Below are 58,775 nucleotides of genomic sequence, written 5' to 3'. Positions count from 1 at the left end.
TGGAGACCGCAATTGTCCGAAAGCGACATATGTCAATATCGAGGATCACTACACGAATCACAATATCAGCGGATCTATATAATAATTATTAAGTATTCATATCTAAGTAATGAAGTATTCATATCTAACTAATGAAGTATTTACATTTGACAGGCTGACACTAACAATATTCACATCTGATATTAATTATATTCACACCTGCTCAGATTGGGGACCAAGAAGTATTCCCAACAGCCTAGTATTACAGGAAGTATTCACACCTGAGATTAACAATATTCATACTGAAGATTATGAAGTATTCATACATGTACGAAATAATTTATACAATTCTAACTAATGAAATATTTACAACTAATTAATGTAAATATGAAGTATTCATATGTTGCACTCTGACAACCTTCGCTGGGCTAGCATGGACCCCCTCCGACAGTGCACCACGCTCTCCCCGCCAAATCTCGACGATGCACCACGCTCTCCTCGTCAGATCTCGACGATGCACCACGCTTTCCTCATCGGATCTTGATGGTGCACCACACCGAGAAAGATAAGAGGCAGAGGCCGAGAAGAGGCAAAGGCTGTGAAGAGCACGAATTTCATTTTTTTGCTGATCAGGAGAGAGAGGGGTCAAGACAGTTACAAATAATAACTAGAATGGGGGGACAGTTACCATAGATAGTTAAGGGCCAGGGGGACTAGAATGGGGGATGAAATCATTACTCTTTTTTTATAAACCATAATTAGAAAAAAGACTTATGAAATCAACATGATTACTTTTTTTTTTACAAAAATCATAAGAACGGGAATGTCATTTCGGTCTCTTTTTTTTTTGGACCGAAATGGCACCCAGCAGTTTTCACAGATTTTGAGAAAAAAAATACATTGAAAAATTGTAAAAATGCATGGGACTGAATTGTCATTTCGGTAAAAAAAAAATCAAGACCGAAATGGCATTTTGGTTCTTATGGTTTTTGTAAAAAAAAAATAATCATGTTGGTTTCATAACTTTTTTTTTTCTAATTATGGCTTATAAAAAAAAATTCAACGGGGGAGTTAGTATTAAAATAAGTAGATGAGGAGTGTTGAAATGCAACTATTTTTTAATATTTTATTTCTTAAATATTAATAATTTTAAATTTATAACTCAAATGTCAAAATAAAATCGTTAAATTTGATCATATCATTTTTCACTATGCACGTATAAAAAATAAAAAAGATTTCGACTTTGTTTTAATCAATATCAATAATTTGTAAAAATAGATTGATTTGGATAAAAACAGATTTTAGTTCTATTTAGTAATTATAACTATATACTATATAGTCTATTGTTGTCTTAATAATAATAGCAACAAATACAAATAAAAGCGGTAATCTGTGTTGAATCCGCATCACCCCAGGTACCTGAGGTGTAAGTGGTGAATCTGGACCATTCATTTCACTTGACACGAATCTCAAAGCAAACCCCCCAGCCTCAACAGCTAGCGGATTGAGTTTAGTCTGAATGAAATTAATCTGGGCCGTCTATTTTTATTAATTGCACCTCAGGTACCGGAGGGGTACGGACTCATCTGTGTTAGTGTATACAGAATGCCATTAAATACTAGATATCGGATTTCGGATCTGTTTTTAGAAGAAAAAAAAGTCCATGATTACGAAATTGATATCATGATTCTCACGGTATAAAATGCTAATTGCTTAATTGCTATAATTATGCTAGAAAGATACGGGCCTTATTATAGAAATTGAGATTTCCATAATATCTTATTATATAAGAAAAGTACTTTTTTCCTTTCAAATTTTTGTAATTAACAAAAAATAAATTCAAATTAATTTGCAGGAAATAACACCGGCAATGTTGAATTAATTTTTTTTTTATCTTTAGAATTTAAAAAAGAAACTTTAAAATGTGGCATTGTTCCGGAAAATCTCGGAACACGACAACAACGCTATGGAGCATAGATTCAACTTTTCTCTATTGCTGTACAAGATGGGCCTCACTTTACGGTTCGAGATTAAGTCTTATCGTTTTGAGATTCGAGCTAGTGCAGGGGTGGTATTATCGGGCTTTAAGATTTGTGCCAAGTTAAAAAGAACGGTCCAGATCTATTAACTGTAAAAGATTCTCTTAGGGCCTGTTCGGCATGTATATAGGAATAGGAATGCAAAATTTTTGAACTGATTTTTATTGTTCACGTGAGAAAAAAAAAATTCAGTCTGAGGACATGTTCGGCTGCACAGTGGGAATGGGAATAAGAAATTTTTGAACTGAAATTTACTGTTCACGTGAGAAAAAAAAATTCAGTCTGAGTGAATTTTATTTTTCCCACGTAAACAATATTTTGAGAGGAGCAGCCGAACAGGTCCTGAGTGAATTTTTTTTTTCCACATGAACAGTAATTTCCGAACCCTTATTCAGTATTGAAGAGGATGTGAATTCATGGAGCATTGTGTCCCGCTGTCTCGCTGTGAATCACAGCATCCCAGAAGAACTCACAACAATGCACTTTTTTCTGGTTGCTAATTTGCTATTGTCCATATATAGCGTATCATTTTTTTTTTTGTGTGGCCAATATTGCTGAAAGCATCCCAGATTTTTGTTTTTTAAAATGTAAACATGTATAATTCAGTCGGTAGAAAATAAAACAAAATAAAAAAAATTAGAAGTAGAATTATCTGTCAATAATATTATTTGCAAAGATTTTTTGTCATCAGTAAAATCTCAAACAATTTGAGATTTTGAGTGTAGTTGGTAACATAAAAATAACCATTAACTTTTAGGTTTAGGAAAAAATATTTAAATTACTCACTGAACTTTAGGTTGTCCATATAAACTTTAGTTGGTAATATAACATAACATAACAATAACCACTAACGATAACCTAAAGTTTATCTTTATTGTTTTGATTGTCAGAAGCCTCAATCTAATTTATTATCAAGTGATCCCTTCCGTTTAGATTAAATTAAGCTTAAAATTAGCAAAAAAAAAAAAGGGATCGACTAACAGTATCCCCATATCAGTTCCCTAAACGTCCCCCGCACTAAAAGACAAACAACTTTCGACAGGGGACCACTAACTGACTCCAACATCTGATATGGGGGTATTTATACTCTGAGTTAATAGTCAAAACGTATAGTATTCATACCTACGAATGTATAGTATTCATACTTATTATCAGAACAATTCGTCATATGTAAACACAAGTTGGAGGGGACCAGTAACGACCAGGGGGCCATTGACGTCTTGTGACGGCCTAGATTGGGGACCGCAACCGTCTGAAAGCGACATTTGCTAAGATTGGGGACCACTACAGCGAATCTATATATTATTCATATCTAACTAAAGAAGTATTCATATCTAAACAAATGAAGTATTCATACTGACGATTATGAAGTATTCATACATGTTTGAAATAATTTATACAATTCAAAATTTAAAGTTAGACCCTTCTTCTTGAACACCTCTTCTAAGAAATATTCATATCTAACTAATTAAGTATTCATACATGTTTGAAATAATTTATACAATTCAAAGTCAGACCCTTCTTTCTTGAACACCTCTTATAAGAAATATTCATATCTAATAACATGAATGCATATCTAACAAACGAAGTATTCATATCTAACAAATGAAGTATTCATACATGTTCGAAATAATTTATACAATTCAACATTCAAATGTCAGATTCATCTCTCTCACCCCACCTCTTCCAAAAAGTATTCACATCTAACATGAAGTATGCATATCTAACAAATGAAGTATTCATATCTAACTAATAAAATATTCATATGTTCCATTGTAACAACTTTCGCTGGGCTAGCATGGACCCCCTCCAATGGTGCACCATGCTCTCCTCGCCGAATCTTGACGGTGCACCACTCTCTCCTCACCGGATCTCAACGGTGCACCACGCCGAGAAAGAGAAGAGACTGTGAAGGCCGTGAAGAGCGCGATTTTTTTTTGTTGATCGGGAGAGAAAAAGGGGTCAAAACAGTTAGAAAGACTAACTAGAATGGAAGAAATAGTTACCATAAGTAGTTAATGGTCAGGGGGACTGTTAGGGGACTAGAATGAGGGGGATGAAATCATTACTCAAAAAAAAATATCATAAAATAATAATACGCAGTATAATAAAATATAATGTCTAGACTAATATCAATTCCGACTAAAATGTAAATTCATTCACTTCATATTTACTTCATATTTAATATCTACCGTATTTGAATTATGATAGCGAGGTATATAATTTTTTCAAACAATTTGCAAATAATATTTTGATTCTAAATATTTTTTTCTAAATTTTAAAAAATAATTATTAATAGAAATAATATTACTGACAACTAATTATACTTCTAGTTTGAAAAAAAAAATGTCCGGTAAGTACTGATTTCTGATTTCTTTTAATTTTCTACCGACTGAAAGTTCAGTTTACTATAGAATGAGATGCTATGAGCAGTAGTGGTCCAAAAAAAAAACATACTCTGACGCTGTGATTCTGTGAACAATAGTGGTAAGCAAAATTGCGTCACTGTGAATCTCTCTGGAACACTGCTTTATATTGTAGCCAGGGCCGGCTCAGATACTGGGCAGCCAGGGCAACTGCTCCGTGCCCCAAGATTCAAGGGGCCTCAAAAGAAATAAATTATTTTGCATATATAAAAAAAATAATCTATATATATTAAAAAAAAATATTATGGCTCAAACTTTGAATATATAAAGGATCAAAACTTTTTTATAAATAGGTATGATCCATTGTCATATCAATAAAAAAATTGTATATATCAGTATTGTAAATAACGGTATACGTTTGTCGAACAACGGAATACCATCGAGCGATATGCGGCTGATTAATCAGAATTATGCGGACAATTTTGTATTTTTATTAAAATTATGTGTATATATTCATAATTTATTAAAAATAATTTTTTTAACTCATCAAAATTATCAAATAAACTTAATTTAACTTAGTTTTATTATTATAACATGAAACTATACTTAACAATACACACGCACTTTACATGTGTAAGTAACACAATTATTTAATGAAAAAATAAATTCGAGAATTAAGGGTTTTCAAATACTAATAATATATATTATTTAAAAGACATGAAACATTTCAACATAAAATCACTAAATTTAGTTTGTAATAACAACTTAATTAAAAAAAATACTGTATTTATTGAAAAAATTACATTATTAAGTAAGAAAAATATATGGTATATAAATAATAGAAGAATTAATTAATTATTTCAAAATAAGTAAGAAGAAAAAAAACATATATGAAAAAATTGAATGTATAGCTAAACACAAATAAAACTGCAATATATGATTGATGAAACTTATTATAACACAGTCACAGAAAAAAAAACAATGTAAAAATAAATAATCACTGGAATAAACGTAAATAAACGGACGATCAAATGAGAATAAACGGAATAATTGGAAATAATCGAGAATAATTGGCCGATTAATCGGAAAAATTCACTAATAAACCTCTGATAAGTGAATTCATAACGGTTTGATCACTATTAACGATTAAACAGGCATATAATCGGTCGTTAAAACTGTTTTTTATAACTCTAGTATATATAAAGGGTCCAAAATTTTCTTCCGCTCCGGGCCCCAAAAATCTTTAGGACCAACCCTGATTGTAGCATCATCGTTGTTTCAGAATAATGTCATTTTCCCGAAGAAAAAAAAAATCATTTTCTGAATTATTTTTTCTAAAATGCTACAAATAATTGAACTGTTGTTTCTGATGCTAAAACAATGTCATTTTTTTAATTATTTGTTTTCTAAAATGCTACAAATTAAAAAAAATGCCACAATTTAAAAGAAGAAAAAAAAATAGTTGGGAACATGTCCAACGCACAAGCACAAGTGTTCAGAGTAGGTCTGATATCCATCGGACTTATTTTGATTTGATGTGCTCAATCATTATCCGATATGCATTAAGATGCATGTACTCTCCTTTAAAATATGTGCATGCCTGCTTCAATTTTCGTGCACACAGATCGGACCGTGTTGAAGCTTATTGGATCCAAAAGTATGTCTGATATCTGATGTCCATTGAACCTACTCTGTTTTCGGAACACAATTTTCATACAAATTTAATGCATTGAACCTATTCTGTTCTCGTATGCAGAAATTTGAGTTTGATGAATTCTGCATCCGTCCGATCCGCTTTAAAATATGTATGAACTGTTTCAACATTTTTTGCACATCCGTTTTAATTTTCATACAAATTCTGAAGAGAACTTGACAAACACAAAATCCATCAAATTCAAATTTGAATCGGATGTCTTCTTTCTCTCTCTCACCTACAAATTACAATCCAAGTTGTCTAGTCCCTCAGTCCCTCTCAAATTTCAGAAAAATCTAACTATGAAATAACAGATCTGGCAAATGCCGTGATTTTTGAGCGAATCAAACAATACTAGTGAACTTTGCGCGTTTTATTTTCTTAATAATACATCCGTGTAATTAATGTTTGAAATGTTGAAATTAGTCAATAATACCGGTAAGTATGACTTGTAGAAATTATGCATGCACAGGAATAATATATATATTATTTGCATAATATTTTTATTTTCAATGTTATTTCAGTTAAATGTAAGATAAAATATGAAATAACAAACTTATAGGATTGTTATACAATGATTGACCAACAGAGTCGGAGTCGGACTTTTGAACTATAAGGATTAATTATATGAAATTTTTCTGCAGAAAATGAGGATAAATTTTACAACATTATGAAATTTTGCTATAAATTAAATAAAAAGAAAGAAATTAATTGACTCCATCGCTTCTACTGAAATCCGCCTTGGTTACCAATGTAGGATTAGTATAATCCAATAAAATTGCAAATATTTAAAAAAAAAAATTGAATAATTTCATTGAATCCATTTTGAAAGTTGTTCCTCCTACGTGTTTGATCGGACACAAAATAAAATAAAACTCATAAATCCATTTCAGCACTGAAAAAGTATAACGTTTTTTTTTATTTTTTTACTTTTTATCTTTTAACAAGTCGAACAAATGAAATTCAATAGTTGAATTGTCGCATTTTTTTATTTTTTACTTTTTATCTTTTAACAAGTCGAACAAATGAAATTCAACAGTTGAATTGTCTCATTATGAAACGAATTCAACAAACTTTATTAGAAAAAACGTGCTCCACAACGTCATTGAACGAAAAAGCCCAAAGTCTACGGCAATTTACATCTCGTATTATAAAAAGGTGCCTTGTTAAACTCTGGCAATTTAATAACACAGATTAATACGATAGATTTATGAGGAGGGTTCAAATGCCTCCATTTTTTGTGCCTCCATTATGCCTCTATTTTTAAAAACTTTAATAATTTAAAATTTAAAACTTAAAAGTCAAAATAAAACCGTCATTTTATCTATGCACGTGTAAAAAATTATGACATTTCAATTTTATTTTTATTGTCATCAAGAGCTTGTAAAAAACACACTAATTTGGATGATTTCTAGACGTTGATTTTTGAACTTAATGATTCACATAAAAACAAAATTGAAATGTGATATTTTTTTTATGAGCACATAGAGAAAATAACATAGATCGCATCTAATGGTTTTATTTTGACTTTTAAGTTTTAAATTTTGAGTTATTAAAGTTTTAAAAGATGGAGACATAGTGGAGGTACAAAAAATGGAGGCATTTGAACCCTCCTCCAGATTTATTTACGCCTTGAAAACTTCTTATTTAGATCCGTGTTGAATATTCGTGTACGGCTGCTTAAAAATTATTACTTTCTATGCTGTATAGTTGGAGTGGCAAAAAAAGCTCGTACCTCGTGATTTGCACCTGAGCTGTTCACTAATAATTCGCTTGTTATTAGACCGAGTTGTTAACAAGCCAGCTCGTCACTAGCTCGGTTTAGAATTAATGAGTTCGAGTTGGAACCTAGCTTGCTCGCCAGCTAGCGGTATCAATTTGTGAATTTGTATGAATTTATGTGCATTTTATACTGTCCATCTCAGTTCAGTTTGGTCCAAAAAATTTGTAAAATTTATTTTCTTTTTAAAACAAGATCCAGTTAGACTCAGGAAGCCAGCTCATGACGATTTCAAGCTGAGATTTCAGCTCGGACCTCTAAAACCAGCTCGCTCGTGACTCGGACAAGTCAGCTCGTAACGAGTTCAAGTTAGACCCAACTCGGGACGAGCCAGCTCGTTGCCACCCCTAAATGGATCGACTGTTTGACCCGAGACGTCTTAAACGTTAAATGGAGCAGTCTTTTAATAGATGTCCTTTTATTTTCATTCTCGGACCGAGAAAACAACGATATTGACACCATTTAGATCTGTGTAAATTAATTTTGGGCTGAGAAATATTAGTGGATGGCCCAAAAAAAAAGACCTAAATCCACCCCCAAAACAACGCTCTGAATGCATTTTGAAAAAGTAATACGCGTAAATAATGTTCTAAATGCATTTAGAAGAAGGCCAGGTCTATTGTCGTATGATCAAAATCTAATGATTCATCTCATATTTGGAATGATTGTTCAGATTTAAAATCTTCCCTTGTTATATATATCTAGTAAACATAATAACAATATTTTTTAATAATGTCTTATATTATTAATTTTATTTCCGTATCTCTGGGAAAATTTGTTGAATTTGTCAAACTACACGGACAACATTATATGTATTCAATATTATAATAGAATTTATGAATACTTTGACATATTTTACAAAAAATATCAATTTTTTTTATATATGATATGTACTATAAAATAACTGACCAATTTGACTTGTATTTATATCAGAGTGAGTCTATGGTACCATGCATATCATGGGTTGGTCCGTGTTATGGCTCAATATTCGAGTTTTCAAAATCCTACTGGTCGATCCGAACCGTTCATCTTGTTCTCCATATTAATATGTGTTTGGAGACCAAATTTTACATTTTTTGAAATTTTTTTACTATTTTTTTAGATATTTAGAAAATCACTTGATCTGAAAATTCTGGACCATCCAAAAACAGTGATATTCAATAAATCTAAAAAAATAGTAAAATTTTTTCAAAAAATATAAAATTTGGTCTCCAAACACATATTAATATGGAGAACAAGATGAACGGTTCAGATCGACCATTAGGATTTTGAAAACTCGAATATTAAGCCATAGCACGGACCAAATCGTAATATGCATAGTACCATAGACTCACTCTTTATATCATATTAATCTTTTCATTAAATTTTTTTTGGCTGGAATTAGTGAAATATCAGTCTAAAATAAATATAAAAAAATACCAGGTGTTACATGTAAAATATCTTCCATTAAATGAAAACTATAATTATTGACTAATGTGTTTTTGGTAGTACTTTGGCCAGAATGCCATATGATCAAATTTCATATTTTTGTATTTGAAACATCGACCTGAGTAACTTAGCAAATTGATTATATATTATACTTCTAGAATACTATTTTTTTTTCATGAATATTGATATTTTTCATCGACCTAAAATATTGATATTTTTCTTTTATTTTTAGGCCTAAAAATATCACTCTTTGAAAATCATAAAAAACAGTAAACAAATTTAAAAAATAATAAATATTGATATTCAATATGTATAATATATATATAACCAATTTATTGATGGAATGTAATAGACGATAAGAAATACTAGGCCTTAGTGTTGAACAAAGTTCAATAAGGCTTGGAACATTTTATTTTCCTATTATTTTTAGTTAAGTGTCAAATTTTTTTAAGCGGGTAAAAAAATTGTAAAATAGAACAAAAAATGACGAAACACTTTACATTTATCAGTAGTTTTAAAAAATGTCTATTCAGCAGTTCCTGCAACCCTTCCTTTCCACAAACAAGATATTATAATCTACTGTGCGTTTGAACTTGGTAATGCAACATATAATTGCCTTTTTTTGTTGAGATTATTTTCCCAGCACAAATTGAACTCGATAGTTCTCGTTGCTTAATATAAGGGAAAACAAAAAGAGAAAAAGAAGAGCATCATGGGCATTTTGAAGTATATTATAAGTAATATTAATAATCCCTGTATTTCAACAACGGTCCCATGGTCTAGTGGTTAGGACATTGGACTCTGAATCCAGTAACCCGAGTTCAAGTCTCGGTGGGACCTAAATTTTTTTTCATCCCTTTTTTACCGCTTGAAGGATCTCCAAGACTGTGAGCCCCACAAATCAGGGAGAATCGAGACATTCTGTACGCTGCTCCTGGTCCTGGATTGACTCTGGTCAATCAGTTCTTTAATTTTTCTCTGTGCGCGTTGTCTTAACCACTACAAATATGACACGTAGATTGTCTCTTTTCTGATTGGTCCAGGCTACGTCCCACACGGCTTCTCGAAAGATCGTCGGTTCTTCTAGGAAAGAGTTTCTTCTCTTAAAAGTTAAAAACAGAGGGAAAACAGAAAAAAGAGCCAACAAAAGAGGACAATAAATCTTACTACGGGAAAGGGAAGGAAAAAGGTCAAAATTCGTGCAAATCGGAAATTATCAGAAATTTCAATTGGGTTTATTAAGGAGAAAAATGGAGATTAGATTCCAATTTCTGGCGATTCTACTTGCATTCATAGCATTTCAAGCGTATTCGTCCAGCGCTCTCATCTCGTCAGAAACCTTAACTCCTCCCTCTCCCAAGGCAATCACAGTAAGTCTATTGCAATCTTTAGCCCGATTTGATAGATTTACGAGCACCATTTGTAAATTGTTGGATGATTACTTAATTTAAATATCTTAAGCTCGTTGGAAGAATTCCCTATTACAGCGGACCACATTTTCCTATCTCCCTATTACAGCATTAAATTTGAAAATTCCATATTATTTTGTAGAAGGTTTGCTGAATTTTCAAATTAGTTAATTTTAATATTTCAAGCTCTTTAGAAGAATTCCCCCTTTTAGTTGAAGGTAAATGCCGCTAAGGGGAGTACCACATTTTTTAATCTCCCTATTACAGTGTTAAATTTGAATTTTTGTATTATTATTATCCAAAAATACATAAACTATTAAACTAAATGAGGAATATATTTTAGAGTTCACTTTGGTATCTTATTCTAAAATATTAAGCTTCAATTGTTGTCTTTATTGAATCACTGAAAGAACTATTTTGTTTGTTCTCTTAAAGGATTTAAAGGATGCAATTGTAAAAGGATTAGGCTTACAATCTGACCTCAAGGTCTCTGGATTCGATGTGAGAGATGCCCTTGTCGGGAAGGCCGTGGCTTACGAATTTGTTATAGAAATAGGTAAAAAGATGATCCCAGTCAAGCTACTAGAGGATGTGAGCCGGTGGGATTTTGTTGATTTGCCATTCTTCCATCGAATGAATGGTGGAAATGAAGCCAAGGAGGGGAATTCATTGGCTAAGATGGGGAAGAAGAAGGATTCTATTGATTTGCCAGAGTTGCCACCGTTTCAGCTTGCAGGTCCCATGGAGCTTTGGATCCAAGATGGAGACGATATGAGGCTTGCTATACCAGTAAGTTAATTTTATATGTCAAGTTTTTAATTTAGTTTCTAGCTGATTTACATGTATTACGAACTCTTTACACCAACTTTAAAAAAGAAGAAGAGAGAGAAAGAAAACACAGATATATCGAGCAACTTTTTATTTACCAAATGAAAGGCTTTATCCTTGACATAGAGATCAAAACTGATTGTCGCACTAGTAATAGTACAATTCCTACTCACTTGTACTCAAATAGAAATTATATTTACTAGTATCGTGTAAATTGTTTATGTGTAGCTAATTTGGTGTAGCAAGCTTAACTTTTATAGCAAGGATGGAGGCTTGTAATACTAGACATGCATACTGTACTTGTATACTATCGGGGTTTGATATGTTATGAGCCAACCATATGTACTAAGTGTAAACCATATGATGTTGCCGCCCCATTAATTTTTTTCTTTATACACAGCATGATGTGGAAGCAGGAAAATTGAAAAAAGTGGTGCTCTCCGATGGTGCAGTGGTGACTGTAAAGGGGGCCCGTTCCGTCAGCCTCAGGCATCCTATCGAGTTACCACTACCCTTTAACCGTTCAGTTATGGGCCAACCTCACCTTGCCACTGGCCTGCTATCCCTGGCTCAAGCACTGCGTGACGCCTACAAGTCAAATTCTGAAAAACCCCTTCTCTCTCTGCACATCGTGGGCCCCTCCTCCCTAACCTCCTCTCCATCAACTTCCCCTAATGACCGTCTCCAGCTCAAACGTCTAGCCCCAGGCCTCGTGAAGTTGTCATCAAGGACCCCACTCCCTTCCCCCGACTCTGACAACGAATCACAACCTGCCACCATGTGGCCCATGACTTCAATCAATGGCTCAAACTCTAATTTAAGAGGGTTTGAGGAGTTGCTCGCCTCTGTTTTGGGTGAAAAGGGTCAAGAAGAGGGGTCTTTCAGGTTAGTTGAGGCACAAGTATCGGCACAGACTTATGTGAAAATGGGGTTTGAGATAGAGAAGAAGCTACTTGAGGGAGAAGCCAATTGGGATAAATACCCAGAATGGAGAACTCGTCCCCAGAAGAGTCGGGCCCACTTTGAGGTGCTTGCGCGCGTTGAGGAGGGAGGGAAGATTGTGCCAGAGAGGATAGTCCCGGTACAGCCTTTTGAGGTGAAAGAATCTGTGACCGCGAGTGTGGCCACTGGCAATGTTTCCATGTCAAAGGTGGAAACTGTTCATACAGCCCCGGATTTTTTCACTCTTTGAGAAAGTTGAGTTCGCTTGAAGGGTGTAATTTGAAGAGCCGAAGGGTTCCATTTTGTTCTGTTCTTTTTTTTTTTTTTTTTTTGGGGGGTGCGTATGTTCATGGCTGACCATATACTAAATATCACTATTGTACATTATTTTAAGATTGAGAAACATAACAAAAGATGCCCGCCTTCTTTGAAATAATAAAAGAAGCAAGAAGGGAGTTGGCTAATCTTATTTTCTGCGTGCATTTTGAAAACTTGTTTGTGTGATAAGTTGGTGTTTGTTTATTTGATCGTGATCTGATCTCATCAGGCAACTTACTGTGGAGGAAAATGAAAGCACCGTAAATCCGTAATAGTTCCTGTTGATCTTTTATTGTAATAATGGTTTAAAAAATGTTTCAAGTACATGGTGAATCAATCCATTCAAAACAATTAAAGTAGTCAGAAAACGCAATGTTCTTCAGCAAAATGCATCTTTGAAAAATGCAGGAAAGTTATTCAGCAGAAGTAACCAATTATAACGTAAGTCATGGGTTTGAATTAGTAAAACAAACTTTATCAAGTCCATTACCGTCAATTAGAAATCTTATCTATTATTTTTCTTAAAGGGGAGGTAGCACAATTGGCTAGAAAAATGTCCTAGAGTTGTTATATCCAAAGATTGAGAGTTCGATTCTCCCTCACGAACATTGGTAGCTACTACCAAGTTTTCAAATAAAAGATAGTTCAGTTAATCTTGATTTGAATCCCACCAGTTGGGCTACAGAATCATACTGCAAAAAAAAGGACAGCTCAAGTTTTCCCCATTTATAGCATTCCTGTGAAAAAGCTTGCAAGGTGATGATGCTCCTATAAATTATAAATTAGTAATTTAGTATAATCCAAGTTCCAATTTCGGCCGAGGGTTTCAGCTACCTTAAATGTCCTCATGTTAGAAGGGTAAAACTATCTTAGACTAATTTCATAACTGTTTTTACCAACGCGCTTGAAACTCGATGATAGCTCTCTTGACACCTTAATAAGTTCAAATTTCAGTGTTTCACAAATGATTACAAAGCCAAAAGATAATGCTCCTCATCAGACTTTGCACAAAGACAGTAATCACATCTTATTGCTTTCTTTTAATTTTAAGATCAAGATCAATAGCACTAAACACGCCCGAACTTTTCAACGAGGTTTCTCTCAATATCCAACCGTTTCTTCATTAAGAGAGTGTACTTTTGAAGTAACACTTTATCTGCTTCTGTTTCTCCAGCTGGCACTGCAAGCTTTGAGCTTAAAGCTGTTTTATCTAGGTTTCCTTCATAAATCTGAGAAATTGGTATGAACTTGCCTTCTGTTTTGCACAACCAACCATGAGCTGCTCTCACCGCGGCACCAAGAGATGCCGAATCTGTAAAGGGCAATATAAGTGGGCAGTTTGAAAAAGGTCTATAGAATTTGAGAAACAAAAAAGGAAGGTTCAAGACTATATTTATTACAGTATAAAAATAAATGTACTTAAACCAGATTGACGCTCTACCCCCATTCTCATTCTAATAACTAAAGTAAGCTTAGGTATGTTATTATTTTGAACTGGTTAATATATAAGTATGCAGTTTGAGTATATATTAATTCCCATCGAAGGTCATTAAGCACAGGCTGTTGCACATTTATAATATGCCTGATGAACAGTGAAATATTCATCAAACCTCATCATTATTTTGCAATTGGCATGATACATATATTATGAGATTGCATACATATTGCTGGATTTCAATTTGAGAATTTAATTATAATTTTATTTCAGGATTGTCAAAATTAATCCATCATCAATGATCCCAACCCTCAGTTCAGAACTAAATATTAAAAAACACAATGCTTATATATGATAACAATAATTCATTCATTTCACTTTCATCTTTCTGAATGAATTATGCAAGTATCAGTTGTCAACCTATGTAAATCTAGGTCAACATCATTTTGTAATATACTAAAGACGTTAGATGTGGAAAAATAACTAACATGTAACTTCTAATTTGCAAAACATTATTTCCTTGCAATGACAAAGGGGAGGGTTACTTTGCAATTTTCGAAAGTAGTTCTATCAGTAAATACCTGGCCTTTGAACTGTATAGACAGAAGAACCAAAAATTTGTGCAATCGACTTGAGAATGCTAGCATTAGCAGACGCACCACCAGTGGCTATAATCCTGTTAGGAGGGCTGGGCATACCAAATCTCTCAGCATGACCTCTCATGGATAGCAATTGGCCTTCTATAATAGCGCGTATCTATTGGTATTATGTAAAGAAATAATGGTTATTAAAGTTTCTTGAGATTTTGAAGATATTTCAAAAGCATTTCAAGTGATGCATTCACACAAGTTTTCATAATTTGTAGTTAGTTTTGTACAAGATCAGAAGAGTGAATGCAGTAAATTGTAAATTGTATCAATGACAATTAACCTCATCCTTTCATTCCATAAGTTTGCACAAGTTTTCAAAAGACCAGAAGAGTGAATGCAGTAAATTGTATCAATGACAAATTGACAATTAACCTGATCCGTTCATTCCATAAATCTTGATTCTAGTGCAAAGCATACTCAAAAAATGATGCACTTATGGGTGGATGCATCAGCATTGCTCATGAATAAAAATGATATCAGTGGTTTGGATTTGTTTGGATTTGTCTGGATGTTGAATCTTGAATATGAATGGAAGAAATTACAACTAGAAATTAGATCACTGATATTTCTTTTCCTGGTTAATCTTTAGTGTTAATATACTATAGTTTATATTCAGAATTTGCCAGTTTGGTGACGCACTAAGGTGGCATTTGGACTAAACACCCGCAAATAACACTTGCATGTATGAATGAAAAAAATCTCACCTCAGAGGGAGGATCAAATTCCTCGACCTCATGCTCTTTCATCTCATTCAATGAACCTTCATCCCATTTGTCTAATACATACCTGCGATAACCAACTTTGATGTACAGTTTTTTTTTTTTTCAAAATTTTGTTAGGCCCATAAAACAAGGAAAATAAAATACATCAATGAAAACGATCAGGTAGAGGGCGTTGGTTAATTTCCGATTACCTGGCAGAGGTGGTAAAATTTCATGCTCTTTGTAGTAGAAACCAAGTCTTCCACCTAGTATTAATAGGACACAATGTTAATTTATATTCACATATTTTCTATTACGTACGAGCTGTCAAATTTTGGGATTTTTATCTTAAAAATTGAGTGTTCCTTTTTCTGGAACTGATGAAATGACAGAAAAAATAGATGGCCACTATTTTGAGTGCTCTTTTTTCACTTTTGTTATTTTTATGCCTTTGATACTACCATTCAATGGTGCTACTTCCTCCAAATGCTTGTTGAACACATCCCAAGATTTATCAGCGTACTTGTTTCGCAAATCTGAAAACATTGGTGAGAAACATTAATTAGCGAAATTGAAAACAAATTTGCAAAGAAATAGACAGAATGAGAATAGTATATATCAGTGCCTTCTCGAGTCAGAGAGCCATTTTTGTAAACAAGCATAACCATGTAACAGTTCGGGTCGACCGGGTTAGGGAAAACATGTCCTTCTAGTCTGGGTTTAGCCTCCTCAGTAATACCAAATACCTGAACAAATAAAATGGCATTGTGAGATGGAAATACATATTCAGAATGTATTGATACTAAATAAGCAAAAAATACCTCTTATCATAAATACAGCACCAAAACACAGAATGTTTTGACTCATGTATCCTCTTGAACAACTTTTAAGAATCGTAGCACATGATATTTCTTATCTAGGTTTGATGTGAGCAGTATTAATTGTATGCACAACTAATAAAATAATTGGAGGGTGTATTATAAATGTGAACTTCCAAGAGTAACAAAAGGAAGATGAATCTAACTTACAGTATCACTGGTACCAAGACTAATTGCTAGATCACCAGGAGTGTTAAGAGTTAAACCTGTACCGGTTTCAATTGTCAATGCAAGTATCGTAATGCAAGGATTAAAACAAATGAAGAGACCAAGATAAATAAAATAATAGAGGATACCATGATAGGTAAACAAAAAAATAAAAAAAATGAAAGCAATATATCTGTACCAGCAAGGCTGTTAGGGTTATCTCCAGACCATTGAATGACCAAACAACTCTTATTGAAGTTAAACCTGCAAAGTACTGATGAAATCAAAAGTAGTCCAATTTCAAACATGTAAATTACCTTAATTATTACAATCTCAGTGGCATTACTTCCAGAATTTTTAATTTAATTACTTTTTATGTGAATGAAAGTGCACCTGTTGACAAAATAAGGAGCGATTGTACCGGCAACTGCATGAGCTGGTGCCAACTTTCCAAGTTTTTCTTCTAGACCTGGGGCTGTTGCCTGTTAAACAAAAATAGGAGAAGATAAAATTCATGTTTCAGATTAAAGCAATGAACATTTACTCATTTTTTTTAGCGACAAAAGTCTTTTACTAAACAGCTACTCAGTTTAACTTTTGTTTAGCTCTAACACATTAACTTTTTTATTCTAGTGGCCTTTGGCTTTCTCTTATTAATACCTCTGACTAACTTTTAACATACCTTAAAAAGATAAAGATGTCCTCTTATTCTGGCATGAACATTACCAGGACTTCATAATTTTCTTCAAGTAAGAAGTAGCTTAAACATTGAAAAAAAGAGATATTTGTTTCTTCCAATTTCTTGGAATGTGGGCAGTTCTTTGGAAATTTCTCTGAAGTGCAATTCTCTGATGAGAAGAAAATAAATTAACAGATAAATCAGAAAACAAACCTCCAAAGCAATATTAGACCATACACGTGATTTAATATCCATCAAGTTCATCCCAGCACCATCAGTCTCATCTATACTCGCATATTTTCCAATTAAGATTGAGGCCATAAAAGAACTCACAAGAGAGATCCTGTCAGTATTTTCATAAACATTCCTCTGATTTTCAAAAATTTTCTTTATCTGAGGCCCAGTATACCTCTCGTATGCACGGGACCCCGTAACCCGTGCCAGCTCTATTGCTCCTTCAAAAGCATTCTCTAGCTCTCTACATTGCTTAGTTGTACTACTATCCATCCATACAGGAGACTCTGGTATTGAAAATGCATCTTTCAGCTGAGGGGTTAATTTTTCACTATGGTCCAGAGAAGATAGTGTAGCTTCACTTCCCTTTTTCCAATAGACACTCCCGTGTTGTTGGCCACTGCCTGAGATGGCAGTTATTTTTGTGAAATCAACCTTGGACTTTAGTTTTTCAAGCATGAGATCCAAGGCCTCTACCCACATAAGGGTTGGAGACACAATCCGGCCATCCTCTTCAGGGTCTCTATACACGCCATCTTTCGTCTTGTAATGAGATAATTCAGAGTCAAAGTGCACAGTTTGCGACGTGACAAGGTTTAGATTACCATCTAGTACAGTGGCCTTCAGAGACCTGTTAAAAGAAGAAATCGTGAAACTTACTATTCTGAATAAATTATACTGGTTTAAAATAAAGAATTATTATTCTAGCACTGACTTGGTGTGATATTTGGAAAAGCAAGTCCGATTGAACTGATATCATCGATAAGAAATAAGCTAAGCACCCATATCTATAATCTCATTTTCACATCTGTTTCCATACAAGTGAAAAGAATTTTCATATTTGAAAACTAAAACGGGGAAATTTTTTTTATAAGATTTCTACCTATCATCATAGAAATCCATCCTGATTCTTTTACATTGTTAAAGAACAATAAACAAGCAGAAAATTAATAGATAATTGTACTTCTAATCCTGTCTACCGTTCCAATTCCCACTCCGGCTCTAAGCCCAGAACAGTGGTACTGTAAAGATCTCGGTTCACAGTGATAATAACAGATCCTTCATAAGAGTACCCAAAAGTACAAAGTCTTAATTGGAAAAAACTTCAAAGATGAATTCCACTTACTGTGTGGAGCTATCGAATCCGAGAAAGAGAGAATCCTCCGGAAATGCAAATCCCATTTTGTAATTGATCCTCGCAGAATAGAGAAAATGAAGCTTATACAATTTTTTTTTTTTTTTTTTGGAAATAGCTTATATAATTTTGAGGGAGGCAGTTTTGAGAGCGAAGAAGCTGATCCTAAAGCCAGAACAGAACGCCGTCGTAGGATCTTTTGTGAATCTTATTGTGTAGCTTATAAATTGCGGGTTGCAGATGCAAATGCATAGTGACAAATGAATTATTTGGTATCGGTTCGGCGAGGTCAAAAATTCATGATTCAGAAATAATTCGGGTATAATTAGGAAATTATCCAGACCAGAAATCTCAATCCTGCAAGATAGAAAATAAAAAAAAATTATGGGAAAAATTTGTAAATAATTCGTAAAATTCGGGAGAAGTGCGGTCAACCGAATAATTTGGTGTTCAGTTCAACATCACCGAAAAAATGAATTATTTGAATATAATTCGTGTATAATAGGCGAATCTTGTTACTCTAAATGCAATTATGCAAAAGGTGTAGCGGCTCTAGGCTTCTAGCTTCTAACTTGTTGGGTCCACATGAAAATGCACAAAGAAGAGTTGCCTAGTATCTGTTTGTTGAAATTTTCTGTATTAGCAATTGCTCCAATTTCATACATGTTATTTTTAACAACTAGTAATAATTAGGATTCATTTCATTATATTTTGAGAATCTATATTTTTGGAGAAAGAAATGAGACCATTATTATTATAGTTCCTATATTTTTGTTGAACTCGCATCCTCTGAGATATCTCATATTTTGCGTGACTTTTTGGAAAAATCAAACGTTCAAATACGTTCTGCACGAAACTCAAAGCTCAAATAATACTGACCCCTGCCCCATCCCCGAATAGGCACTGGACACGTCGGTCACGCAAAATGTGAGATATCTCAGAGGATACGAATTCGTTGGGGGCGAGGATAAACAATGCATGATATTGATTATCTGTTGCGTGATGTATATAGTCATGCGTGTGGTAGATTTTTTTTTTTTCACTCACTTCTGAGTCGTCACCTTAAACTCGGCCATTTTTATTAATAACCAAAAAAAAAAAGTTTTTTACAAAAATAACCTCAAAATCTAATTTTTTTCAAATATAACCAAACCGCCAGGGTTGTTGGCGGTCCACTTCTATAGCGGACCGCCACTATTCCTGGCGGTCCACTTTTTTTTTTTTTTTTTTTTTTTTTTAGAGAGATCTGATTTTTTTTCTTAATATTTTCATTTGTGAAGTTTTAGTTTTTTTTGTTTAGGGTATTTGTCAAAAAATTAAAGACTTGGCCTTTATTAAAATTTTAAATTTCAAGTTCTGACAGCTTGTTGGTCTTTTTTTTTCGGTTTTTATAATATATGTATAATATATACATATATACAAACATACATACATACATACATACATACATACATATATACATACATACATATACACATACACATACACATACATATATACATATACAGTTTTTTTATGATGTATTTATTATGATTGCAGTTTTTTTATGATGTATTTTGGACTGTAGCTCTTTATTATGATTGCAGTTTTATTTTATATTTCATGTTGGTTTTTATGTTTTTTCTGCTTTACATCGAAATGGTCTTCTGAAATTACAACGTATCTTTCACGACGTCGGAATAATAAGTTCACAAATACAATTAAAGTTCAACGATACAACTGAAGTTCACAAATATTCATAACTTAGTTCACCTAAGCAAAATAATAAGTTCATCTTTCACGACGTCGGAATAGACCCAATAGACGAGAAGATTTTCTGGTGTCAGCTGCAGGAGCAGCAGTACTTGTAGACCCTTGGCTACTAGATGATTGGGTCGCAAGAGGTGGTTGTGTTCTACCAGTTGCTTCAGCAACAACTCTCGCATTTTCTCTTTCATTGTGTTCGTTTATGGCATCTGAACATAACAACAGAATTCAGTTATTAATATAATAAAATCATAAATTAATTCCGAAAAATGCTACATACCTGCCCTGCGCCTGTCAGAAACGGAACGGCGAGCCTGATTTCCCGATGGCCTCCTACCACCCATCTCGTCCATGGTCATTATAGCACGTTTGTGTCTCCTCCTCCCCTTCCTTATCCATCCTTCTGAAGGGAGTATTCTATCACCGACATACGCAGGCCACTCATGCTGGTTAGGATAAGAATGGAAAGATCCACCCCAAGTAGAAGCAAGATAATCGGTACGATACATGTCAGCGACATAGTGATCCTCGCAGAAGTTTCTCACTCGGCATACCGCCATCACGTGACTACAAGGAATTCCAGATAGTTGGGGTCCTTGGCATGTACAGGTCACCTCTCTTGCCTCTCGGAATTGCACTACGTACTTGAAAGCCCTCTTCACAAACTCCATAGTGCCATCTGCTCTACGGCTGGAAGGAACGTACTCATTTGGATTGTGCACTTCGAATTCTGTACCATCATTACCCATCGGGATCACGGTCATAGTTGCACCTTTGTTCCTGTGTTTTCTTAGTTTCTCCTCCACCCTTATTGAAAATGACTGGTTCATCCTTATTAATTCTGCGGCCTTAGCACGCCGTTCCTGAAACCAGGTATTTAACTTGTAGAAAGTGTCTTCTACAACTGCAGCCACAGGCAACGTCCGGCTCTCCTTGAAGACTGCATTCAGCGATTCAGAACCGTTGGTGGTCATAATTCCCCAACGGTAACCTCCATCACGTGCTTGAAATATTTTCTCGTATGCTGGTGGCTCTTCGACATCTCTGGGGTTATTTTTGCCCACCTTCATTAAGTAGAGATTTGCTTTCGGCATATACTACATATAAATAAGGAAATAAAATAATATAAGTAAACAATTAAAATAAAAATATGTTAACAAAGTACAATAAGACATGTAAACAATCAACAAACACATACCTTTGCAAATTCTCTACTCATCTCTTCCACCCTTCTCGGCTTCTTCTTTTTGCAATTACGTCTGAATGTTTCTAGGACCCAGCTATCGTTTCCGGTTGCCTTGCTAAGGTTCTCCGCAACGTGTTGCATACACAACCTGTGCACACACTCGCCAGTATGTGTTGACCAACCGTATTCTTCACGATCAAAAACATATTTTATTCCTTTGTGCTGGTCTGATATTACAGAGAAAAACTTTGTTGGCCCAACCACCCGTCTTCTTAAAAATTGCATAAAGAATCCCCAGTTCTCACCATCCTCTTTCCGAACAATTGCAAACGCCAAAGGCAACAACTGGTTCTCAGCATCATATGCACATGCTATCAGTAGCCTCCCCTCGTAACGGCCAGACATGAAGCATGCATCAATGCTGATAACGGGTCTGATGAATGGCACAGCTTGGATACAAGGACCAAAAGCCCATGCTATGCCCTTGAATTGTTGAACTCCCTCTATTAGTACTCCATTCTTGTCATAAATGGGGCCATGCCACCGCTGAAATACGGTGCCAGGATTTGTACTTGCCATAGCCTGGAGCAATGGTGTCAGATAGTTGTATGAATCCTTCCAACTACCGAATACTCTGCAAATCGCAAGTTCACGACCTCTCCACAACCTGTTATATTTTGGGATTACATGTATGTATTTGTGTCTAACGGCCATAGCCACCGCCTTGATGCTCATCGATGGATCCAACTTAATGTCTGCCTCAATTGCATCGGCAATTAGTGATGCTGTCAGGTTTGAATGGTCTGTCCTTGTGGACGCAGACTTGCATGTATGAGGTGGTTCACACTTTTTAATTATCCATGCTTCCCCCGAACCCGCAGGGGTTGCATAAAGGCGAAACTCGCAACAAGGGGCATTTTTGCATATCACAACCAATCTTTTTGATTCCCTTTTTTCTAATATACATTCCCAGTTGTAACAAATTTTCAAAAATTATAAACTTTCATCCTCAAACATATTTTAGTATGGATATCATGTTAAACGGTTCGGATCGATAGTTCAGATTTTGAAAATAAAGATATAAAATATGAGCTATGATTAAATATGAAAGATATGAGATATTGGAATCCTCCTCATATTTAAATAGACACCAAATTTTAATTTCTCGACTGACAATTTATGAGAACTAATTTTAGTCAGTCAATACCTCAAAGAAAACGAATCAGGAGGTGGTGGTGGTAAATTCAATTATATAATATTTCATCTATTTTCAAATAAATATAAAATTATTTTTTTTCTTTATGTTTTGAATCAATTTATATAGTAAATTCATAATGTTTTGAATCAGATAAGTTAGATTAATTATATTGCAATTAAACCCCACAAAAACCTTTACGAACAAGAATTTTGTCCTCGGACGAAGCGCGAACAAAAATGATAAAAACTGCTCTCGTTGAGAGTCGAACTCAAGACCTCCCGCTTACTAAACGGGTGCTCTAACCAACTGAGCTACGAGAGCATCTGCCAACTTCAAGAGAAAATATTTTAAATAGTGTGTTTTATATTAATTAAGCACAACAAAAATACTGCTTTTGTATATACTGTAGGACTGAACCGGTAATGTTTACTTTGGCATTTAAGCATGACACGCGAAAGAAGAGGTAAAGATTTTAACAGAGTAGTTTTGACTTGATGCAGTGTTATATATTTTGATTCTATATATGACTGGTACACTACATGAAGTTAAAACTGTTTTGTTAAAATACTTGCATTTTTTGCCATCTAAAAATAAATTTTCAATTGGTCCCGGTGAAATGAATTTAATTCAATCAGTAAAATATGCTCAGTTGTAATAAATTAATATTTAAATGGTCCAATTTGCACTTCGTTCCTCTTTGGGTTATTTTGCTGTAAAAAAATCAATCTATTATTGGTACCTTAAAAGCCATTATCTTTTCGCATTATGTTCGAAATCTAATCAGAAATGATTTAAACATATTTAACTTCTATCTCGTTCAGAAATTGAAATTAGAATCATCACCCACAATGATTTAGAACCATCATCCCCAGTGAGTACATCTATGTTTAACCGGAATTTTTATTAATATTAAAAAAAAAATCAAAATTTACAAAACTACATCTATGTTTAACTTATTTTCAAATATGTCCGATCCGGAGAATTATTATCCAAATCCAACGTCTCTTTTCGAAAAATAATTCTCCAAATACATAGGTGCCTCGGTAATGCGGATCTGAAGAATTATTTTCTGGATTTGGCATTCCGGAGAATATCTCCGGTTTTTTTTTTTTTTCTTAATTAAATAGAAAATGTTATTATTTTTTTTGTATTGAAATATTAGAAATATTTTTATATTTCTTTGAAAATAGATGGAATACTATATAATTGAATTTATTGGAAAGATTGTGACAAATAATCTGGATCAACATTTTTCAGGCCGGATTTTTTGCAATTGTAAGAAAAATTAAAATATTTATTTGTGTGTTACCAGGAAAAAAATAAAAATAATTTTGGATCTGAGTTATTAATTCCGGTTCAAAAGTCACTTATGAGTAAATTAAGAAAATATCGTGTTCCTAATTTAAAAAAAAAACAATATGATTTGACATATTGACAGAGGCGAATGATTTAAGATCAACTTTTTTTATTAAAATAGATATAATATCTTAGAATTTGAATGTACTAGAAGGACATTGATATTTTCTTTATTTATTTATAAATGACTTTTGAACCGGGATCAATAACTCAAATCCAAAAAAAAATTATTTTTTATTTTTTGCCAATAACACACAAATAATTATTTTACTTTTTCTTTTTAAACCGCAAAAAATCTGGCTTGAAAAATGTTGATCCGAATTATTTGTTGCAATTTTTTTAATAAATTCAATTATATAGTATTCCATCTATTTTCAAATAAATATAAAAATAGTTCTAATATTTCAATACAAAAAATAAGTAGATCATAACATTTTCTATTTAACTAAAAAAGAAAGAAAAAAAGAAATCCGGATAATAATTCTCCGGAATCCCAAATCCGAAAAATAATTTTTCAGAAAGAGATTTTTGAATCTGAAGAATTGTTTTTCGAAAAGAGACGCTGAAATTAGAAACTAATTCTCTGAGTTGGACAAATATGGAAATAAGTTGAAAATGAATGTAGATTTGTAAATTTTGAAATTACTTTATAAAAATTTCGGCATTCCGCATTTGAGATGTCGTCGCGGTCCCCTGATTTCTAATGATGTGACTATACATCCTTCAATCAAATCCATTGAATAGATTTTTTCAACAAGCATGTTGCTAAGATGAGTTTATGTATGATGTAGTGTAATGGAATGATCTTATTAAGAAATGAGTTTATTTTTTATATATTTGTTATTTAACTGAGCTTGTTTTTATATTTATATGTTGTTCATATGAGCATCGTGGCATATCTATTTGATGTCATCAAATTAAAATTGACCAATTTACAGGATTTGTAGCTTGTATGTATCCTTGTAATATGGAAGTAGTTTTATTTTTTGTGAGTAAAGATTGGAGTTCAAGTTATTCAACTATTTAATATTTATAAAATATATTTTTTTTCGAATTTTAAATCTGCAACTTCTCACACGAAGAACATTGTTTTTACCACTAGTTTAAAGATTGATTCTCAAAATAATTTTTTAACCGATATATAACAGATGACAGTTGGTACCATATCTAAATATGCGTGAATAGACAATTTTTCAACTTGTATTTTAAAATATGAATGTGATTTGTATGCGTATCTTGAAATACTTAATTATATATGATGTATCATCAATGTAGTTTAGCATTACAATTACTTTTACGCTACTAACATATTTGGGGGATGCACATTTATTTAATGGAGGTTAATTGACTTTATTAATTACAAAAAAAATGTATTCACGTGCATTATTTTAATGTATAGATGAGAATAAAATGTTATGGTTGTTATACTTTATTTTATAATCAATATGAAAATTTCATATGATTGATTTTTATTTACATTTCATATAATTTTTTGGTGGCACAGAAAGTTACGGAACTTCTAACTGATTTTTGACATTAAGAGGAGAAGTTTGTGGTGCTCGTAGGGGCTCTGGATCTAACAAATTACTTTGCAAAAAGTTTGAACCAAGATAGAATAATCTATCTTAATTTTACCAACAATAATTACGAGCTCAAGCCTCATAAAATAACTTTGTATTGAATTTTAATTTCAAAATTTTATTTGGAAAATAAAAAATTAAATGATATTGATTTAAATCACATATACAAGATAATTATTTACCTTTTTTTATTTGTGTCTATTTTAAAGGAACAAAATTAGCCATCCACATTTGAAATTAAAAGTGTGGTTACTGGTTACCTAATACATTTCCTTGTTGGAAACACAGCAGTCCAAATGATAAGTTATTTCTCTGTAGCTTACAAAAGGAGGCTAGTTTTTGGACCCCACAAGGCACAACCATGAGTGCACTCAAGTGATCCAACTAAACCAGTAAACGGTGTTTTAAAATACGGTTTTGTTTATCCATGCTGAAGGTCACTGCATACTGCATATGCGGCATACGGTCGTATATGCGGATTTGTATGCGGAAGTATATATGCAGTTTTACTATGATTTGTTAAAGAAATATAGATAAAATAAAACTAATTTATATCTAAAGACTTGTTCAGTTTAGTGGTTTGTACTCTTTACCATATTATAAAGGTTATAGATTCTAATATCTTCTACTGCAAAATAATGTTTAGGCTTTTTTTAAGTCTGCATGAACCGTATATTCAAAACTGCATGAACTTGATTACATAAGATTATGTGTGCGGAATACCATTGCATAAGCATACGCAGCCGTATTTTAAAACACTATTAGTAAACCACCCTGCAAACGTTGTCCAAAAAAAACAATGTGTAGTGATTTCAATCAGGATACATTTTTAAAAATAACGTCTCGTGATTTAAATGAAGAAGATTACCTCTATTATATGGTGTAGTCAGGATTTAAGTATGGGTGAACAAAAATATTAACAATTCAAATTTTACCAAAATATTAAAATACAAATTCGAAAACTGCAAATTACATCATGCGTTGAGAAATTTGAACTTTACAAGATAGGGCAAAAGAATTCCAGAGTAGGACAACAATCCAATACAACATGGAGGTGTTCGGCAACCCTCCTTAGGGGTGTGATAGGCCTAAATTATATACATATTTGATCTGATTTTTATCACGAAATAATACCAAATATCTTGTATTTTGAATATAAAAAGAATAGAATACATCTAGGATCAAGTTACTACGTTTGTTTGGTTTTAATTTGCAGAAAATGAAGAAAACCGAAGAAAAATGCTCAGTGCGGACGCACGGTTTGCGATATGACCGCACTAAGTACTTAGATGGATTTCTGGACGCGCACCAATTTTAAAAGGTATAATAAGCTATGCATCAAAATTCGTGCAGACGCACGGATTTCGACGCGGACGAAGCCTGGCGGCGCTGTAGCAGAACGCATAACTGGAGCATAAACTTAAAATAGCCATAACTTTTGACTCGTAACTGGGTTTTGGACATATGACCACTTTTCGAAAAGCTAGCAAGAAGGTCTACAACATGAGAAATTAAAAAAAGAAAATTTGGGATCAATCCGGATACACTGGATCCGCAGACAACCAAAATTACACGTTTTCAACACGGTTTCTATTTTTAGCGCACCAAGGATGTGTTTTGACAGCAAAATGTGGACAAGGCAATCCTGGGAAACAATCTAAAAATAGCGCCCACTAACCCCACTCACCCCACAACTATGCCTCTTGATTGGGTATAGTCTTTGGCTATAAAAAGGGGAGGTTAATTCCCATTCAACAGACATCAACTCTCATCTCTCTCTCTCTCTCTCTCACCCTTTGTGCATGTCCATTTCTAAGGAAACACACACTTAGCGTAATATTTTGCAGCCAAGGAAAGCTTTTCAAGGAGGGAGAAGAAGGAGATTCGAGCAAAAAGTCGGCAAGATTGAGGGTTTTGATCCAAGAAAGGGTGTAATAATTTCTTTATTTCATTTCTTCTTATTTTTGCCAATCTTTGTAATGGATCTCTCCAAGAGGGAGTAGATCTCTCTCTAAGGGTTTAGGTCAATGCATGAACTTGTTTAATTGTATTATTTGTTTTTATTATGATTGTTTTATGGGATTTGATTGTTAATTTCTGTGATTTATCATTTGTGTTGATTACATAGTTTAGTACTTGAAATCGCAGTAGTCCCGCTTTAGAATTGCTTTGTTATGCAAATGACCCAAAGAAGTTAGGATAAGAGGAGAATACCAAATTATGAACACAAATATCTTAGGTTTTGGGTTAGAAGCGACCGTATTTTGATATCCATAACCGGAACTATAGAAATTAAGGGTTAGAGTTTGGTGAAGAACGACCGTGAAGTCAAACCTCTACTTAGGACACTTAGATTGATAAAGTATTGATACGTATTTTGTGTAAACATGATTGTTAAATATCTCTTTAGGATAGCGACAACACCTAAAATTCGAGGAACATTAACCCAACCTACCAAAATACTTGTGTTAATAATTAGTCAATATAGGCTAACAAGAGCTCAATGGGTCTAGATAACTAGGGTGAAGAATGACCGTGAAGTCCGAAATTATCTAGGCACGTTATTAATTCACGACCGTGACCCTTTTAACACTTTAGGTTAGAAACCTCATCAAATTATACATGAATTTGAACAAATACTGAATAGATAGAATTAGCAAGGGATTGTAGACCGAATACCCCTAGATCCCCTTTACTTGAAAGCAAACAAATCTTTATTTCCTTTATTTACTTTAATTGTTTAAAACTCCTCTCTTTCGGGTATTGAACCCAAACTTAGGATTGATTAGAACAAACTCCCCCCCTCCATTTACTTTATTGTACTTTACTTTCTTTTATTTTCTGAAATTAATTGACAAAGTACAAAACCTAGCTTTTAACCATACTCTCTGTGGATCAATACTCGATAATATACTACGCGATAAGATTGTATACTTGCAATCTGAACCGAAAGTGTATTTAGAGATAAAAGATACATCTCATTGTACTGAAACTTTGTACTATACCTTTTTGGTGTAACAGGGTGGAGGATTAAATTTTTTAATCCTTACAAATGAACACTTGTTCAATAAGATAGTATGATTAAAAATGAAAACTTAGTTGAATAAAATATGTATTTCATATGTAAAGACCTAAATGACCCTCCCTTAATTGAATAAAATATGTATTTCATATGTAAAGACCTAAATGACCCTCCCTCCTCAAATACTCATTTCTTTACTGTTGCAAGCAAGCTTGAGTATGATACATCCTGATACAAACAAATTTAGAGATACTAACTTAACTAGTATAGTATCAATAATAAAAACATAATCTCCAATCTAAATAGAGTTTTAAATAATACAATCATTTAACAAATAAGAGACATAAACAATTAAAAAAAGAAGAAAACATCACAGATTTCTTAGTGCGCTTCAATTCAACCAAATTTTTTAATAAAATGTATTACAAGCTTCAAAGTAAATCTCAGTTCAATTGTAATGTCATAGCTTTCAAGTTCAATACAAACACAAATAGCAAAATTGTTTATTTTTCCACTTCAGCTAAAGAAATGTGGTATTCGATTCAATAAATGCTTGGTTATTTTGAGTTAAAGCAAGAAATTACAAAAATCCATCAAGAAGCCATGGTGGAAAGAGAGGATGTGAGGAAAAGAAGCAAGAGGCGGCATCGGCAGCAGGGAACACGAGAGAACTGCTAGTTTCCATTCCATCTCCGGTCAGCAAGAAAAGAAGGAAGAGATGACACCATCAACTTCGCATAAAGGAGCGGTAGGGCAAAAAAGAAAAGAGGTGAAGAAGAAAGAAAAATTGTCTTATCAAAATGGATCTCAAAATAAAGAGCATTTCAATATGGAGATCCCTGTGACATTAAATTTACAAGCTTGTTCTTGAGAATCACCAATTTTGATTTGAGAATAATGGAGTTTCATTTGCTTTTGCACATGGATTTAAGTGGTAGACTTGGAAGAGAAAGTACAAATAATAATAAAAAAAAGGAACTGGCTCTTAAGGAGCAGGGTAAAATTGTCAATAAAATTCTTAAAACTGGCTCTAAGGAGGGATCAGATCTTAAAGCGAGGGGGTAGCCTCCTTAAGCCAATTCACTAAGGAGCTCTCTTAATCTTACCGAAGGAGTGCTTGATCGGCAGGATTAAGAGAGATCAAGGCTAAAGGAAGTCTAAGGAAGTCACACCGAACAGGTACCATGAGTTTATATAAAAAAAAAATTTAGGGTAAATCGGATATCCAACTCCGGACAGTAATAGCTCCGCCACTGATTATATACAATTCTTGTGAGAGAAAGAAGAGGGGTTGAATCTAAATGGAAGGTTTAGCGATAAAGAATTTTAAAAAGATATAAAATTGTCCATTTTTTTATTAATACTAATCTGTATTTTTAAGAGATTAAATAAAAAAACATGGATATTAATAAAATGAGTGAGTTTAGATGGAAAAAAATAATTAACTTTTAAATTTAGATGGAAAAATATCTAATTAAAGAACTTATAATGAGCATATCTAATTTTTTTTTTTTCAAATGCTAATAAAAATATTCGGGATTTCGAGTAGCCTTTATCATGTTCGACGACGGTGACGGTGAGGTGAGATGTTCGATTGCAGGAAAGCAGTTTCCGTCTCTCTGATACCAACTGTTGATCCCTGAGGAATCTGACCCCAATTTTGTAAAAATAAAGTAGACAATGACATCTCCATCGCATCAAATAAAATACTGCTACTGGTTGAAAAAAAAAAAATACTGCTTTTGTTCTTTACAATGAAGGGCAGAAAATAAAGCCCAATTATGAGCCCATAGCCCCACGAGTGCGTATCCTCTGAGATATCTCAACTTTTGCGTGACCGACGTGTCCGGTGCCTATTCGGGGTGATGTAGGGGTCAGTATTATGTGTGCTTTGAGATTCTTGCACAACGTATTTAAACGGTTGAGATTTTCCATAAAGTCACGCAAAGTTTGAGATATCTCAGAGGATACGAATTCTAGCCCCATACGGGTTGTATATATACCTACTTCATTTTTTTCTTTAATTTAGAAAACAAAACCGGGTGGGTCCCAAAACACAGATTCTTCTCTTTACCCTTCGGGGTCGCGAAGCGATAACTCGCCACATCCAATTCCCTCCACTATGCTCACCAGCTCGGTTTTATTTATAGGATCCTGAATTTGTTATTTTTCACCCAGAAAAAAAGTACTCAGTCGATCATACAGCATGTCATCACTCAATCTAGTTCATCTGCTACTGTTCCTCTTTCTATTCCCCGTTCTCATCAGTTCCTCCCCATACGGTCCGACCTACCCACAATTTCTTGGCCGATTCTCCCACCGCAAATTCAAGAACAGCAATTACAGTTCCAATTCCAATTCTTATTCCTACGAGACGAGGTATTACACGCAGCAGGTTGATCACTTCAGTTTCATCGGAGATACTCAAGGTGATTCGACCTTCCAGCAGAGGTACCTGTTGGGGTCCACTGACAAGTGGGCCCGACCTCGCGGTCCCATATTCTTCTACTGTGGGAATGAAGGGGATATCTTGTGGTTCGCTGAGAACACCGGCTTCATTTGGGAGATCGCTCCGCGGTTCAATGCTCTTGTCGTTTTCGCCGAGGCAAGTCTTACTTTTACCAGAAATAAATACGGTATTTTACGTCGTTGTTGTCAGTTCGGTTCTCTGTGTTAACATTGGCAAGCGCAAGCAAGTTTTAAAATTTGAAGAAACTAGTAACTAGGACACGCTCTGCTGCGTCTCTGGTTGTCGATTGTTTTTTATTACGCTGGACAGTTACTTTTAACCTGAATTAGAAGTTGATAAAAACAAAATATTAAGCAAATAGACTATAATAGAAGTAATTATGTTTACGAGTTGAAATCCACATGTTGAGAACAGCAGATTGCCACTTTGTCACTTTGCCAGATTGGTAATAACTACAATAATAGAAGTAATTATGTTTACGAGTCGAAATCCACATGAGTAGAGGGTGTTCTTAAGTTCACCAAGCCTTTTTGTGAACTCAATTCTAAAACCTATCGGATTGACTTCAAATGACGAACCTGAACCATTGAAATCCGTCTTCCTTACGAGTGATGCGTCTTCATGGAAAAAATTTAAACTTTCGAATTGATTTAGTATATGGTCAAACGGTCAAAATCAAAAGGTTTATAAATTAATTTTAATGCATTCATTTTTTGACCACTTGACTCTATACAAACTTAATTTGAAAATTTAAATTTTTTACATATAGATGCATCACTCGTAAGGTAGACAGGTTTCAACGGTTCGGATTTGTCATCTGAAGTCAATCAGATAGATTTTAGAGTTGAGTTCACAATGAAGTTTGGTGAACTTAGGAACACCCTGGTTCTACTCGTATATTTATATATATATTGCTAAAGCCAAGCCCGTCAAATATAATACTTAAGCCCTTTAAGCTGAGTCATGCACCTGTCAAGTAATAAAATAATAAAATAATGGCACAAAGTATTCCTTCAAGGGATTAAATGATCCTTCAAGTTTCATTTATACTCTTTTTTAAGTTTTGAAGGGGTTAAATTGCAAAACTTGCAACTATTGCCAACAATACCAACTATCATAAAGGCTACACCAATGGCTTCTCATCAGTGCTATATTTTTCAATTGGCATTGTATAGAACTGGCATATTCAGGGCTCAATAAGGATGGTACCAGCTTGTACCAATCCTCTACTTATAACAATCAAGTGATCTATATACTACCTTGTTAATTTCACATGCATGTTCCAGAGTATCAAAATGATGCTCAGGTCAAAATTTGTGTTCTTCTATGATACAGATGCCTCAATTTTTCTGAAATATAGTCCAATACAATGATGCGCAAAGTACCATCCAATTCTCATTTTGTCCTGAAAAAAAAAATTCAAACTCTTATTGTTAACCCTAAATATTTCAATTTGGCCGTAAGAGACATGTTACACACAAAATTTATGACTGAATGTAAGTTCACTTCCAGAATATATGAAAAACCAAGACATATCATGTATAAATTTTTATCTATAGACTGATCCCTATTTGAAAAAAGAACAGTTTGATAGTCTTGACTGGACAAATCAAAGTCTACCAAGTACTATTTGAAATATGGGGCATAATGAGTTTCTGGTGAAATGTACCTTCAAGTTGGTATAAATTGTGAACTGAAGCCGTCACTGGAATTTTTTGGGGTTATAAACGATCCCTCGTGAACTGGCGTCAGTATTTTATCCAATTTATAGTAACATCAAACAATTCTCAAAAACTGCGTATCAACCAGAACACTTTTTTGTCAATACCACCACCAACTAAAAAAGGATTGGATATCGTATATAACAGTTCGGTGCAAACTTCTTTATGCAATTTTTTTTGTTTTGTTTTACTGCTCGTAGCATCGATACTATGGTGAGTCAATGCCATATGGTAGCAAAGACGCTGCATATAGCGGTGCAAAGTCATTAGCCTACCTCACTGCTGAGCAAGCACTAGCAGATTATGCAACTCTGCTCATTGACCTAAAGCACAACATGTCATCGGAAGATAGTCCTGTTGTACTCTTCGGTGGCTCCTATGCTGGAAGTAAGAATAAAGATAACTACTTTCATTTTTGGAAGGCAATTTCCAGTATGGACCTGAAAATTGTGTTTAGATAATGTATATTGTCATAAATGGGTAGTATGATTTGTGTATACAACCTGATATTCCTCACATTTGCTACTGGTACCTAACATTTGGTTAACTGTGATGATTTTTCCAGATAAGCAAATATAATTATTGTTCCCCATTACTCTTCTGATGAAACTTAATCAATGCAAATTATGTGTTTGAAATTCTGGTTCCAAGTTTATAGTACTTCTTTGAATGGTTAATTTAGGTAATAGGGGATTTGGTCCTTTCTTGCTTAAGTTTACTTTGGTTCAATGATTAACAACAAATTACAGTTGATGGTAAATGTGAACGACAATAATGTTGGATGCGGCTAGCACATATGCTATAATTTTGGTCTGGTTTGCAAGAAAACTATTTTTTCCTTGTATGACATGTTGTTCATCTTTGTAGTGTTGGCTGCTTGGATGAGGCTGAAGTATCCCAATATTGCCATTGGAGCTCTTGCATCTTCAGCTCCAATTCTTCAATTCGATGATATTGTTCCCGCCGACACGTTCTACAACATCGTGTCAAATGATTTTAAAGTTAGTATTGCAAAACTTTATATGGAAAAAATGTGGATACAAACTATTCTCTAGAAAAACTCAATTGATGATTAAAGCAATAGTATAATCTGTACTTTTGCATCTTTAAGTAGAGTATGGCTAATATAACATCAGTGTCATTTTAGTCTATATAACACCAACTCCAAAACCTATCAAATTGAGTTCAAATGGTGAATCCAAACCGTTCAAACCGATCTACTTCATTAGTTGTGCGTTTACATGTAAAATTTATAAGTTTTTGAGTTTATTTGATATCAAGTCAAGTGGTCAAATGTTTGAGTTTTTAAGTTAATTTTAATACATTCATTTTTCAATTTTTTTTGCCGTTTGATTTGATACTAAAATAACTTGAAAATATAAAAAGTTTGCATGTAAACGCATCACTCATAAAGTAAATTGGTTTGAACGGTTTGGATTCACCATTTGAACTCGATTTGATAAGTTTCGGAGTTGGTGTTATATAGACTGAAATGACACTGATGTTATATTAGCCATACTCCTTCAAGTATACTTGAAGGAAAATTTCGCCTTTCATGTATTGGCATCAAGTCAAAAGGACATATGAATGCTATTTTTGTGACTATTGTCTTGGATAAGCTGACTCATTTGGTTTCTGTAAGAGAGAAAGCGAGAGCTGCTTCAACTCCATAAAGAAATCTTGGGATGTGTTGCAAGCTGAAGGAAATGACCAAAATGGTCTTCTCAAGTTAACCAAAACCTTCCGAATTTGCGAGTATGTTTTTTTATTTTTTATACTTTTCTTTGTTTGTCACTTCTATACTTTTGTACTTCACTTTGTTATGTACTAAGTGGTATGTTATGGTACATACAGTACTCTGAATAATACAGGAGACCTTCTTGATTGGATAGATTCTGCGTACAGTTACCTTGCCATGGTGGATTATCCATGCCCATCAGACTTTTTGATGCCTTTACCCGCCAACCCAATAAAGGAGGTTTGTTCCTTTCATTATTTTGTATTATTTTTGACACTATACAATCTTGTCTTTCTTAATATGCTTTTGTATGTGCGTGCTCCTTGATAAATTTATCTATATATTTTGGTCCTTTTGAACAATGTAATATTACAATGTAAAAGTCTATTTCACTGACAAGACGAGTTATGCCTTTTCTCCCTTCTCTCATATTTAAACCAATAGATATATCCTGTGTATTTTTTGTAGGTTTGTAGACACATTGACGATGATTCTGATGGCAAAACTCTGGCAGAGCGTATATATGCAGGAGTAAACGTGTACTACAATTATACAGGAAATTATACTTGTTTCGATTTGGATGATGATCCCCATGGCATGAATGGTTGGCAATGGCAGGTTTGGCTTTGCAGCCTTTTCTCTAATATGAAGTGAATTTGCAATATTGTCCTTGCAAATGGTAACTTGTTCAAATTAGTCCCTAAGCTCTTATGATTGTTTGATCTAGTTGGCCCCATATGAGCCAAAGCCCTAACATCAATCAGGAAAAAAAGATGGCTTAGATTAAACAATCTGTAAAACAGTAATGGTTTAGGTAAAAATGTCACATTTTAACCTTCCATTTACTACAATATTTTTTGCCCCCATTAAATCGGTTGTTACAAAATGACCTTTACCACTTGACAAGATCTTGCAGGTGGCTTAACAATTTTATTCTTTCTAACAATAAACAATCTTAAATGAAAAAACACTAAGACTCTCAATTAGATTTTACCATATATAATGTGAATGACTGCAAAGTCTGTGTTTCCTTAGTATTCCCTATTTTTTCTTTGATGAAGACATTATGTTATTTTTGTATCTATACCTGGTACAAGCAAATTGAGATGTTCATACTATCTATTCCTCGTACAACTATATGTGATATGTTCTTCCTTCAATCTATACTAAAAAAAATTGTACCTACTAAGTTCAGCATGCATCAACAGGCATGCACGGAGATGATCATGCCTTTTGCATCCAACCCAGAAACAAGCATGTTTCCTCCATATGATTTCAGTTTGGCTGATCGGGAAAATGAATGTCGTATGACTTATAATGTGTCAATAAGGCCTCGATGGATTACTACGGAGTTCGGTGGCCATGTATGTGATTCATTTATTTCTTCCTTATAATTATATGCTATTTTTCTAGCAAATAACATCAATATTTATTCATGACAATGAGATAAACTTTCCCTGCATTGTAATTTGTTCTCATCAGACAATATTTATGCACTTATTAGTAAGCCTTTATTTCTAAAGCAATAGCTGAACTGAATAAAGTCAATTGATTGGTGTTATTTTAAAAGTTAATATGAACTAGCCTTGAAGGTGCTTGGTTTAATTAAGATGAAAAAATGATGTTAGGGGCAACTGAGTCATTTTTCTTTACTTGACCTTTGTTTACATTATGGGTGTTATGTTCTAATATCCAAAATGATAGTACTTGTTAATTACACAACAGATGTTAGGTGCTATTTGCAAAAATTGGTAGCATATTGTGGTGTGTAAAAGGCCTACATTTTTCAATCTCATACCTCTTTTGTACTGATTTTTTGGGTAATTTCTCCCTCTGGATGTTTAATTCTTGAATTTCTTCTTTTTTTCTCAGAATATTAGTACAGTCTTGGAGAAATTCGGCAGTAATATCATTTTCTCAAATGGGCTCCTGGATCCTTGGAGCGGCGGGGGGTAGGTCACTTTAATCCGAACTTTTGCTTTGAGCTATATGTTGTTGATGCAATTTATTTATTTAGTTCTTTTTACTTTTATGCAGTGTCCTGAAGAACATATCTGAGAGCATTATTGCACTTGTTGCTCCACTGGGTAGTATTTAAATTCTAACTACAACAGTAATATTAGATTATTTTCAACTTCTAACTTCAAATTGGATTTCTGAGAACACCCATGTTTGAAGCGAAGTATAAAACCATTATAGGAGGTCAACCTCCTATTTTGAAAAAAAAAAAAAAAAATCTAATTATTTCTGTGCCTCCTTATGCAGTCCTCTCAAATTCCATGTATATACTCAGTATGCACCTTCCTCAATCTAGTATGTTTTTTTGACCTGATAAGCTGTTACGGTATTCTTGCCTCTCACAACTGTAGCAATGTAATGATTCTAGTAGGCGGCGCACTAGTTCTTACAATATGACAGTATAAATTTATTATAAATACTATGCTGCAGGTTAACTGTATAATCTGTTGTTATTGACAGGAGCCCATCACATTGATTTGCGACCATCAACTGATGAGGATCCCGATTGGTTGGTAAACTTCAGAGAAACTGAAATTAATATAATTAAAGGCTGGTTATCTGATTATTACAATGCAATTGGTGCATCTTTCTCGGTAATTTCTGATAGATCAGAGCAAGATAGCCTCATCAGCATATAAAGGAGCATCATGGTCAGTTGTTTTCATAATTAAATTAGACTTGTGAATAATCTAGAGGAACTTTCAATACGAGGAAAATATGGGAATTTAACTTTGTCACCCATTTTACTACCATGTACTCGTAACTTTTTTTTTTTTTTTTTTATATGAGACATAACCATCGTGCTTCTTTTTAATTTAACATCTATATTTAACTGTGGTTTCCTAAGGGCGTGTTCGTTTGTCATGGAATTATACGGGATGGGATTTGACAGTGATAGGAACCCATAAACACGGGTACACATATGATTGATTACGGGAATGTGTTAAAATGAGTGTTCGGTTGTACCGTAAGAATAATTGTAGGAAATCTTATTTTTATTTCTAAAATACTTAATACCAACACAATTATACTTATTAATAATTATTAATATAATTAAATAAAATGATTAAACAATAACATAATAATATTTATTAATTATTATTTCTTAAATTAAAATTTTGTAAAAAAAAAACTGTTCTTTTAATAATTATGATAAAATATATTAATCATGTTAATTAAGAAACAACAAAAAATATTGATCTTCATAGTAGCTGCTCCAATTGAGAAAAAAATAATGAACTCAGACTCAATTTGATTTATCCCATTGAAACAGTGTTTTTGGAAGAGAAAAAATAAGCTGCATGGGAATTTAATGGGAATTGATTTGGGAGAATCCTTGACTGTCGAACAGTGATGGAAATTATTTGAGAAATCTCATTCCATCCCATGCATTCCTTTACAGCAGAACACGGCTTAGTGTGATTCCAGTAGAATTATGTAATTTGTGGTACCCTGTCCAAAACTGTACGTTTGCACCGTAATAAAAACAGAGAGTTACAAGAGTTATGTGCAAAAGGTGTACATTTGCACCGTGTTGGACCTAATTTGTTTAATTTGCCCACGTATTTTTCTTTTTTTGAGCACGTAGTATGAGTATTTTTTAGCTTAACTATAAGTTGATTTGTGTGACTGTTTGATTTGTATTGTGGCACGAAGAGACCAAAAGTTACAGTTTGTACACATGACACATTGATTTAATTTTGTTTGAGTTTCGTGATTCAAATTTTGGAGCTAATAGAAGAATACTTTTAAATGTATTTTTGTGAATCTTTTTACTAATAAATAAATTTTTGACCCGTGAACTTATTAGAATTTCCTATTGCTAAGCATATCATGTTTTAAATGCATTTCCACGGTATATATTTGCAATAGAGGTGATATCTATCTTTTTTAATTCAAGTTTTTGTGTGATCGTGTAGAATACACGGTATGTTATAGATGCAAGATGTACTTCGGTTATATTTTTAAATCAAGTTTCATATACGAATCATTAGTTGGCAATGCTGTCATATGCTTAGACCAAATTTGGTCTATTTTTATGAACTCGTGCAAAAATATGGGACTTCTAAGTTGGATATTTTACGTGCGTGCGTGGTGGTGTATTTTTTTAAGAGAAAATTTCTAATGTACCCCTACAAACTTTTAAAATAGCTAATTTGATATAAATTTTCTCATTCTAAGTGGACAATTCATAACCTTTTTTATTTAACCTGCATTTCATACAACTGGAGAAGAGAAACATATTCTGCATAGTACGCTAATTAAATATCAAAGCCAACTTCTTTTTTATAGAGCCTAATTAAATTACTCTGTCCGAACTAATTGTTCTAAAATAAATCAAAAAGATAGAAAGGAGAAAGAGAAGAGAGGAGGGTATATTTGTCAATTTCATTTTTAAAAATAATTAAATAAAATGTTAAATAAATAAATGGGGATAGAAGAAAGAATGGTAAGTTTTGATAGGACATTAGATATTATGATATTTTGATTTAGCTATTTTGAAAGTTGTATGGATACACAAGAAATTTTCATTTTTTAATTGTTGTGCATGCTTTGACGCATTAACAAATTTAAAAGTCCTTTAACTCGCATGTAAAGTGCTGTACGCGCTGTCAAGGAACATGTCATACCGATTTGATCTGATTTGTCTGATTTGCATACATAATCATTTTTTTTTTTGTTTTGCATGTGCAGGTGTTGCGTTGAGCATATTGCGTATACGTATTTTTCTTTAGATTTTTGGCTTGCCGAGGAAAAAGATTTAAAAAGTTCGATTGCGATACGTAATAAATTGTAAATTTGATTGCACATTTGAGTAAAATTAATGTGTTGTTAATCTTAATTAAAAAATTAATGTATTTACATGTTATATGTATAAAATTTTACATTAATATAGTATAATGTCAGGCGATCAAAAATGATAAATTAACTTATAATCTTTTTTACCGCTAAATTTTATACTAGATCAATTATAAAAAGAATTATAAATTTCAATATTTAAACATGAAATTCGTGAAATAAATCAGTTTAACAATTTAAATTCATTATTTGAAGCCAACCAAGTTCAATAACATCCTAGTTCCAATTAATATCTTTTTCAAAAGCTCGACCCGCCATGCATGAATTTAACAATTGAATTTTTTTAAGTTGATAAAAAATATTAATTTAGCACATATATGTTCATTTTTTTACAGATGTGTGCGTTTTTTACCAACAATATCTTATTTCTGTTACTGCAAGTTGATATAAACATGTTTTAATAATACGACAAAAATATGTATATTATTTTAGCACAAATTGTACTATTGAGAATTAATAATGAGAATTTATTCTAGACAGTCTCAGAATTCTTGTGATAGCGACATATTTATAATTCATAGAAAAAAAAAACTCAAGACTGATTTAAAATTTTGATACTATTATGTATGTTATCTAAAAATATTTCATTATCTCATTAATACATAAGAATCAGGATCTAGTGTTTTTAGGAAGCAATAAAATTCTGAAGATAGTTTGAAAATAATTTATAGATATTTGCAATTTTTTAATTTTTGCGAGTAACTTTACAGATATTGCAAAATCTGTCTAAAACGAAGATTTTTTTTAGAAACCATAAATAAAAAAATAAATTTTACCAAACCAACTTGATTGCTTTTTTTTTTGACAAAAATCATAAAAACCGAGATGCCATTTCGGTCCTCCCCTTTTTTTTGGACCGAATTGTCATTTCGGTCTCAGCCGTTTTCACATATTTTGAGAAAAAAATACGTTGAAAAATTGTGAAAATATCTGGGACCAAATTATCATTTTAGTTCCAAATAAAAATTCGGAACCAAAATAACATTTCGGTTCTTATAATTTTTGTTAAAAAAAAAAATAATCAGGTTAGTTTCATAAAAAAAATTTTCTAATTATAATTTATAAAAAAAAATTCCTAAAACGAACGACCCTTTGTAAGCCACGTGCCAAAGTGGGCGTGCACAGCCTATCGCCAGCCATTCCCAGCAAGGTAACAAGGTTCGTGGGGACTAGAGACTAGAGACGAAACAGATGATAGTGGCTATTCAGATTTTCCGTGAACTAATTTGAGTAGTACACGTATTGTGAGTTGAAATATAATCATCTCACCACTGCTACATGAAAAGTTATATATCATCCTCTCAGCCCGTTTTAACAGCCGTAATTATGAAAATTTGTATACAAAGAATGATTATAATATTATTATTTACATTTAAATTCAGGGAAAATAAGTTGCATGTCAATCCAAAATGATGAATTTTGGAAATACCATTCAAAATTTCTCTTTTGCTAAATGTCATTCCACATCATATTTATTAAGAAAATTGTCACAAATGTCATATTGTTATACATTTGTAATTAAAAATAAACAGAATATGTTGAGTATTTTCGTATATTTCAAAAATACCCTCAGTCCCTAACCCTTTCCTTTCTTTAATGAGTCCGATCAGAAATTCGTCTCCTCTCTTCGTCTCTTCGTTTCTCAACAATGGCAGAAGCTTAGTTTAGTTATAATATAAATATTAAATAATCATATTAAGATAAACTAGAAACTAAAAATATCTGATCAGCTTTCTAATTGCTTTTAGATTCATCCCTATCATTTTCTTGCCATTTTAATTATTTTTTATCGGGCGGTTAAAAAAAATATTGGACAATTAAAAAATCGAAGTACCACTCTGCTACCAGCATAGGCCTATGCTGAAGGTGTTTTTTTTTTCCCCAATCTTGATTCTAAAATAGAAAACAGTAAAATTTTGTATTTCTTAATTTAATACTATCAAAGCATAACCTCTACCCGGCATTTCCTCAAACATATGGCACTTGCGCTCAAATTCGCACTCAAACCCTTTCTCACCCCAATCCCAGTTTGGTATCTCCCTCCTTAGTAAGGTTCAAATCTGCTACTGTAATGGCTTCTCTCGAAGTCGCTTAGACAAGGAGCATCTCTGAGACCTTCTCCAAGCTCAGAGAGCAAGGTAAGGAGAAAAAGAAATTTGGATCAAGGTTATTTCGGTAACTTCAGTTATTATGTAAATTGTTAATTTAAAATTATACAATAATATGATATTTGTGGCATTTTTCTTAATAAATGAGATTTGGGGGTGGCATTTAACAAAATCAAAATTTTGGGGTGGCATTTTGAGGTGGCATGGAACCAATTTCCCCTTAAATTTATATACCCTTCGTTGTAAATGTCGTATTGGAATAAGTTTACTTTAAAATTGTTGGTTTCGTCTATATCAACATAACGACTAACGAGTAATATTGAATATAGTTTTAATAATAAGGAGCATAGCACGGTTGATTAAAAGAAAAAAAAAGTACGAAGATAGTTGAGAATAGTTAAATATGTCTACAAATTGAGGGCCTGTTCGGCGTGATACTATTCACGTGGGAAAAAAAAATCACTTAGACTGAATTTTTTTTTTCCCACGTGAACAATAATTTTTCAGTTCCTATTCCTATTCCCACTGGGAACGCCGAATACGCCTTGAATATACAGTTGAAAGGTTACTTTTTGGGTTGCCTTCTACATTTTCTAAACTCTGTTACATGAGTTGGTAAATTTGTTTAGTCGGCTATAAATTGGTCATTTTGTATATTATCGAAACGTTCTTTTAATTCTTTTTTAGCTCGGCAATTTTTACTGAGGTTTTTTTTTATGTACGTCTGTGACATAAGTTTGCTCGTCGGATTGATAATATTTGTAGAAAGATCTAAAACCACACTATAACTATGCTAGACTTTAGTCGGCTCTTTAATTCGTAGATAGAGTTGCAAGTTAAGACCAAATATGAGATATCTTACTGGTGCGTTTGGATGAAATAAAGAATAGCTCGAAATAAAATATATTTCTGAGTTTGGAATAGCAGCTAACCAGACATTTCTAAGGAATAGTGGAATAGCAGCTAACCCGACATTTCTAAGGAATATCGGAATAGTAGCTAACCCGAGCTATTCCTTTGTTGAGAATATCATTTTTTTTCACCCAAACGTGTTGTGTTGAGAATAACTCGCCAAGAATAACAGCTATTTCTGGATTAGCGCTATTCCTGTGTCACCCAAACACAGGAATAACAAAAATGGTGAGAATAGTGTTGATGTGGTGCTATTCGGAATAGCAAAAGTGTTGTTTAGATTGAACATTTAGAATAGCGATGGAGGGATTGAATATTTGAGAGAGCACCAATTGTTATTTCGACTATTTATAGGAATAGTGGAACAACACTATTCTCGCTGTTCCGAATAACAATTGAGTATGTTTGAATGAATTAGAACAACGCTATTCTCGTTATTCTCAGTACATCCAAACACAACCTTATATATCGTTGATGAGCGATACGAGTCAAAATTTGGATTCCGAAATCTACACGTGAAAACTTTCCGGTATTTGTTAAAAAAATAGCTAACATGTAATTCAAATGAGAAAATTCAGTAAATTAGAAAACCAGAGGTACAAGACTTCTAATTTGTAGCCATGGTCAAAATTAATAGGTTTAAAATGCTAAAATTTAGCTTATAAAATTATAGCTAGTTATAAAGTCCGGTGTGATACTCAAAACTATCTAATTGTCAAATTTATAACCTTCAATTTGCTGTTGCTAATTTGAAGACTTTAACTCGTGTACTTGGTTGTTCAGGTTCAGTAAAAAAAAGGTCTGAAATTTTTATTTCTAGCATTTAAAAAAAAAAAAAAAAATCCAACAAACACTCTTTTTTGGAGAATACAACTTTTACTACGGCTGTAGAACACCGGTGTGAATTCAAAGATAAGGGTCCGCACTATGCCGATGCGGTCCCAAATATGGTTCTGCATCGATGCTCTGCGACTCCACCATTTCCTTTTTTTTTCTTATCCAGATTTCGAATTTGAAATTCAACTTTGAATTCCCTAAAAAATTTGATATTGATGAGATTTCCAAGGACTAACATAAATTTCTTTAGACAAAAATAAAAAAGTAGGATCGCAGAACACCAGTGCGGATCCGTATCTTGGGGCACATCGGCATAGTGCGGACTCCAGTCTTTGGGTCCGCACCGATATTCTAAAGTCGTAGTAGGAGTCGAATTCTTCATAAATGGGATTTGCTTAGTTTATTTTTTTCAGAAAATGGTAGAAATAAAAATTTCGGGAGAAAAAGGGATAAAAAAGAACCGTGTGAGAATTTGTGGGTACGCATGGCATAATACCCAAATTTAAATTCACGAATCACGATGGGATAGGATAGTAACACTAGCGATCCCGTTGATTTTGATTTGGAACGGGACGAGGTCATACAAAATCAAATCAAATCCCGCGCAAATCGAACTAAACCAATTAATGTGGATAGTGTACTATCGCCTATCGGAGTCCGTATCCCCTGAGGTAAGATGGCATCTCTGTTCAGATCCAAACCGTCTGATAAGAATCCGGCCGTCCGATTATTCGGGCGAATTCTAATCGGACAGTCTGGATCTAAACAGAAATATTCTGTTACCTTAGGTGATACGAGTCATCATTATTTTTAATTCTTCTTACAGTAACACTCGGTCAAAACCCAAAACCCTTCTTTCTCCAGTTCTTCTCCATTCAACAGATTCGAGTCTCGAGATGTCACGGTTTGCTTGTGTTTTTCGTAGTCTTAATTCTTAAACCCTGCCGGCCACGGCAAGGTCACGGACTGAGGACTATAATGTAATTTGACAAATTCATTGTGTACTAATGAAAATTGTATTTTTTAATATAGAAATAAATATTTTGACAACAAATAATGTCATGACGAATGACAAAACTATCATAAAGTAACAAAAAAAAGTAATGCTGTAAATATATTTTACATAGTTTAGATGATGTATATCAAATTTTATATAATTTGAATTAGTCATCTATCAAATTATTTATAAAAATAATGATTTAATTTCATGATTTCATCACACTTGATTTGAATTTAACATCTTCACACAATATTTCTACGACTAGTGCTTTGTGACTTAAAAAGAGCATTGATAGAAAAAATAGGTGTCACCAGTTCCTTTGAAACGGAGATGAATAAAAAGAATAAAGGAAAAAAAAACCAAAACTTCCTCTTCCAAGCTTTCGCTGCAAAAGGAGAAAAAGGGTGAAAGTGAAAATGAGAAAGGCAAAGTTTTATACTCTTTACCCATTCTGACTAGCGAAAGAAACCCAAATAAAAAAATCAAGAAATTAAAACCTTCTCTCCACTCTCCCCAAACAAAAAAGGATAGTTCCAATTAATACCAAGTCGACAGCCTCTGTAGTCTGTACCGATCTAGGGTTTCCGCCGGAGAGATTATGGCGAGCCCAAGACTTCTCTCCGCCGGAATACGTGGCGGTGTTCTCTCTCCTCCGGCGAACGGTGGCGGAGACGAGGCGATCTGGCGCCGGCTGGGAGATGCTGGGCTTGACGAAGAAACGGTCAAGAAGAAGGATAAAGCTGCTCTTATAGCTTATATATGCAAGCTTGAAGCCGAGGTAGGTTAAGTCTTTCCTTTTCTTTATCAATCTTTGATTAAATCATCAAGGCGAAAGATAAAATTTTCTCCATGTACAGATAGCTGTTTTTTGTTTGGTTGGGTTTCTCATTTCTGTCGATTAATGTTATGCTTACTGGGTGATAAATTTCCTTCTGCTATTTTCTTGTAGTAAAATTTCAGTCAACTGAGAACCTTGGTAATTTTCTGTTGTCTCAATTAGTGAGCTGTAAAATGGAAACTAGTTAAGAATCTAACTTTGAAAATTGCTTCTTTTTTGGTTTATTAACTTAACTGACCATGTATAATGAAATTCCAAATTTTGGCATACGTGTAAATTTGAAAGTTTTATAACATATATGGATTTGAAGATGCAGTTTCAGGCTACCATCATAAGTCTGTAACTGTCCTCTTTTTCCCTTTTAATGTTGGGACCTTTTAGAACAATAAGGTGAGTTCCAGTCTGCAAGTACTTAAGTACTTCATCAACATTACCTAACACTGATGTTGTTTGTGGAAATATATGCAAAGTATACTTAAAAGCTGCACTCTGGTCATCCACATTTTCTACTTTAATTGCACGTTATAAAATACGAACATGGTTACTTTACCCAATTTATTTGAATATTTAATTAGGATTATAAGACATTGACTATTTGTTTATATGATTGCAGTTATATGAGCATCAGCACCAGATGGGTCTTCTGTTATTAGATAGAAAGGAATGGAGTTTGAAGTACGAACAGCTCAAAGCATCAACTGATAAATCTGAATTTTCATACAAACGTGAAAGGGCTGCACTAGCATCTGCACTAGCTGAGGCTGCAAAGAGAGAAGAGTCATTGAAAAAAGCATTAGGAATTGAGAGAGAGTGTGTTGCAAATGTATGTTGTTTTTCTATTCTTTAGTTCTCATTTTATCAATGTTATGGCTTTATTGAAGGGTACTCCGTACTGGCTGGTCTAATAGTACCTGTCAACTACTATGCTGTTCTGGCACATGAAGCCAATTGCAATTTCAGTGAGGCAATTTTGGGAAGGTATAATGATAAAACCGTTCATGCATAATCCAATTAGGACACCAACATAAGCAGCGTTAGTACTATTTGCATGCTGCTGGTACAATTTTTTGTACATATTATATTAATTTATTTTATCCTTTTAGGATTGGAAAGGAGTACATAATGTTGTTTGCATGTTGCTTGCACATTTTTATTAGTTTATTTATCCTATTAGAATTACAAAGAAGTACAGCATTTTGTTTGCACGCTGCTGGTGCAGTTCCTTTACGACATGTTTGTTAGGTCAAGTATGTGGTGCTACCCTGTAGTAAAGCTGTAAACTGTATAATATTACAAAACTTGTTTATTAGGTTAACTGCATAATTCTGTATAAATTCTGATAATGCAGATTGAGAAAGCTTTGCATGACACAAGGGTTGAATGGGCAGAGACAAAGGTATCATATGAGAACAAGCTGGCGGAGGCACGTGAGCTGTCACAGACAGCTCAAAAAAAACTTGATGATGCTGAGGAGAAGCTTCTTTCAGTGAGGTCTCTTGAGGCTGATGCCAGTCGCACCCAAGATGCGGCTCGACGAAGCATTCAAGATGTGGAGGCACGTGAAGACGATCTTAGAAGGCGTCTTGTTGCTCTTCAGTCTGAGTAAGTTTGTTAGTTTACTAATATGTGTTAGATGATACCTTTGAACGAATGATTTAGTGTATAGTAGATTCTGATGCTTTAGTGTTAGATGAAACATTCAAGCTGGGTGCTGGTTTGCTTTGGAATTTGAAATTTGCTTTCTATTTTGTATTTTATTTTTTATTTTATTTAAAGGTTGCATCCTTTGTGATTAATTAGATATTATAAGTAGGGATTTGCTGAATTGGCTATTCAGATCATAAAGCACATAATACGTGTATAGTAGATTCTGATGCTGCACCATGATTAAGCTTTCCTTGAATGATGGTATATACAAGAGTACATGACTTCAATTTTTGCTATTGCATGCAATGTATTTGACTGTGTTTCTCAATTTATTTATTTATTTATCAGACATGATGCCAAGGAGCAAGATCTCAATTTCCAAAGAAAATCTCTAAGTGAAACACAAAAGTTAGTGCATCAACAGGAGGAGAGGCTATTGGAGAAAGAGTCTCTCCTCAACCAGAGAGAACTCTACATGCTTGACCGTGCAGAGAGCTTGAATAGAAAGGAAAAGCAACTGGAGGCTGAGATGTTACAGCTTGAAGCTGATAGAAGGGCTTTCTTGGAAGAGAAATGCAATCTTGAACTTAGAATAACAGCTATTTCAACTAGGGAGGAGGTACTTGATATAACAAAACCAGCTAGTAACATAGAGAGGAGCTTGGGAAGTTCTAATGCTTTTTAATTATTTCAGGCTACAATTGTAAGGGAATCGTTGCTCGATAGGAGAGAACGTGAGCTTTTAATTTTGCAGGAGACTATTGCATCTAAAGAACAGGTAAATGTTTTAATTTTGTCAACTGCATCAAATATGAACATGTGATTGTGGAAATAAGTAATTTCTTTTAGCATGTAATGGGGTATTTAGTTTCATGAGCTTACCTTCTTTCTTTTTTTGTATAGGATGAGATTGAGAGATTGACCAATGAACATCAATCACTGTTGGACAAGAGAAGAACTGAATTTGAGGCTGAGTTGGAAAAGAGGCGTGCCTTAATTGACGAGGAGTTAGAAGCACGAAAAAGCTCTTTTGATGACATTGAGGTGACACTTAATGAGAGAATTAATTCATTTACTGAGAAGGAACATTCCCTCAACCTTAAGCTTGCTGAGCTGGCAGAGAAAGAAGAAGAGCTGGCTAGCGAATCAAAGGGTTTGAAGGAACTTGAAGAGAGGTTGAACTTTACAAAAAGAGAACACAATGCCATTCTGCAAGGCTTAGAAAAAGAAAGACACGAGATTGAAAAGATGAAACTCGACCTTGAAAAGGAGAAAGCTTCTCTCAAGGAAGAGAGAGAATACATGTTGCGAGCACAAGGAGTTCTTGAGATTACTGAAGGAGAAAGGAGCGAGTTGGCCGTACTTGAAAGGAAATTGAAGGAGGAGATAGATAGCTTTAGGGCTCAAAAGAAAGATCTCCTGGCTGAGGCAGAAAGGCTGCAATCAGAAAAAGAACAGTTTGAGATTGAATGGGAGATGGTTGATGAGAAAAAGGAGGATTTGGCGAAAGAAGCTGAGAGGTTAGAAAATGAGAGGAGAGTTATGACTGAGCACCTTAAAGAGGAGCATGAAAGCTTGAAGAGAGAAAAAGAAGAGCTAAGGGTTCAACTGAAGAGAAATGCGGAGTCTCTTGCTCATGAAAGAGATGACTTCATGCGAGACATGCAAGCTGAGCATGCCAACTGGCTGAGCCACATGGAGAAAGAGCATGCTGATTTTAAGAGAGATATGGAGCTCCAAAAAGCTGAGTTGCAGGAGTCGGTCAATGCAAAGAGGGAGGAGGTCGAGTCCTACTTGAGGGAAAGGGAAGCAGTTTTTGAGAAAAAGAAAGATGAGGAGATGCGGTATTTGGAGTCACAGAAAGAAATAGTAGCCAAGCAATTTGAACTTCTTGATGTTGGGTTAAGGAAATTAGAGAAGGAGAGAGAAGAAATTGCGGTTGAGAGGTCCCAGAGGGAGAAAGAGATAAACGGAATCAAGGATACAATTGAAGGACTTAATGTTCAGAGAGAGAAGTTGAAGGAACAGAGGGATTTATTGCGGGTTGACCGAGAGTCGATAAATGAACAAATCAAACAGCTAAACGAGTTAGAGGCAGCCAATCAGGAGGCAGAGAGAAGAGCATTATATGCTACAGAGAAATTGAGAACTCCAGTGAAAAAAGTCAGGGAGTATAATATTTCTGGTGCAAATGGGTCAGAAGCAAAGGACAATGCAAATCCCAAGGATGATTCTGGATTGAATCTGCTAGTGGCATCAAGTACGGTTCTGGAAGGTTCCAGTTCAAAACCAACACCTGTTTCGTGGGTCAGGAGATGTGCAGGGGTGATATTCAAACGGTCTCCAGAAAGTGCTCTTCTGGAAGCATCTGTTGGTGGTGCTGGTAATGGCGCAAGTGTTTCTGGAAGGAAGAGGCCGAGTGATGATGGTGGTGATGGTACGCCTTTTGATCGTCAGTACAAGCTGAGAAAGAGAATTGCTGAGAATGATTTAAATGGTGGTCCTTCTGTGGCTTCCTCTGGGTATGTAATCTCTCTCTCTATATTTTGTTTTGAAATTGTTGGCAGAGGCTGCCAAGCTATTGTATTGATAGAAAATCAGCATTACATGGTTTGTCAAGTTTACAACACATCAGCTATGTAATACAACCTGCTTAAAACATAGCAAACACACTAAACTTAAAAATAAATAAAGTAAGAACAAACCTAGGCCACATTACATCTCTCTCTCTCTCAAACCATTGACTTATTTTGACAGTATTTAATTCTCTTTCTTTCTTGCTAATTAGTGAACAAGAGAATGAAGGCCTTCTGCATGTTGGTAATGGAGGACCCCATGATTCAGATAAAATAGAAATCTTGAGTTCGCATACTGAAGAAGAGGTGGTGGTACGCAAGTATGAAGAACCTCTAGACGAGATAGCTCCTGTAAGTTATTTGGTAAAGCATACTGGTCATTTTACATAGTTTTGCATCACTGGTTTGGTAGATTTTTCAACATGCTTCCTATTTGCTGTTTTGAATAATTTTGTTGTGTTTATTTATTAGGTTGAATGTGAACAGCAAACTCCAATTAGAGGTCAAGATCTTGACGGAGAAGAGGATGAAGATGCAGAACCAGAGGTTGAACCAGCATCAGTAAAAGAGAAACTGTGGAACTTCCTCATCACACTGATAGCTTAGGTTTGTTGTGTCATAGCTTGGTAGAGTAGAATTTATAGAGTTGTGAGCATAGCCTCTTGACTATTTCTTTTTTTGTAAATGGTCAAGTTAAGTTTGGTTTGCTTTTGTTGCAATTTGATATGTGGTTGCAAGAGCCTTTATTTGTAGGCCGCTGGGCTTTCTTTTTATCCCTTTTGTTTGGGTATATTGTAGTTTGAGATGTGAAGCTTGTAAAATGCTTCTTGTGTATTTGGTGCGTATCTATTGGGATGGGCCCAGTGCACATAGTCTGGTTTGATATAATGGCCACTCTTTATTTTGTTTTCTGAGAATGACATGCGAGGATTCCTGTGTTTCCTCCTACGTAGTTGGCAAAGCCTTAGGATGTCAAATTTGTGAGTACAAGCGTTGATAAAATCGTGTCACTTTGATATTCTAAAGATAAATTGTAATTTATTTTGTGCATTTTTTGTTTGTACTGATTTTTTTTGTTGCACGTGTGGGGACAACACACATCACACATGGCTGATCTCAACTATTTACAACTTTTTAAACAGACTTGGTACAGGGATTCCACCTTTTTTTTTTTCTAATTTTTAAAAGTCTTCATAGGGGGATTACACCATTTTTTTTAAAAAGAAAGTCTTGATACAGGGATTCCAGATTCTTTTTTTTTAAAAGAAAAATATAACTCTTTTTAATCCTTTTAAGATGCGGGATTTTTATAAAAACATCCTTTTAAGATGTGGTGAATGGTGATTGGTGTAGCAAGAAAATCATTTTCTATTGGTGGAGTCAATTTTACATCCGATCCTACGGATAAATGTAAAATTTATTATAAAAATGGCTCCACCGATTCTAGTGGAGAAAATAATTTTCTTGCTACACTGATTCTAGAAATCGGTGAAGACTATTTTTATAAAAATATTGCATAAGATGCTTGTTCTGTTAAAATTGTTAAAAATAGTTTTATTTTAAAAAAAAAATCGGGATTCCACTTAGATATAGTATTTACTTCAGGTTTAAAAGTATTCCGTCTAATAAAATTAGTACTAATTTTTGGATTTTGTAATTGTATGTGAAAAGAAATAGGTCTCATTGTCATTTTTTTTGAAGGAAAGACACTTTTTACGCCTACATCTTTTGGAGTGAATTGACTTCAACGTGGAGTCGTTGACCAGTGCCTGGAGCACTGTAGTTTTGGTACCTGTGGATGTAAGGTGGACCCAAGATTTTCGTCAGTGACGGCCACAAAAAATATCAAATCGAGTTAAATCCATTAACTAATTAAATTCTCGATAAAATATAATACTTTAACTTATATTTTTTAACTCTGATTTGTAAATTCTAATTCTAATTATCAATCATAATTCAAAAAAAATATTTTAATTTTAACTCGAATTATAAATTAAACATTCAAAGAGGGACAAAACAAATTCAAGAAAGAACAAAGTTGATCGGAACATTGAGATTTCCATTAAAACTCGAAATCCAGGGCCCATGGAACTACATGGGTCCGCCCCTGAAACCTTGTTTGGATGGAGAGTAGAGGAATGAATGGGATGTAAAGAATAGAAGGGAATGGAATGGAATAGAAGTAAAAATTAACATATTTAATCTCTTCGTGTTTGGATGATTAATGAGAGAAAATAAATTTAACTTTCATTTCCATCTTATTTTTTGTTTGGTTGATTAAAATTTATGAGGTTAATGAGAAATTCAGTGACTGCTATAGGTTCGAGGAAAAAAATATTGTATAAGAATTATATATATAAGATATAGGGTTGGATATTTGTAACCAAATTTTTTTCTATCCGTTACACTTCAATTTGAGAGGAAAACCGATTTCATTAATTATAATGATACAAGGTTAAACCTTTCACCTCCAACATAATTTTATCAACCAAACACAATTAAATGAATTTTTTTTTTCCTTTCCTTTCCATTCCCTCCCTCCCTCCCTCTCCATCCAAACAAGGTGTGACTGCGGTTTGTTTTCTTACTGTCAGTCTCAAAGATGTTTTATAGCCTTGGTTAGCTTTCAATAATTTATGATAAACGAGAATTACATCTAATTTAGTGACTCACAGGTGAATAATTTTTACTTGATAAAACAAGTAAACTAATATACATGACAAAAACGGTATTAGGGTTTAGGGTTTAGGGAAAAAAAGAATTAACTAAACAAACAAGTTAGTTATTTATCCAATTTGTTTTAAAACATTCACAAAAAAACACGATAGAAGGCGTATACGGAATGGAAATAATTTTTTTATCGAGGGATAAGAGTTATCCAACTTTATTCCCCGTCGAAAGCACGCCAGTAAAGCCAGGATAAACTTAAGATATTGTGAAATTATCGTTACCCGTCCTTTGATCATTCAAAGTTGGAATCTATACAAACTCGACTTTTCGTTCAAAGAAAATGACAGGCACATCAATTAAACGCCATCGTCAACCATTTTCTACTCTCCAGTGGTGCCCCGTGTGTATTCCACTACTAGCCAATAAGCCATCATTTTTCAATTTTCACATCTCTATCGGATAAAGAATTAAAGATACGAACTGAAATGAAAACATTTTTCAGCTCCCAATTTTTGCCAAAATTGAAGACGTCCATTTTATCCAGGACAACGTTTTAATAGTTAATATATACTTGTCAAATTGGTACCTGCTTCACTGCTTTGTGTGCTTCGTAATATATTTGCATTTTTGCCAAAACTGTTTAGTGAAAAGGGAAAACTGGAGATCTCCAGTAAAAACTACTGGAGGGCATTTGAATTGCAATTGAAAATAAAAACCTTGGCAAGCAAAGCAGACTCGAGCATTTGCACCTAGGCTCCCTGTTTAGAATCCAAAGAAACAACCACCTACCTCGACTGTAATTCAGACTGCCCCTCTTTCGCAAAATCTTACCTAACTTATTTAAAGCGTAGTACCTTCAACAGCGTCTCATCACACGACAAATTCAGGCAAACACTTTCCGACCCGACCGTGCCATCACATCACATCTCTTTATTTATATATCTACCATGTTTACAAACCCTCAAGCTTATAATCCTCTCTCACAAAACGCCTAATAAACAGATACAGATCACAAACTAAGCCTCCTTGTTATATATATACAGATAGATACAGGCAAGAAAGAAAGAAGATGAGCCCCAACATAGAGAACTCCACACAAGGAGTCCCCTTCTCATGGGAGAACCAACCAGGCACCCCTCTAAGAAATAAAACCCTAAATTCAAGTGCCACGCAAGATGCCGAAAATGCTTTCCAGCTTCCGCCGCCGCCATATTCAGCTGCAGCATTAAAACCGGCTGTCCACGGGATTTATGTCCCGTTGCCACCGTGCCCGTTTCAGCCGCCACAGAAGATCACACCGACGAAAGGTGGCTCGGCAGAGGATGATGACCCGTTTCTAAAGGCGTACTTGGAGTGCACAAAAAGTGTGCGGCGGTCGTCGACCGTGCCAGTGAATGGAAGGAAGAAAGATCTTTGGTGTAAGGTTAAACGGGCAGGGTTGAGAATCGGGCTCGGGCTAGCGTGTAATAGCAATCGGCATGTAATCGACAACGACATAGCTCCGGCGCCGGAACATTTGGACAGTGATTAAGTTTAAATGATCATGTTAATTATTAGTGAGTCTGAAGTGTTGCTTCTCTTTTATATTTTTTGATAAAAAAGGCTTAAGCTAGCTTAATTCAGTAGGCTATAGCAAAAGCTTATATTATCAGTGGATCTCTTAATTTGCTTTGATGAACTTGTATTCATTTTGGTTAATTAATTGTATAAATATATGGTTTATGTGATGAAGACCTACTTCGACGAAATTAACCATGCATCCTTGTAATTTTGAAGGTAATTATTTTTACATCAGGGACAGTATTTACTGTTACCAAATAAAAAAGGAGTAGAATTAAGTCAAAGTCGTCGGTTCTGGTCTGAGCACAGTTTAATAGTTTATGATGTTTCGCTATCTATTGACCTCACCAATAGAAAATAAAAATCGTTGGGGTTTGTTTTCTTTTCTTGGGTTCCTTGTTTGTTTTACGCTTATTTACGTGCTTGCCATCTAAGACAGGGCTGGGGAGTCAACTCGGACGCGTCAGCATGGATTCTGTGGCGTATGCGTACTGCTGGGGTTCCAATGTTCCACTTCCATGCTGCTATTTATTACCCTTTATCTTTTCCGTTTTTCAAGTTTCGTCCCTGGAATTTTATATTTTCATATTCTCTTCTAATCCTGATGCAAGATATCTTTGTAGAAATAGTAAAAAAAAAAGAAAAGTTTTTTTTTTGTTTATCATTGGGAACTTTGATATGCAAGATTTTCATTATTAATAGGAAGAAACTCTGTCAAATAGATATTTTGTCTTTGTTCTATATTAGTATTTCGATTATAGACACAAATAGCTCCTATAACAAATGAATTCAGATTCGCTGAAAAATTTCAGAGACCCTGCAATCCTCCTCTCTTTTCTTTCTTTCTCATCAGAGTTGTTGATGAGAGAGAAAGAAGAGAGAGGAGAGAGATAGGGAGAGAAGAGGATTGCAGGGTCTCTGAAATTTTCTTTGGAATTTCAACAGATCTGGATCCATAACAAATACGACATATGTTAACAAATTTTTGACGACACTATGGAGATCGTTTCTTCAATTTCTTATGCGATTTTTTTTTTTCATATGTTTGAGTGAAAAATAAGAAAAAAAAAGTTAATAATAAGATCATTCCTTTTCCTCTTGCCTTGATCTAATTAAGACCCTAATAGTAAATATATTAAATGTTGTCTACTAATCAATACTAAATTATTGGAATGCATTGAATGCTACATTAAAGCAGATACATTACGGTACGACAAGTTTAATTAGAAATATTTTTCTCTAAATGGAATTACTGAGAACCGTTAATGATATAATAATTATAGCATTTTCTCTAGGTTATTTTTTTTTGTCAAAATTAACTAAAATTAATTGATACGAAATATATTTATTTTTCATTCAAACATAATAATGCTTTTTAACTGAAATAGAACGAATTTAACAACTTTGATAATAATTGCATCTGTATGTTCTATTTTCTTATTTTATTCAAATCTAATTTTAATTGGAATATATTAAAGAGAAAAGGCAATGTCCTCCGGGCTACAGTCCTCCAAAAATCCCTGTGTATAAAAGTCTTTCCTTTTTAGCTTAGTTCTGACGCGCTTTTAACTGCCACAACTGCCATAATTTCAACTGCTATAATTTTATAATTTCAAGTACAATATGTATGTTTACAGAATTATATGTGTATGTTTATAGGATAATATGTGTATGTTTACAGGATAATATGTGTATGTTTACAGGATATTATGTGTATGTTCACAGAAGGTGGTCCCCAACAGCTGTCACGCGTTTTTAACAGCTTTCACGCGTTTTTAATAGCTTTCACGTATTTTTATGTTTACAGGATTTAGTATTGATGTTTACAGAATTAGTTGAAAATATCCGGGAATTTTTGAGGGACTGGAGTTGGGGGACTGTTAGCTGCTTTCTATATTAAACACGTAAATCACTTTCCCTCCCTCCATTGCCAAATGGAGCACATGATTGCGAATTGGTATCCTCTGCATTAACTCGAATCTTTTGAGTTAATGAATCTCAACGGAATGAAATCCGTTGCTATTCTCTATCCATGAATAGTAATTCTGCTATTTCTGTCTTTTCAAATTCAACCGTTCAATTTTTTTTGGGAACGAATCTCAAAGTATTTTTTTTCAAAACTTTTATATGCACGCATCTCGAAAGAATTCAATAACTGGATTTGAAAAAACAGGGATAATAGGAACAATGTTCATGCGCGAGAATAACAGCAGATTTTGATCCAATCTCAACTGTCCAATCTATTTTAAAATTTGTGCAAACTAGATTTGAAGTAAGTGTCAGATTGACTCTGTTTAAAATTAGACGGCTCAAATTTATTAATTCAAAAAATTTCCTTTTGAGTTAATGCAGAGCAGCAGAGGATAATCATTGCATGATTGCCCCCTCTTTATTACATGTAAGAATCAATGCCTCAGGTGACCTTACAGCTGTAGAGGATATTTTGGATTCTTTTTTTCTCGGTGTTGCGCGTTTTGCGAAGAGAATTCCAAAAGTGATTTGATTTACATTCAACACAAAAATGGATAGTATTGAAATTATCCGTGTAATTCTATCATTAATAAAAAAAATGAACGAAATTAGAAAGCTGAAGAAAATAAACATCTCGGACCCAATTCGGTCCCTTCACTAAATCAAAAGCCTTTTCTAATGTCCAAGTTTTAATCAGCGGTTTACTTTGAATGAGAAAAATAATACACGGCCCAGAAACACAAAAGAGATCGCCCGAAGTGGTTTTTTAGCTGATAGCTACTATCCGGTTTTCAAAAAAAAAGAGATCGCCCGAAGTGGTGAAGCATTATATTTATGAGTATGGCTAATATAATATCAGTGTCATTTCAGTCTATATAACACAAATTCCAAAATCTATTAAATCGAGTTCAAATGGTGAATCCAAACCGTTCAAACCGATCTACTTCATTAGTTGTGCATTTACATGTAAAATTTATAAGTTTTTGAGTTTATTTGATATCAAGTCAAGCGGTCAAATGTGCGAGTTTTTAAGTTAATTTTAATACATTCATTTTTCAATTTTTTTTGCCGCTTGATTTGATGCTAAAATAACTCGAAAATAAAAAAAATTTGCATGTAAATGCATCACTCATAAAGTAAATTAATTTGAACGGTTTGGATTCATCATTTAAACTTGATTTGATAAGTTTTAGAATTGGTGTTATATAGACTAAAATGACACTGATGTTATATTAGTCATACTCTATATTTATTTGCACGAGGCCTCTCCTGTTTTCATTATTTGTTGATGAAAGCAACCCCAGTCCAGTGAACTGGGACTCAAATTCGTTGATGTCTTCGTCATTTTGTGCTGCGACTAGTGGGACTAATTTTTGACATTATTGTCCAGATGCAATGGTGGTGAGTGGTGACGACTTGTAAGATACTTTTTTATATTCAAATAGTGATCGATACGGATGACTGACATCAATGATATTATTTTCTTATTGTTAGTTTCACTAAAAAATAGAGGTTTGGTGGGTGCTTGCAAGTAGGAGTGGAAAAAACAAAGCTCATCTCGTGGCTCGATCGTGATTCGTAACTGATTTGCTCACTAACAGTTTATTTATTACTGGATCGAGTTGTTAACGAGCCAGCACACTACTAGTTAGATTTAGAATTAACAAGTTCAAGCTGGGCTTAGCTTGCTTGCCAGCTCAGCTAGGCATTAATTTGTGAATTTGTATGAATTTGTGTGCATTTTATACTGTCTAGCTCGGTTCAGCTCGATCCAAAAAATTTGTATAATTTATTTCCTTCTTAAAACAAGATCCAGCTAGACCCAGTGAGTCAGCTCGTCAGCTCGCGAGCTAGCTCGAACTGGCTTGTCACGATTTTAAGCTGAGGTTTTACTTCGGATGCCTTAGGTCCAACTCGCTCGGCTGTAGCTCGGTCCAAAATTAACAAGCCGAGTTAGTTTATAAATCTTTTTTTCTTAATTAATTCCTTATAGATATTTTTATATACATCTGAATGAACCGTAGCTATGTAAATCTATTCCTAAAAGATTGATATCAAAGTAAGATATTCAAATAATAAGAAATTCAATAGAAGCTATAAACGCAGAATTTTTACCTTTTCAATTCTGATTCATTCTTGCAAGTGAGGAATTTGAACTGCAAGTTCTACGAAGAACAGTTGTAGTGCGTAAAGCGCAGTTGGCAAAATAATTTCGATGTACTGATGAAAAATCAACAGTGTTGTTTGCTTCTATGAACAAAACATAACAAAATCTTTAGCTATTTTGTTGGATTGAAAAACAAATGTACTATGCAGTTGAGTAATCAGTTGTGTAGTCATTTCTAAATCTGTATCCTCTCAGGTATTGCAGAGGATCACTTCACTTCACCTTACGGTTTGAGATTAAATCTCAATTGGTTTGGGATTCGAGTCAACATAGGGAGCTGTATTTTTGGGCTTTGAGATACGTGCCAAGTTAAAAAGAATGGTCCATATCTAGTAATTGTAAAAACTCAACTAGGTATGGGTAGTGTAATTGATCATCACGCTAGTCTCGCACACTGGAGGTCTCCAGTTCAAATTCGAATCCATATTCTTTGCATTAACGTAATGTTTTAGTTCATTTCTGAATCATACAACCAAAATTCGGGCCAATTTGGCAAACGCCCGTTAATATTAGTGCAGATTGAAATAGAACGGTCCACATCTTAACTCAAAATAAAGTAAGATAATATGAACATTTCTAATGTTACTAGGAAATACCTAATTAAAACGAAATTAAATATGCATTAAGTTTCGAAAATATTTTCCTTTAGTATACTTTAACCATTAATATTTAATAATGTTATAGACTGACTGAAATCAACATACATCAAATTTCAGAACATTGTTAGCTAGTATTCTTTTTAATTTTGAAAGATAAATATAATTTATAAAATTTTCTAATTTAATAACAAACATACTAACTAAAAGTGTTTCTGAAATTTTATATATGTTAAATTTCAGTTAGTCTGTAACAATTATAACGCCATTGTTATTATGAAAATGTCATTGGTTACTAAGCTAAAATGTCGAAAAGAAAATACTATGTATTTACTGAAAATGTCAGAAATTATTTTG

General features: G+C 33.8%; 4 protein-coding genes and 2 non-coding genes across 8 annotated transcripts; 4 read left to right on the top strand and 2 right to left on the bottom strand.

Annotated features, from left to right (window-relative positions):
- Positions 1 to 10,053: 10,053 nt before the first annotated feature.
- TRNAQ-CUG (transfer RNA glutamine (anticodon CUG)) lies at positions 10,054 to 10,125 on the top strand. Its single transcript has one exon. It is a non-coding gene; the product is annotated as a tRNA-Gln (tRNA).
- Positions 10,126 to 10,402: 277 nt separating this feature from the next.
- TIN1 (tunicamycin induced protein) lies at positions 10,403 to 13,032 on the top strand. Its single transcript, XM_078319611.1, has 3 exons — positions 10,403 to 10,655; positions 11,130 to 11,483; positions 11,923 to 13,032. Exons 1-3 carry the CDS (start codon positions 10,536 to 10,538, stop codon positions 12,712 to 12,714), a joined length of 1,266 nt encoding a protein of 421 aa, XP_078175737.1. The 5' UTR covers positions 10,403 to 10,535; the 3' UTR covers positions 12,715 to 13,032.
- Positions 13,033 to 13,686: 654 nt separating this feature from the next.
- Positions 13,687 to 18,810, bottom strand: XK-2 (xylulose kinase-2). Its single transcript, XM_078319538.1, has 11 exons — positions 18,633 to 18,810; positions 17,486 to 18,137; positions 16,987 to 17,075; positions 16,793 to 16,857; positions 16,597 to 16,652; positions 16,194 to 16,314; positions 16,030 to 16,104; positions 15,781 to 15,834; positions 15,572 to 15,666; positions 14,799 to 14,973; positions 13,687 to 14,094 (listed from the first exon to the last, which is right to left on the bottom strand). The coding sequence occupies exons 1-11, from the start codon at positions 18,686 to 18,688 to the stop codon at positions 13,850 to 13,852; spliced, it is 1,683 nt and encodes a 560-aa protein (XP_078175664.1). The 5' UTR covers positions 18,689 to 18,810; the 3' UTR covers positions 13,687 to 13,849.
- Positions 18,811 to 23,018: 4,208 nt separating this feature from the next.
- Positions 23,019 to 23,092, bottom strand: TRNAT-AGU (transfer RNA threonine (anticodon AGU)). Its single transcript has one exon. It is a non-coding gene; the product is annotated as a tRNA-Thr (tRNA).
- A 7,690-nt stretch (positions 23,093 to 30,782) lies between these two features.
- Positions 30,783 to 37,489, top strand: LOC144569562 (Serine carboxypeptidase S28 family protein). Its single transcript, XM_078319960.1, has 10 exons — positions 30,783 to 31,334; positions 33,121 to 33,307; positions 33,788 to 33,921; positions 34,563 to 34,675; positions 34,775 to 34,898; positions 35,127 to 35,276; positions 35,867 to 36,022; positions 36,531 to 36,610; positions 36,696 to 36,745; positions 37,137 to 37,489. Exons 1-10 carry the CDS (start codon positions 30,936 to 30,938, stop codon positions 37,313 to 37,315), a joined length of 1,572 nt encoding a protein of 523 aa, XP_078176086.1. The 5' UTR covers positions 30,783 to 30,935; the 3' UTR covers positions 37,316 to 37,489.
- A 7,300-nt stretch (positions 37,490 to 44,789) lies between these two features.
- Positions 44,790 to 50,415, top strand: LINC4 (crowded nuclei-like protein). Of its 3 annotated transcripts, none has more exons than XM_078319522.1 (8): positions 44,790 to 45,171; positions 45,845 to 46,054; positions 46,580 to 46,833; positions 47,227 to 47,497; positions 47,573 to 47,656; positions 47,782 to 49,400; positions 49,667 to 49,805; positions 49,926 to 50,415. In XM_078319522.1, the coding sequence occupies exons 1-8, from the start codon at positions 44,992 to 44,994 to the stop codon at positions 50,058 to 50,060; spliced, it is 2,892 nt and encodes a 963-aa protein (XP_078175648.1). In that variant the 5' UTR covers positions 44,790 to 44,991; the 3' UTR covers positions 50,061 to 50,415. The 3 variants fall into 3 exon arrangements, with proteins under 3 accessions (XP_078175648.1, XP_078175647.1, XP_078175649.1); XM_078319521.1 differs by having other exon boundaries at positions 49,667 to 49,817; XM_078319523.1 differs by having other exon boundaries at positions 49,941 to 50,203.
- Positions 50,416 to 58,775: the final 8,360 nt, after the last annotated feature.

The sequence above is a fragment of the Carex rostrata genome, chromosome 18, assembly GCF_964058835.1.
Source record: "Carex rostrata chromosome 18, lpCarRost1.2, whole genome shotgun sequence".
NCBI lineage: Eukaryota > Viridiplantae > Streptophyta > Magnoliopsida > Poales > Cyperaceae > Carex > Carex rostrata.
This window is presented reverse-complemented; position numbering and strand designations above follow the sequence as displayed.

What these genes read in the sequence shown, in the direction of transcription:
- TIN1 (XM_078319611.1), top strand. Translation starts at nt 10,536, where the DNA reads ATGGAGATTAGATTCCAATTTCTGGCGATTCTACTTGCATTCATAGCA. An exon ending in CCTCTCCCAAGGCAATCACA is followed by an intron (nt 10,656 to 11,129) that starts GTAAGTCTATTG and finishes GTTCTCTTAAAG; the next exon opens with GATTTAAAGGATGCAATTGT. An exon ending in ATATGAGGCTTGCTATACCA is followed by an intron (nt 11,484 to 11,922) that starts GTAAGTTAATTT and finishes CTTTATACACAG; the next exon opens with CATGATGTGGAAGCAGGAAA.
- XK-2 (XM_078319538.1), bottom strand. Translation starts at nt 18,688, where the DNA reads ATGGGATTTGCATTTCCGGAGGATTCTCTCTTTCTCGGATTCGATAGC. An exon ending in GTCTTGGTACCAGTGATACT is followed by an intron (nt 16,315 to 16,596) that starts GTAAGTTAGATT and finishes TTATTTGTTCAG; the next exon opens with GTATTTGGTATTACTGAGGA. An exon ending in TGGCTCTCTGACTCGAGAAG is followed by an intron (nt 16,105 to 16,193) that starts GCACTGATATAT and finishes CAATGTTTTCAG; the next exon opens with ATTTGCGAAACAAGTACGCT.
- LOC144569562 (XM_078319960.1), top strand. Translation starts at nt 30,936, where the DNA reads ATGTCATCACTCAATCTAGTTCATCTGCTACTGTTCCTCTTTCTATTC. An exon ending in TGAATGGTTGGCAATGGCAG is followed by an intron (nt 35,277 to 35,866) that starts GTTTGGCTTTGC and finishes ATGCATCAACAG; the next exon opens with GCATGCACGGAGATGATCAT. An exon ending in TGCACTTGTTGCTCCACTGG is followed by an intron (nt 36,746 to 37,136) that starts GTAGTATTTAAA and finishes TGTTATTGACAG; the next exon opens with GAGCCCATCACATTGATTTG.
- LINC4 (XM_078319521.1), top strand. Translation starts at nt 44,992, where the DNA reads ATGGCGAGCCCAAGACTTCTCTCCGCCGGAATACGTGGCGGTGTTCTC. An exon ending in CCTTCTGTGGCTTCCTCTGG is followed by an intron (nt 49,401 to 49,666) that starts GTATGTAATCTC and finishes CTTGCTAATTAG; the next exon opens with TGAACAAGAGAATGAAGGCC. An exon ending in TAGCTCCTGTAAGTTATTTG is followed by an intron (nt 49,818 to 49,925) that starts GTAAAGCATACT and finishes TTTATTTATTAG; the next exon opens with GTTGAATGTGAACAGCAAAC.